Source organism: Canis lupus, chromosome 18 (genome assembly GCF_048164855.1).
Source record: "Canis lupus baileyi chromosome 18, mCanLup2.hap1, whole genome shotgun sequence".
NCBI classification, from domain to species: domain Eukaryota; kingdom Metazoa; phylum Chordata; class Mammalia; order Carnivora; family Canidae; genus Canis; species Canis lupus.
In genome coordinates this window covers 58,184,210-58,256,298 of record NC_132855.1, presented here as the reverse complement: position 1 = coordinate 58,256,298, position 72,089 = coordinate 58,184,210, and the positions used below count along the sequence as shown (strand labels likewise).

Here is a 72,089-nt window from a genome sequence, read left to right as displayed (position 1 = left end):
TCACCTTAATAAACTCTGCTGCTTGTTAATGCGCATCTACTGTGTTGTGTCTGTCCTTGAATCCTTTCTCAAAATAAATAAATAAATAAATAAATAAATAAATAAATAAATAAATACACACACACACAAAAAAAAACAGAAACAAAAAGTCTGGTTTGTCTGATGTAAGTACTACTACTCTTTCTTTTGACATTTATTTGCATAATACATGCTTCTCCATCCCCTCACTTTCAATCTGCAGTTGTCTTTAAGTCTGAAATAAGCCTATTTTTTATCCATCCTAACACCCTATGTCTTTGATTGGAGCATTTATTCCATTTGCAGTCACAGCAATTAATGATAGATATATATTTATTGCCATTTTATTCTTGTCATTGTTTTTGGAGATTTTTCTCTGATCCTTTATTGGTTTTGTCACTTTTGGTCACTTCCCTCTGCTCAAAGAGTTCCCTTTAATATTTCTTACAGAGCTAGTTTAGTGGTCATTAACTCCTTTAATTTTTGTTTGTCTGGGAAACTCCCTACCTCTCCTTCTCTTCTTTATGACAGCCTTGCTGGATAGAATATTCTTGGCTGCAGATTTTTCCCACTCAGCATTTTTAATATATTATGACACTTTCTTCTGGCTTGCCAATTTTCTTTTAGGAAATCTCCAGCTAGCTTTATGTGTTTTCCTTTTTCTTTTTTAAGATTTATTTATGTATTTATTCATGAGAGACAGACAGAGAGAGAGAGAGAGAGAGGCAGAGACACAAGCAAAGGGAGAACCAGGCTCCATGCAGGGAGCCTGATATGGGACTCAATCCTGGGACTCCAGGATCACGCTCTGAGCTGAAGTCAGGTGCTAAACCACTGAACCACCCAGGGATCCCTGCCTTATGTGTTTTCCTTTGTGAGTTAGGGACTTCTTTTGTCTTGCTGCTTTTAGTTTTTTTTTCTTTATTGCTATATTATGCAAGTTTAATTACAACATGTCTTGCTATTGATCTGCTTTTGTTGATTTTGGTGGGAATTCTCTATGCCTTTTGCATCTGGATATCTGTTTCCTTCCCCAGATTAGGAATGCTTCAGCTATTATTGCTTTAAATAAATTTGCTGCCCCCCTTTTCTCTTTCTTCTTCTGAGATTCCTATAGTACAAATGCTATTACATTTGATAGAGATACAGAGTTCCCTCAGTCTATACTCATGTTGCATAATTCTTTCTCTCTTTTGTTCACCTTCATTATTTTCCATTATTTTGTCTTCTAAGTCACTAGTTTGTTCCACTGCCAGATCCTCTAGCCAGCTGTTCACTGCACAAACCATGTTTCCAGTCTACCTTATTACATTCTTCATCACTGATTGATTCTTTTTTTAACTCTTAACTCTGTGGTAAGTGTTTTCCTAATGTCTTCTATTCTTTTCTTAAGCCCAGTGAGTATCCTTATGATTGCTGCTTTAAATTCTCCATCAGGCATGTTGTTTATAGATCTGTTTCACTTAGATCTCTGGCTATCACCTTATCTCATTCTTTAATTTGGGATAAATTCCTCCATCTTTCCTTCTCTGTGTTAGAAAGGCCATGTAGGTTTCCTGTTCCTGAAAGTAATGGCCTTATGAGGAAGAAGTCTTGTCATGTCTAGGGACTGGCACTTCAGGTGTATGCTGTGTGGGCTGCTGTGGGGTTGTGGCTGCTCTTGCCTGTTGTGGGCAGTGTTTAATCCCTGAGCTGAATATGCACTGGTCTGCTTGTAAAATGATACCTGACACCAACTCCACCAGATCTGAAGCCCTGCCAAACTTTCAGGTTAGGAGATGTCTTGTGAGCAGGGGCTCGTGCTCATCTCCTGGAGGAAGTGTCCACCACATTAGAACTGAAGGAATCTTAACTATGGCAGCCGTGAGGGGTTGGGTGAAAGCAAGTTAGGCAGACAGTGTAAGTGCTGCACTACTTCCTGCAGATGGCTGTGTATTTTTGCTGAGGGACAGGAGAGGGAAATGGTGCTAGCCCGCTCCTTTATTCATTGGTAGGTGTCTCCTTGAAAGCTTCCTCTCAGGGATGCACTGGGAGAAAAGTGAATAATCTTCCACTCGTGTGCCCAGGCATTCTTCAGATTGCTCTTTACATGCTTCAGAGTTTTGTTTTGTTTTTACACTTAAGATGGTTACATTTTATTTTATTTTTTTTAATTTTTTTTTAATTTATTTATGATAGGCACACAGTGAGAGAGAGAGAGAGGCAGAGACACAGGCAGAGGGAGAAGCAGGCTCCATGCACCGGGAGCCCGACGTGGGATTCGATCCCAGGTCTCCAGGATCGCGCCCTGAGCCAAAGGCAGGCGCCAAACCGCTGTGCCACCCAGGGATCCCCAAGATGGTTACATTTTATTATATATAAACCAGATTTCTGTCTCGGGAAATCTGATGGATAGTATGCCATTTATAGATGTGAGAAATACTGAAGGAGCAGATTTGGAGAATAAAGGGAAAAGGAAAGAAAATGAGTGGAAAATATCAGAGAGGGTGACAGAACATGAGAGACTCCTAACTCTGGGAAACAAACAAGGAGTAGTGGAAGGAGAGGGGGGCGAGGGGAAGGGGATGGGCGAGGGGATGGGCGAGTAGTGACAGGCTCCAGTGTTTACCTACCTTCTCTCCAGGAGCAGGGCAGTGCCCTCTGGGCTCTATCCCAGCCAAACCAACTGACCTTTACAATTCCATTCTTAAAGTTCCAGGCAACAAGAACTAATGAAATTCAACCCCTCTCATATTCTAAGCCAATGGCTTTGGGGAAACATTCTCCTTGTGTATTACTCTTCTGTGCTCCTCTATTTCCCCCACCCTTGTTTGTGACCACAGCTCCTTCACCTACACAGGACCCACAATCTCTTTCTCCCTAAACCATGAGTTGGTATTTCCTACTCTCTTTAATATGGCCTCTTCTCTCTCTTTAGTTGTGGAGTTATAAATCCACACATTATGTGAGGAATGGATGGACAGCTGTGGAATTTCTCTTTGTCAGTGACAAAAAATAAATGTACAATAATTTTCCTGCATCTTGAATAAATGGGTTTTAATATTCTTTCTTTCTGTTGACAGGAGAGAGTTCAGTTTGAGGAGAAACTTCCCAAGAGATGTGAGGATACATAGAGTGCAGGAGTATAAGAGTTCTTGCTTCAGCCCCCTGTGTATTCCAAGACTGTCAAAGGCCAGAGGAGCATGATTACACTGGATGTGGGGTAACTATGCAATAGAGCAGTTTCAGGATATTATGCCTATCCCTATTTTATTCAAATGTACGACATTTGAGGAGGTACCAGTTAGATAGCATATTCCTGGTATATGCCTTGGGCAGAACAGAACCTCTGAACTTGTTCATTCACCTGGGATCATTTTCTTCAAATACACAATTTGACTACGTAAGAATATCCTAAGTCCTAATCTTCCTCCTCCATGTCTCAATATCTCACTCAAAATATTAATAAATCAAGTTCATAAAGTTAATAAAACTAAGATAACCTGTGTTCTGATGGGATTGAAGGAGGTCTGAGTTCTATTCATATTCTGACACAGCTGAGCTGCTTTAAATTGAGGAAGCTAAAACTAAATTTGAGTTTCAATTTCCACAATAACAAAATGGCAGTAAATGAGATGAGTTTTTGAAAACATTTAATTTGAGCGCTATGAAGTCTTCTTACACATACTTCAAAATGGCCTTTTCTGGGTGATTCCTACTTCTGAAAAGTTACTTCTTATTCTACTTGTATTAAGAAACAATTCTCAATGCTAAGAAACAAAGTAAACAAATCTCTACCATGAAGTATTTTTTCTAATAGCTCCAAACTGAATTAGGTATCTTCTAAGCTAATTAAATTAATAAAAATCAATGTACACTGTCTGAGCTAAGTTATTTTGTTTACTTGTTTTATTGAAAAAAATCACATAGCACAACTAAGGGAATGATCAAATCACTTTAATAAAACACCTGTCTTCATGTTTTTCTCAAAAACAGGTTGAAATTATTGGTTACATAAACCTCATGACAAGTAAAACTCATTTTTCCCTTAATGGATAAAAACCTGAGAAATAGAAAATGAATAATACCTTGATAAAATAACGTAGTTTCTCGATATGTATTCGCTTTCTGCAGTAATGATGATAAGGCAATATTTCTGACTTCTTCCTCTGTTTATATCCAGAAGAAACAGCCCAAATTAATGTGCAAACACAGTGATGAAGAAAAGATGGTGTAAAATATATCATAGAATATTTTCCATTAGATGCCCACAGAGATGGGGGCCCCTGGAGTCTGGAGCAAATTGGCTTCCAGAAGTAGACTGAGGGATATTGCTCTCAGGTACATGCAGAGTTTTTGCAGATCAAATTGGAATAATACCTGCTGCAAAAGAAAACAGAATATGGAGTGGATAATAATAGAACCCAAGTCTATAGGGAAATGATGAGCCTAGTTATTAAGACAGTAAGCAAAGTCAAGAACAATAACAAAAAAGTATTTTCCACTGATCATTTATTTTTAATTCTTATTTTATTTTATTCTCCACATTTTAAATTCCAGATGGTTACATACAGTGCAATATTAGTTTTAGGTATAGAATTCATGATCCATTAGTTACATACAACGCCCAGGTTAATCAGTACATGTGCCCTCTTTAATACCCATCACCCATTTAACCCATCCCCTCACTAACTCCCCTCAGGTAAACGTCAGATTGTTCTGTATAGTTAAGAGTCTGTCTCGTGGCTTAACTCTCTATTTTATCCTGCTTACTGTTTTGTTTCTTAAATTCCACAGTTTGAGTGAAATCATATGTTGGTTGCCTTTTATTTGCCTTTCTCTGATCGAACTTTTTTCACTTCACATAATACTCTCTAGTTCCATCCATATTATTGTGAATAGCAAGATTCTATTCCCTTTTTTATGGCTGAGTAATATTACATTGAGTATATATACCACATCTTCTTTATCCATTCATCAGTCCATGGAAATTTGAGTTCTTTCCACAATTTGGCTATTGTTGATAATGCTACTATAAGCATTAGGGTGCATGTATCCCTTCCAATCAGTGTTTTTGCATCCTTTGGATAAATACTTAGTATTGCAATTCTAATCCTAGAGCAGTTCTATTTCTAACTTTGAGAAAACTCCATACTGGTTTCCAGAGTAGCTGCACCTGTTGGCATTCCAACCAGCAGTGCAAGAGAATTCCCCTTTCTCCACATCCTTGCCAATACCTATAGTTTCCTGTGGTGTTAATTTTAGTCATGCTGTCTTGAGGTGATATCTCATTGAGGTTTGATTTGCATTTCCCTGATGATGAGTGATGTTGAGCATCTTTTCATGTGTCTATTAGTCATCTGTGTCTTCTTTGGAAAAATGTCTACTCATGAGTTCTGTGCATTTCTTAACTGGATAGTTTAATTTAGAGGGGATTGAGTTTGATAAATTCTTTAAAGATTTTGATACTAAGCCTTTATCAGATATGTATTTTGCAAATAACATCTCCCATTCCTTGGTCAGCCTTTTAGATTTGTTGATAGTTTCCTTCGCTGTGCAGATTTTTATTTTGATGAAGTCCCAATAGTTTATTTTTCCTTTTGTTTTCCTTGCCTGAGGAGACATATAGAGTAAAAAGTTGGTACCTCTTATATCAAAGAGGTTGCAGCTGTGTTCTTTGATAGGACTTTTGGTTTCCTTCTCACATTTAGATCTTTCATCCATTTTGAACTTATTTTTCTGTAAGTTTGATGTAAGAAAGTGTTTCAGTTTCATAGTTTTAGCGTGTTGCTGTCAAGTTTTCCCAGCACCAGTTGTTGAAGAGGCTATCTTTTTCCTATTGGATAATCTTTGCTGCTTTTCTTGAAGATTAATTGACCATATGGTTTTGGGTTCATTTCTGGGTTTTCTATTCTGTTTTAATGACCTATGTGTCTTTGTGTGTGTGTGTGTGTGTGTGTGTGCCAATAACATACTGTCTTAGCCACTACAACTTTGTAATACAACTTGAAATCCAGAATTGTAATGCCCCCAACTTTGCTTTTCTTGTTCAAGAATGTTTGGACTATTTGGGGTCTTATGTTGTTCCATATAAATTTTAGGATTACTTCCTTGGCTCTGTGAAAAATGCTGGTAGTATTTTAATAGGGATTGCATTAAAAGTGCAGATTTCTTTGGGTAATCTAGACATTTTAACAATATTTTTTCCTCCGATCTATGAACATGAACTGCAAGTCCTGTTTGAATTCTTTCAGCCAGGGCAGCTCCAGTGGCGCAGCGGATTAGCGCCACCTGCAGCCCGGGGTGTGATCCTGGAGACCCGGGATTGAGTCCCACGTCAGGCTCCCTGCATAGAGCCTGCTTCACCCTCTGCCTGTGTCTCTGCCGCTCTCTCTCTCTCTCTCTCTCTCTCTCTCTCTCTCTCTCCTCTGTCTCTCTGTGTATGTCTCTATGAATAAATAAATAAAATATTTAAAAAATAAATAAATTCTTTCAGCCATGTTTTATAGTTTTCAAAGTACAGATCTTTTAGCAATTTGGTTAAGTTTATTCCTAGGTTTCTTATGGTATTTGGTGCCATTGTAAATGGCTTTGATTCCTTAATTTCTTTCTTTTGCTTTATTGTTGGTGAATAGAAATGCAACAGATTTCTGTACATTGATTTTGTATCCTATGAATTTACTGAATGCATGTATTATTCTAGTAATTTTTTGGTGGAGTCCTTTGGGTTTTCTATATAGAATATCATGTCATTTCCAAATACTGAAAGTTTGACTTATTTATTGCCAATTTTGGATGCTTTTTATATCTTTTTGTTGTTGTATTGCTGAGGCTAGGACTTCTAGTACTATGTTGAATAACAGTGGTGAGAGTGGACATTCCTGTCTTGTTTAGTTCCTGACTATAGAGGAAAAGTTCTGTTTTTCCTCATTGAGGATGATATTAGTTGTTGGTTTTTGGTATTTGGCCTTTATTATGTTGTACATTCCCAGCAAACCTACTTCATTAAGGTTTTGTAGCATGAATGAATGTTGTGCTTTGTCACATACCTCTTCTGTATCTATTGAAAGGACCGTTTGGTTCTTATCCTTTTATTAATGTAGTATATCACTTTGATTGATTTGTGAATATGAACCACCCTTGCAGCACAGAAATAAACCCCACTTGATCCTGATGAATTATTATTTTAATGTAATGTTATATTTTATTTTTTAGTATCTTATTGAGAATTTTCGCATTCATTTTCACCAGGGATCTTGGTCTATAGTTCTCTTTTTTAGTTGAGTCAGTCTGGTTTTGGTATCAGGGTAATGCTGGCCTCACAGAATGATTTTGGATGTTTTCCTTCCATTTATATTTGTTTAGAATAGTTTGAGAGTAATAGGTATTAACTGTTCTTTCAAAGTTTGCTAGAATTCGCCTGTGAAGCCATCTGACCCTGGAGTTTTGTTTCTTGGGATTTTTTTGAATGCTGATTCAATTTCTTTGCTAGCTATTGGTTTGTTCAAGTTTTCTATTTCCTCCTGTTGTTTCTTCTTTCTCCTTTCTCATTTGTAATTTTATTTATTTGGATCCTTTCTCTGTTGTTTTTGACAAGTCTGGCTAGGGAGTTATCAAATTTAGTAAGTTTTTCAAAGAAAAGCATTTTATTGATTTTTTTATTGTGTTTTTTTGTTTGGTTTGGTTTGGGGGGAGTTTGGGAGGGGTTTTGTTTGTTATTAGTTTCTATGTCATTTATTTCTGATCTAATCTTTATTATTTCCTTCCTTCTGCTGGCTGAAGGTGTCTTTTGTTGCTATTTTTCTAGCTCCTTTAGCTGGGTTTTTACTTGAGATTTCTTGTTTTTTAAGATAGCTCTCTATTGCTTTTTACTTCCCTCTTATGACATTTTTGCTTCATTCCAAAAGTTTGGGGCCATTGTGGTTTCATTTTAACTTGTTTCCATGCATTTTTTAATTTCTTCTTTGATTTTCTGGTTGGCCTATTCATTGTTTAGTAGCCTGTTGTTCAACCTCCATGTGTTTGTGGTTTTTCCAAATTTTTCTTGTGGTTAACTTCAAGTTTCATAGGTTTGTGGTCAGAAAAGATGCATAGTATGACCTAAGTCTTTTTGTACTTGTGAAGGCTGACTTGTGGCCTGGTATGTGATCTACTGTTGAGAATTTCCCACATTCACTTGAAAAGATTGTGTGTTCTGCTGTTTTAGGATGGAATGTTCTGAATATATCTGGTAAGTCCCTCTGGTCCAGTATTTCTTTCAAAGCCTTTGTTTCCTTGTTGATTTTCTGCTTAGATAATCTGTCCACTATGTCAGGGAGATGTTTAAGTCCCCTAGTATTATTGTTATTATTGTCAAGGAGTTCCTTTATTTTTGCAGATAATTGTTTTGCTACTCCTGCTTTTCTTGACATCCATTCGTGGGATACCTATTTCTCCACTTCTAATGGGCAGTTGCCTTTAGGTCTGAAATGAACCTCTTGTAGGCAGTATATAGATGCATCTTGTTTTTATCCATTCTGACATTCTATTTGTTTTGATTGAAGCATTTAATCCATTTACATTCAATGTAATTTTAGATAGATATATATTTAGTGCCATTACTTATTTTGTCTTTCTTTCTGGAGATTTTCTCTATTCTTTTCTTGTCTTTGTCATTTTGATCTTTTCTCCCACTCAAAGAGTTCCCTTTAAAACTCCTTGAAGGGCTAGTTTAATGGTTACGAACTTCTTTAGTTTTTGTTTGTCTGCAAACTCTTTGTCTCTCCTTTTACCCTGAATAATAGCAAAGCTATTATATAGTATTCTTGGTTGTGGATTTTTCCCACTCACAACTTAAATGTATCATGCCACTCTACTCCGGCTTGCCAAGTTTCTGTGGAGAGATGTGCAGTTAGATTTAGGGTCTTAATCTGTAAGTAAAGGACTCATTTCATCTTTCACTTGTAAGGTTTTTTTTTTTTTTTCTCTATTGCCATATTTCACAGGTTAAATTACAATGTATTTTTGTTGTTGTTGGCCTACTTTGTTGATATTAATGGGAGTTCTCTGTGTCTCCTGGGTCTGGATGTCTGTTTCCTTCATCAGATTAAGGGACATTTTCAGCTATTACTTCCTCAAGTATTCCACCCCCTGTTCTTTCTCTTCTTTTTCTGAGTGTTGTCCTATAATATAGGTGTAATGATCTTTTTAAAGATTTCTTTTATTTACTTGAGACACAGAAGGAGAAGGGGCAGAGGGAGAGCAGAAATAATCTCCAGCAGACGCCCAGACGAGCATGGAGCCCCGTAAAGGGCTTAACCTCAGGCTCTCCAGATCATGACCTAAGCTGAAATCAAGAGTTGGCCACTCTCTATAAAAAAGGCATAAAGGGGGATCCCTGGGTGGCGCAGCGGTTTGGCCCCTGCCTTTGGCCCAGGGCGCGATCCTGGAGACCCAGGATCGAATCCCACATTGGGCTCCCGGTGCATGGAGCCTGCTTCTCCCTCTGCCTGTGTCTCTGCCTCTCTCTCTCTCTCTCTCTCTCTCTCTCTGTGTGACTATTATTAAAAAATAAATAATTAAAAAAAAGGCATAAAGGACTCAAGAGACTATATGACTGAAGAATTTAGATCTAATTAGGCAGAAATTAAAAATCAATTAAATGCAATGTAATCAAAACTAGAGGTCCTAACGACAAAGGTTAATGAGGTGGAAGAACGAGTGAGTGACATAGAAGACAAGTTGATGGCAAAGAGGGAAACTGAGGAATAAAGAGACAAACAATTAAAAGATCATGAGGATAGATTAAGGGAAATAAGTGACAGCCAGAGGAAGAAAAATCTACGTTTAATTGGGGTTCCCGAGGGCGCAAAAAGGGACAGAGGTCCAGAATACGTATTTGAACAAATCCTAGCTGAAAACTTTCCTAATCTGAGAAGGAAAACAGGCATTCAGATCCAGGAAATAGAGAGATTCCCCCCCCCCAAAATCAATAAAAACCTTTCAACATCTCGACATTTAATAGGGAAACTGGCAAATTCCAAAGATAAAGAGAAGATCCTTAAAGCAGCAAGAGACAAGAGATCCCTAACTTATATGGGGAGAAATATCAGATTAACATCAGACCTCTCTGCAGAGACCTGGCAGGCCAGAAAGGGCTGGCAGGATATATTCAGGGTCCTAAATGAGAAAAACATGCAGGCAAGAATACTTTATCCAGCAAGGCTCTCACTCAGAATGGAAGGAGAGATAAAGAGCCTCCGAGACAGGCAAGAACTGAAAGAATATGTGACCTCCAAACCAGCTCTGCAAGAAATCTTAAGGGGGACTCTTAAAATTCCCCTTTAAGAAGAAGTCCAATGGAACAATCCACAAAACAGGGACTGAATAGGTATCATGATGCCACTAAACTCAATCTTTCAATAGTAACTCTGAACGTGAATGGGCTCCATCAAAAGGCACGGGGTTTCAGACTGGATAAAAAAGCAGGACCCATCTATTTGCTGTCTACAAGAGACTCGTTTTAGACAGAAGGACACCTACAGCCTGAAAATAAAAGGTGCTATTCAAATGGTCCTCAAAAGAAAGCAGGGGTAGCCATCCTTATATCAGATAAACTAAATTTATCCCGAAGATTAGTGAGAGATGAAGAGAAGATCATACTTAAAGGATTTATCCAACAAGAGGACTTAACAATCCTCAATATATATGCCCCGAATGTGGGAGCTGCCAAGTATATCAATCAATTAATAACCAAAGTTAAGACATACTTAGATAATAATACACTTATACTTGGTGACTTCAATGCAGCACTTTCTATAATCGACAGGTCTTCTAAACACAACATCTCCAAAGAAACAAGAGCTTTAAATAATACATTGGACCAGATGGATTTCACAGATACTTACAGAACTTTACATCCAAACACAACTGAATACATAGTCTTCTCAAGTGCACATGGAACTTTCTCCAAAATAGACCACATGCTGAGTCACAAATCAGGTCTTAAACCGATACCAAAAGATTGGGATTGTCCATGCGTATTTTCAGACCATAATGCTTTGAAACTAGAACTAAATCACAAGAAGAAGTTTGGAAGGATTTCAAACATGTGGACGTTAAGGACCATCCTGCTAAAAGATGAAAGGGTCAACCAGGAAATTAGAGAAGAATTAAAAAGATTCATGGAATCTAATGAGAATGAAGATACAACCATTCAAAATCTTTGGGATGCAGCAAAACAGTCCTGAGGGGGAAATACATCGCAATACAAGCATCCCTCAAAAATTAGAAAAAGCTCAAATACACAAGAAAACCTTGCACCTAAAAAACTAGAGAAAGAACAGCAAATAAAACACCAAGCAGAAGAGAGATAAAAAAAGATTTGATCAAAACTCAATGAAATAGAGACCAGAAGAACTGTGGAATAGATCAACAAAACCAGGAGTTGGTTCTTTGAAGGAATTAGTAAGATAGATAAACCATTAGCCAGCCTTATTAAAAACAAAAGAGAAAAGACTGAAATCAATAAATCATGAATGAGAAGGCAGAGATCACCACCAATACCAAGGAAATACTAATGATTTTAAAAACTTATTATGAGCAGCTATATGCCAATAATCAAGCAACCTAGAAGATATGGATACATTTCTGGAAAACCACAATTTACCAAATTGGAACAGGAAGAAAGAGAAAATCTGAACAGACCAATAATCAGGGAGCAATTGAAGCAGTCATCACAAACTCCCGAGACACAAAAGTCCAGGGCCAGATGGCTTCCCTGGGGAATTCTATCAAACGTTTAAACAAGAAACAATACCTATTCTATGAAAGCTGTTCTGAAAGATAGAAAAAGATGGAGTACTTCCAAACTTGTTCTATGAGGCCAGCATCACCTTAATTTGAAAACCAAAGACCCCATGAAAAAGGAGAGTTATAGACCAATATCTCTGATGAACACAAATGAAAAAATCTCAACAAGATACTAACAAATAGGACCCAATAGTACCTTAAGAGCAATCCACAAAAGTTTAAGTTTATTCACCATGACCAAGTGGCATTGATCTCCAGGATGCAAGGTTGGTTCAAGACTCATAAATCAATCAACATGATAGACCGTATCAACAGGAGAATAAACAAGCATAGGATCCTCTCAATAGATGCAGAGAAACATTTGACAACATACAGCATCCATTCCTGATCAAAACTCTTCAGAGAGTGTAAGGATAGAGGGAACATTCCTCAACATCTTAAAAGCCATCTATGAGAAGCTCACAGCAATATCATTCTCAATGGGGAAACACTGGGAGCCTTTCCCCTAAGGTCAGGAACAAGACAGGGATGTCCACTCTCACCACTGCTATTCAACATAGTACTAGAAGTTCTAGCCTCAGCAATCAGCAAAAAGAAATAAAAGTCATTCAAATTGGCAAAGAAGAAGTCAAACTCTCCCTCTTTGCAGATGACATGATACTGTACCTAGAAAACCCAAAAGACTCCACCCCAAGATTGCTAGAATTCATACAGCATTTTGGCAGTGTGGCAGGATACAAGATCAATGCCCAGAAGTCAGTGGCATTTCTATACACGAACAATGAGACTGAAGAAAGAGAAATTAAGGAGTCAATCCTATTTACAATTGCACCCAAAAGCATAAGATGGGACTAAATCTAACCAAAGAGGTAAAGGATCTATACCCTAAACATTACATAACTCTTCTGAAAGAAATAGAGGAAGACACAAAGAGATGGAAAAATATTCTATGCTCATGGATTGGAAGAATTAATATTGTGAAAATGTCAATGTTACCCAGGTTAATGTACACATTTAATGCAATCCCTATCAAAATACCATGGACTTTCTTCAGAGAGTTGGAACAAATAATATTAAGATTTGTGTGGAATTAGAAAAGATAAGAATTAGAAAAGACCCTAAATAGCCAGGAGAATATTAAGAAAAGAAAACCATAGCTTGGGGCATCACAATGCCAGATTTCAGGTTGGACTATAAAGCTGTGATCATCAAGACTGTTTGATACTGGCCTCAAAACAGACACATAGATAATGTTGAAAGGAAAATAATAATTACTCGAGTGGTCAAAGATTTGTAATTTTATTAAACAAGGATAGAAAAAAATCCCAAACAAATAATATTGTTAAAGATCTATTTATTTATTTATTTTAGAGAGAAGAAGAGAGTATGAGCAAGCTGGAGGGAGAGGCAGAAAAAAGAAACAAACTCCCCACTGAGCAGGTATCCTGGCATGGGGCTTGATCTCATGACCCTGAGATCATGACCTGAGCTGAAATCAGATGCTCAACTGACTGAGTTGCCCAGGTTCCCCCCTTCATTGGAAGAAGCAATGGCTTCCAGACAGAAAGAATTTGTAAATGCACATTTTATTTCTGTTCACATACATTGTGATACATTCTTTTAATTCAAATAAAAGTTTTTAAAATTCAAATAAAAATGATATTAAGTACAAATATTTTGAAGATCAGTCGTTAGAACTTTGCAGTAGTTAGTGTGAGCTGAATTTGGGATTCTCATACATTGCTGAGAATATAAACTAGTTCAATAACAAATGTACACTTTTTTCCCCACCAAGCCCTTCCATAAATATCCCAAAGAAAACTCATAGAAATGTAGCCTGAAATGCAAAGTGTTGTTCATGTGTAAGAAGACCAAATTTTAATCAAAAGAGGAAAGATAAAATATTATTGTATATTTTATGATGACTCTATATGGATTAAAAGGAAAAAACGATTATAATGTTAGATGTTAATATTTAAATCAAAAAATAAGATAAATGTGTGGATGGACAATTATATAAAATTACTTACTGTGTAAGGTGCACAAATTATAAATATACAAACTGCATAAATAGTGAGCAGCTTAATTAATTTTCATAAATGAATATACTTGAATTCATAAATGAACACATTTTCTGCATTAGTGCTTTCAATATATAGTTGACTTGCTGGAAACCATTGAAAATATATTACTCTCTATTGTGGCACTAAATTGACATGTTGCTGTTAGTAAGTCCATTTGTGACAATACACTATATTGTCTAAAGCACAAGGGATCCCTGGGTGGCGCAGCGGTTTGGCGCCTGCCTTTGGCCCAGGGCACGATCCTGGAGACCCGGGATCGAATCCCACGTTGGGCTCCCGGTGCATGGAGCCTGCTTCTCCCTCTGCCTATGTCTTGGGCAGCCCAGGTGGCTCAGTGGTTTAGCGCCACCTTCAGCCTGGGGTGTGATCTTGGAGACCCGGGATTGAGTCCCACGTCCGGCTCCCTGCATGGAGCCTGCTTCTCCCTCTGCCTGTGTCTCTGCCTCTCTCTCTCTCTCTCTCTCTCTCTCTCTATCTCTGTGCCTCTCATGAATAAATAAATAAAATCTTTAAAAAATAAATAAATAAATAAAGCACAAGACATTTTATCTAATTGGAGACTGTGGATGAGTTCAGAAGCTTAAATTATTCCTTGGTAAAATCTGCTTTAACCAGAAACCATCCTTTTAAACATGGAACTAATTTGGCTTCTTTGTTAAGGGTCTGCCTTTATTTATTTCTCCTATGACACAATTGCCCATAAAACTATCATACCAATTATAGCAGCATCTACTTTGTGTGTTTCCAACATGGAACAATATTTCCATAACAGCATTGTTTATATTGTAGCAAATATTGGTTCTATCCTTTTCCATTATCCTAGGACCTTTGGGACCTGGTGTTCCTGCCTGCTGGCAATTGGATCTATCTTCTAGTCTCTCTTGAGGACAAGAGACGTTTACATACCTACAATCAACAGAGATTTATACCCAACACCATGGGAAATTATTCTCTCCTTAATGGAATTCTCTCCTCAACATTTAATCTTTTCTTTTGTGCCCTGAAGAACAAAGACATGAAGAGAAGATAATCATTTGCTGCAGATCTAAATATTCTGCCAGATAGATCCACAGAATCCTCTAATGTTCACTGAATTAAAATAATGTATTCTGGAAAATAACCCCTTACCTACCCAGGGTGTCATACCTAACAATCTTATGTGTCATCTCAATGGTGCCTTCAACAAGCTGTATCAATGCACATTCAGACTAGAAGGTTCTGGGGAGTGGAGTGTGTGATACAACAATGAACCCATAGTCATTTGCCCACTGTTACACCTCCTCTGCATTCATTTGAGTTGTTTGGTCTGATGAAATGTTACATAGAATCCAATGTCAGTGGATAAAACATACTGCAAGCCCTCAGTTGCTGTGCTTAATGCCCTGAGGGCAAGAAAAAACTCCATTTCTGGAATATTTGTCTATTTCAATCAAAATGAATTTATACCAGGAAGAAATTATCTAAAATAGTTATTCTGGCATTGATTGGCCAATGGTGTCTTCCTGGGATGATGCATTATCAGGCCTGGCTCAGCTTTGGTCTTTGTCACTGACTACTTGGGAATCTGGCAGTGATGGTATCTAGATCAACACTGGTGAGTAGAAGCCCAAAAGCTCCAAACATGGCTATTACTGCTTTATTATGCCCATTTACCAGCAAAACCAAAGGCTGATGGATTTCAACTAGCAGAATCCTTTTTTTCCTATTTAATTAGTACTTTACCCATAGTGGATTTTCCCTTAGGAGTGTTTTCATGAAATACCAAGATATCCTCATTTAACAGTCACTCCCATGTGTCCACTCACATACCACAAACACTCCCTGTTTCCAAATTTTCAATTATGCTACATCCATATTTCTAGGCAATCTTCCAAGTAACTTGCCACTGCACAAGACTATTAGTTATTCTAACTTTGAAGCATTTCTCTTTCCACAATAAGTGAGAGATCAGGTGCATATGAAAAAGTTCTAAATATGGGAACTATTTCTCACTCACTAAAGCCATAACATACAAAGCTACGTCAACTATAATTCAAGTTTGAATATTTTTCCTTCTCTATCTGCTAATTTAGTGAATCCCTTATTTTGCCATAAGTCCAAGCTGACCAAGAGACATAAATACATCCTTTGTGGCACATGGGGATCTGCTTGTGTAAATTATGGTGCTTCAATTGCTTCTCATGCTCAATCTTGGATTCATCAATTTCATGTTTTAACAAATTTTTCTGAGGCAAATCCAAACTCGTTATTTGATGGACATGAGGGAACCCAAATTATGATGGGCAGGTCTGACCTCTACTCACTTGATAATATAGTCAGATACTCTTTTTTTTAAGTGCTAATTTAAATTTCAATTAGTCAACATAGAGTGTATTACTGTCAGGTGTACAATGTAGCTATTATTTAACACTCCCAGACAATACCCGGTGTTTATTAAAAGTGCACTTTTTAAATCCCATCACCTATTTAACCCATCATCACACCCACCTCCCATCTGGTAACCATAGTTTGTTCTTTGTAGTTAAGAGTCTGTTTCCTGGTTTGCCTCTGTCTCTCTTTTCCCTCCTGTGTTCATTTGCCTGGTTTCTTAACTTTCACATATGAGTGAAATCATATGGTATTTGTGTTTCTCTGCCTTACTTCACTTAAAATAATATTCTCAGGGCACGTGGGTGGCTCAGCAGTTGAGTGTCTGCCTTTGGCTCAGGGCGTGACTCCAGAGTCCTGGCATTGAGTCTTGCATTGGGCTCCCTACAGAAAGCCTGTTCCTCCCTCTATGTCTCTACCTCTCTGTGTGTCTTTCATGTATAAATAAATAAAATCTTAAAAAAATAATAATACTCTCTGCTCACATCATTGCAAATGGCAAGATTTCATTATTTCATGGCTGAGTAACATTCCTTTGTGTATATATACCACTTCTTTATCCATTCATCAGTTGGTGGCCTTGGGCTGCTTCCATAATTTGGCTATTGTAGATGATGCTGCTATAAACATCGGGGTGCATATTTCACGTTGCATTAGTATTTTTGGATTCTCTGAGTATAATACCTGGAAGTATAATTGCTGGATTATAAAGTAGTTCTATTTTTAACTTTTTGAGGAACTTCTATACTGCTTTCTAGAGTGGTTGTACCAGTTTGCATCCCCACCAACAATGAGTGTTGCCCTTTCCCCACATTCTCTTCAACACCTGTTTCTTCTGTTTTTGAATTTAACCATTCTGAGAGGTGTGAGGTGGTAAATCATCGTGGCTTGATTTGCATTTCCCTGATAAGTGATGTTGAGCATCTTTTCATGTGTCTATTGACCTTCTGAATTTCTTTGGAAAAATGTCTGTTCATGTCTTTGTCCATTTCTTAACTGAATTATTTATTTTTGAGGTGTTGAGTTTGATAGATTCTTTATAGATTTTTTATACTAATCCTTGATCAGATATGTCGTTTGCAAATATCTTCTCCCATTCTGTAGGCTGTCTCACTTTTTAAGATTTTATTTACTTATTCATGAGAGACACAGAAAGAAAGAATAGAGACATAGGCAGAGGGAGAATCAAGCTCCCCGCAGGGAGCCTGAGGTGGGACTGAATCCCTGAACCCCAGGATCACACCCTGAGCCAAACGCAGACGCTCAACCACTGAGCCACCCAGGCTTCCCTGTAGGCTTTTAGTTTTGTTGATTATTTCCTTCTCTGCACAGAAGCTTTTTATCTTGATGAAGTCCCAGTAGTTCATTTTTGCTTTTGTTTCTCTTGCTCTTGTGACATGTTTAACAAGAATTTGCTTGGCTGAGGTCAGAGAGGTTTCTGCCTTTGCTGTCCTCTATGATTTTAATAGTTTCCTGTCTCACATTTAGGTCTTTCATCCCTTTTGAATTTATTTTTGTGTGTGGTGTAAGATAGCGTACAGTTTCATTCTTCTGTATGTTGCTGTCCAATTTTCCTACACCGTTTGTTGAAGAGACTTTTTTCCTTCTTTGTCAAAGATTAGTTGATCATAGAGTTGAGAGTCCATTTCTGGGTTCTCTATTTTGTTCCATTGATCTATGTGTCTGTTTTTGTGCTAGTACCACACTGTCTTGATGATCACAGCTTTGTAATACAGCTTGAAGTCTGGAATTATAATGCCTCCAGCTTTGCTTTGCCTTTTCAACATTATTTTATCCATTCAGGGTCTTTTCTGTTTCCAGACAAATTTTAGAACACAATTCTTTATACACTCCATGTCAGCACCTATACAACTTAATGTTGGAGGGAAAATCTGATACTGACTGTTTCTCTCTATAATCATACCCACTAGTATCAGGTATAGCTTTCACACAGCCCAGGAATCATACTACATACCCAGCTCTATCACATATTCTCAATTTTTTTAATTTTTCATATTGCATTATCTGTTCTTATCCTTCCAAAACAATCTTTCCTATCTCTGTTCAAAGCTATTTAATGTAAATCCTAATTCTCTGAGAAATGTGTGAAGATCTCTAAGAACTTCAAACAAATTTCCTCTTACCTACCATTTGCATATGTGTCTATATATTCTATTACTAATTTCTTACTATAGAAAAGCTGCCTGTGTTTTTGTCAGAGTGACAACCCTAAATTTGTGCACTAGATCAAGTTCTGGTCAAAACGACAGGATCTCACTTCACCAATACTCCTTTTTCTTTCTATACCATCATCTTTTCTGTCTTGAGTGAACAATCTTTTTTAGACTAGGGATATTCTGTTTTCTTCCCTTCTCTTTCATCCACTCACATTATTTACCTGGTATCTATAGTCTGGTAATTCTTATCTATAAATGTCTTTCATTTTTGAAAAAAGATTTTATGTATTTATGAGAGACACACAGAGAAGGACAGAGACATAGGCAAGGGAGAAGCAGGCTGCCGGTGGGGAACCTGATGTCAAATTCAATCCTGGGATGCCAGGATCATGATACGAACTACAGGCAGACAGACGCTCAACCACTGAGCCACCCAGGCACCGTATAAATATATCTAATAGAGATGTCATCCCTAAACTTGACTCGTGTATACAGCTACCTACTTGATATTGAAATTTGGATGTCTTAATACTTTCTTAAACTGAATAAGGCAAAACAATATTCAGATATCACCACCTGGGATCCCTGGGTGGCGCAGCGGTTTGGCGCCTGCCTTTGGCCCAGGGCGCGATCCTGGAGACCCGGGATCGAATCCCACGTCGGGCTCCCGGTGCATGGAGCCTGCTTCTCCCTCTGCCTGTGTCTCTGCCTCTCTCTCTCTCTGTGACTATCATAAATAAATAAAAATTTAAAAAAAAAAAAAAAAAGATATCACCACCTACCCAAAATAATTACTTTCTGTTCCTGATATAGTTTTCATATCTTAGAAAACTTAAAGAAAAAAGTTGAAATCATTTTTGGCTCCTTGGTTTTTATATATCCCATCCATCAGTAAATCTTGTTGACTCAATATACTTAAGTTTGATCTTCGTTATCTTCAGTGCTTATTTCCTTGGTCTGGTTATGTCTACTTTTATCTAAATTATTGCAATATTTTCACCAGTATCCTCCACCAGTTTTTATTCTGTCACAAGCACCATATATCAATAGACCCAGGAGGAGTCTCACCCTGTTATGTGCTAGATGACAGGTATACAGAAGCCTGCTCATGGCTATAGACACTGAAGTAGCATATGAATCAGATAAAGCCCCTCTGGGTAAATGGATGGGAGTCCCTAGAAAACACAGATTGGGACAGTCACTCAGATAAGAGAGTCTTTTTTGAAGGACAAGAGCCCAGTACAAAATACTATTACTGTTGAAGAAAAAAAAACCATCTTTAGATGGATGGAAGAGAGTAAGAGGGAACATATTAGCTTTTTTTCACATCAGCCCTTCCCAAGATAGCATACGTAAGTGCCAAGACAATACTTGACTCGTGATTTCCTCCCCAGGAAAGTGAAATTATGTGAATTGGCACCATACTTCTATAGATTTGTAAAGCTCTACAGAGCTTCCAGAAAAGCTCATTTCTCTCTGACTCAATACAGAGTACTGAAGTATGATCTGTATGACTGTGGGGAGTGAGCAGCTGGGAAATCTAGACAGGGCTCAGGATAGAATGTATGAAAGGGGTGTGTATCCAACTAACCACATCACTGTCTCGATTAGGAAGTTCACTCACTTACCACTATAAATGTGTTGACTATGGATTCCCACAAATGCTCATGAGAAACCCCAGGGATACATATGCCTTACCTATGCATATTCCCACCTCATTACTTAGTCCTTGTAACCACTCCCCACAGTGATAAGAGTAAGTAAGCTGTTGCAGATGCATAGTAGGTATACAAAGAAGGCCTCCTCAAACCCACAGGCTTTGGATAAAGCACAAAATCTAGCTTTCAGCACCATCCTAGGAAAAAAAAGGCCTGTAAGCACTTGGCCATTTTTTGCAGGAGCTGGAGAAGGCATACCATTTTTAAAAATTTGCAACAATACAAAGCAAGAAGTATGCAAAAATGAACTACTAGAAAAAATTTAAGAAAGTCTGTGTTCCTAGCTGACCTAATAGAAGGTACCCTATAAGTCCATCCATATTATCAAAACACATTTCATAATTTTATGGCTCACTAATATTCCTTTGTAATTAGATACTACATTTTCTTTCTCCATCCATCTATTGATGGACACTTACATCGCTTACATACCTTTGCTACTGTAAGCAAACAACATAATGGTGCATATAACTTTTAAAATTAAAATTTTCATTTTTTATCAAGTACCCAGCAGAAAAATTACAAGATTATACATTATTTATATTTTTAATTCTTTCAAGAATCTTCATACTGTTTTCCATAGTGGTTTCAATAATTTACATTCCCATCAACAGTGCATGAGTGTTTCCTTTTCTTCACATCCCTGCCAATACTTGTTATTGCTTGTTTTTGATACTAGTTCTTTCTATTAGGTGATATCTCAAAAATCAGAGTGGGAAAGACAAATGTCAAATGATTTATTTTAGATGTAAAATATAAAAACAACAACAACAAACCCACACCCAAATGAACAAAGAAACAAACAAAAAAATACCCAGACACAAACTCATAAATATAGACAACAAACTGCTGGTTTCAAGAGGGGATGTTGGGTGAAATAGATGAAGGAAATCAAGAGGTAAAAATGTTTATTTATAAAATAAATAAAGCACAGAGATGAAAAGTACAACATAGGAAATATATTGTAAATATATATATATGTTAACTTTATTCTTTTAAAGATTTATTTATTTATTTGAGACAGAGAGAGAGCATGAGCAAGAGAGGGAGAGGGAGAGCAGGAGAGGCAGGAGAAGCAGAAGGAGAGGGAGAAAGAATCTTAGGCAGAACCCATGCCAAGCCTGGAGCCTGACAATGGGCTTGATCCCACAACTCTGAAATCACAACCTCAGTCGAAACTAAGAATCAGATGTTTAACCCACTGCACCACTCAGCTGCCTCTGTATGGTAACTTTAAATGGTAACTATATTTATCATGGTAAGCATTACATAATATATAGAGTTGTTGAATCACTATATTGTACACTTAAAGCTAACACAATCTTGTATGTCAACTATACTTCAATAAAGAATAAAATTAAAAACAACACAGTGGTCAGAAAATATGTAAAAAAGTTCAGCAAACAGATATAAATTATAAAATAAAATTTTGGTGCTAAAAATACAATGAATAAATTTTTTAAAATATAGTAGAGAGCATCAATAGCAGAATAAATCAAGCAGAAAAAAGTCCATCAAGTAGAAGACAGGATATTTTAAATAATCCATTAATAGGAGAAAAAAGAAAAATAATAAAAAAGAGTGAAGACAACATAAACAATTGGATAACATTAAGGTACCATTAGATATCATTTACATCTGTAAATATTAAAATCTTTCTAGAAGGGAAGAAGAAGGTGACAAAAAGCTTATTTAAGAAAAATGTGGCTGAGAACTTCCTAAATATGGTGCAATATTTAGACATCCAAATTTCTTAAGACAATAGATTATCCCAAAATTTTAATCCAAAGTTATCTTCTTCAGGCATATTATTATAAAACTTTCAAAAGTCAAATACAAAGAAATAATTTTAAAAGTATTAAACATAGAAGCAGGGGCACCTGGGTGGCTCAGTGGTTGAGCATCTGCCTTTGGCACAGTTCATGATCCTAGGGCCTGGGATCAAGTCCTGCATCAGGTTTCCCAGAGGGAGCCACTTCTTCCTCAACCTATGTCTCTGCCTCACTCTCTGTGTCTCTCATGAATAATAAAATCTTTTTTAAAATGAACAGAGAAGCAAATCCCTTATGTAAGAGAAACTCCATAAGACTATTTGCAGATTCCTCAGAAGAGACCTGAAAAGGTGATGATCTTTGCAAAGTGCTGAGAGAAAGAAAAGTACCAAGAATCCACAGGAAAATTGACCTTCAGAAGTGAAAGTGAGGTAATGACTTTCCATGACAAGCAAAAGCAGAGAAAGTTTAACACCACTAGTGTCTTACTGAAAATACTGAAAAGACATCTTCAAGAAAAAATATATATACTTTAATGAGTTAGCATAAAACCATATGGAAATATACATCAAATTGGTAAAGGTCAACATATTGTATACAGTCAAAATCAGGATGCCTTAGTACTGTATTACAGTGGTATATTAACCACTTTATTCTAGAAATTGTGTTTAAATTATTTGAAGTATCAGTATCTACAATAATTTGTAAATGGATACTCAATATTAAATTATGTAAACTACAACAGGAAAAACATAAAAGAGGGAGTAAAAGGATAAGGTTTTATAAGTGATTGAAATCATACACTTCATAAGTATTTTTAAAATGGTGAGCATAAATAAAAACCTACAGTAGATACAAACAATATAAAGAGAATGAAATAAAAACATACCACTATAGAAAATCATTGATTCACGTAAAGACAGCAAGACATATGGAAAATAACAAGAAAATAAAACAAGAGCCTGAAAATAATAAATAAGATGATACTCTTTTTATAAATTTATTTTTTATTGGTGTTCAATTTGCCAACATATAGAATAACACTCAGTGCTCATCCCATCAAGTGCCCACCTCAGTGCCCGTCACCCAGTCACCCCCCACCCCCACCCACCTCCCCTTCCACCACCCCTAGTTCGTTTCCCAGAGTTAGCAGTCTCTCATGTTCTGTCTCCCTTTCTGATATTTCCTACTCATTTTTTCTCCTTTCTCCTTTATTCCCTTTCACTATTATTTATATTCCCCAAATGAATGAGACCATATAATGTTTGTCCGTCTCTGATTGACTTATTTCACTCAGCATAATACCCTCCAGTTCCATCTACGTCAGTGTAAATGGTGGGTATTTGTCATTTCTAATGGCTGAGTAATATTCCATTGTATACATAAACCACATCTTCTTTATCCATTCATCTTCCGATGGACACCGAGGCTCCTTCCACAGTTTGGCTATTGTGGACATTGCTGCTAGAAACATCGGGGTGCAGGTGTCCCGGTGTTTCATTGCATCTGCATAAGATGATATTCTTAAGGTCTTACTTATCAACAATTAGATCAAATATAAATGGATTAAATTTTCTAATCAAAGGCAATGAAATGTCTGAATGGCAATACGTGGATAGAGGTAAGTGAAATAAGTCAGACTGAGAAAGGGCAAATACCATATGATATAAAAAGCCTCTGATTTCTGGGTATTAATTTGGCATCCTGAAACTTCACTTAATTATTTTCTCATTTGTAATAGTTTTTGGTAGTCTTTAGAGTTTTCTAAGTATAGTACCATGCCATCTGCCATTAGTGACAGTTTAAGCTGTTCTTTACCAATATGAACAACTCATTTCTTTTTCTTATCTAATAGCTTTGGGTAGGACTTCTAGTTCTGTGTTGAATAAAATTAGTGAGAGTGGACATTCGTGTCTTGTTCCTGATCCTAAGAAGAAGAAAAAGCTCAGTTTTTCACCATTGATTATGGTGTTCATTATGGGTGTTCTATATGTGGCTATTATTATATTGAGGTATGTCTTTTCTAATCCTACTTTGCTGGCAGTTTCCATCATGAATAGATGTTGCATTTTGTCAAGTGGTTATTCCTCATCTATCAAGATAATCAAATGATTTTTTTACCTTCATTTTGTTGATGGGGTGTATCATGTTAAGTGATGCATAAATGTTAAACCATCTTGTATTCCTGGGATAAATCCCACTTTGATAGTGGTACATGATGATTTTAATGCATTGTTAAATGTGGTTTGATAATATTTTGTTGAAAATGTTTACATCTATGTTCTTCAGGTATATTATCTTGTACTTTTCTTTGTGTGTTTAGTGTCTGCATGGTTTTAGTATCAAGGGACTGCTGGCATTATAGAGTGTACCTGGAAGCTTTCTTTTCTCTTCCATTTTTTGGAATAGTTTGAGAATATGTATTAACTGTCTTTTAAATAGTCTGTAAAATTAATCTGTGAATCCATCTGGTCTTGGACACTTATTTTTTGGTAGTTCTTTTTTGATTACTGATTCAATATTTTTACTAGTAACTGGTCCATTCAGATTTTCTATTTCTTTCTGACTCAGTTTGGAAGTTCATATGTTCTAGGAATTTAATTATTTCTTACACGTTCAAATTGTTGGCATATGTGTATACTCTTTTAGACTTTTGTAATTCAATGGTGTAAGTTGCTATTTTCCCCCTTTCATTTCTGATTTTATTTATTCGGCTCTTCTCTCTCTCTCTCTCTTTTTCTTTGATGAGTCTGGCTAACAATTTATCAGTTTTGTTTATCCTTTAAAAATAAGCTCTTTGTGCTGAGTAAAATAAGTCAATCAGAGAAAGACAATTATCATATGGTTTCACTCATATATAGAATATAAGAAATAGTGAAAAGAGTCAAAAGGGAAAGGAGGGGAACTGAGTGGGGAAAATCAGAGAGGAAGACAAATCATGGGAGACTCCTAACTCTATGAAACAAACAAGGGTTTCAGAAGGGGAGGTGGGTGGAAGGATAGGGTAAGTGGGTGACAGGCACTCTGGAGGGCGCTTGATAGGATGACCACTGGGTGATATACTATATGTTGACAATTGAACTTAAATTATTAAATTAAATTTAAAAAGCTCTTTGTTTTATTGATAAAACAATTAACATTTTTAAAATGTCCATAGTATTCAAGATATCTAGTGATTAAACAAAATCTCTATCAACATTTCAATGGTTTTTTTCAAACCAATAGAATAAAACATCCTTAAGTGTGTAAAGAGAGACAAAATATCCTAGATATCCAAAGCAATCTTTTTTTAAATTTTATTTATTTATTCAACAGTGGGAGGGCACAAGCAGGGAAGATGACAGAGGGGGGAGAAGGAAAGAGGGCTTCCTACTGATCGGAGAGCCCAATGAGAGGCTTGATCCCAGGACTAAGGGATCATGACCTAAGCCATAGGCAGATGCTTAACCAACTGAGCCATGCAGGTGTCTCTCAAACCCATCTTAAAATAAAGAAATCTGGAAGCATCACACACGGATTTCAAAGTATATTACAAAGCTATAGTAATCAAAACAATATGGTTGTAGCATACAAACAGAATCTTAGATCAGTGGAACAGAATAGAGATTCCCAAAATAAAATCACTAATATACGGTCAATAAATTTATAACTAAAGCCAAGAATATACAGCATGAAAATGAAAGTCTTTTAAATAAATAGTATTAGTAAAACTAAACTATGCAAAAGAATGTAACTGGACCACCATAATACACCACACATAAAAACAACTCATAATGGATTAAAGAATTGAGGCTATGACTTAAAAGCCTAAAACTCCTAAAATAAAATATAGTGGGTAATTTCCTTGCATTAATTTTGGCATTGCTTTTGGATTCGACACCAAAAGCAAATATAAACAAGTCAGAGTACATCAATCTAGAAAAGCTGCTGCACAACAAAGGTAATCATCAATAAAACGGAATGCAACCTATGTATAGGAGACAAACTTTGCAAATCATATATCTGATAAGGGTTTATTCCAAAATATAAAGACAAGTCATATGACTCCATAGAAAAGCATTAAATAATCCAATTTAATATGAGCAGAGGAAATCTGAGTATTTTTGCCAAAGAAGGCACACAAATAATAACAGGTACGTGAAAAGTTACTCAAATTCTCTAACACTATGGAAACAAAAATTTAAACCACAATATCAATTCACATCCATTAGACGGCTATCAGTGAGAAGACAAGAGATAACATGCATTATCTAGATTGTGAGTCAATGGGAAACCTTGTTCACTGTTGGTTGGAATGTGAGTTGGTGAAGTTATTATAGAAAATAGTTTGTACGATCCTCAAGCAATTAAAACTGAACTAGTGTGTTGTCTAGTAATCCCATGTTTGGGTATATAGCCAATAAAATAAGGATATCAAATAGATATTTGTGCTATCATATTCATTGCAGTAATATTCATAACAGCTATGATATGAAAACAATTTTTGCCCAACAATGTAATGAATGGGTAAAAAAGGTTTGCTATAAGTGTATATAATGGAATATTATTCAGCCATAAGAAATTCTGCCATTTGTGAAAACATAAATGGACTGAAAGATACTAAGTCAGACAGAAATAAATAAAGTCAAGGTATGACATTACCTTGTGGAATCTAAAAAGGCTAGCCTCACAGAAACACAATAGAATGATGGTTACTCAGGAGTGTGGGAGAAATGAGGAGATATTGGTCAAAATATACAAGCTTCCACTCATAAGTTCTGACAATAACATATAATATGATGATTCTGAAGATAACATATAATATGATGATTCTAGTTAACACTACTGTACTGTATATTTGAAAGTGGCTAAGAGAATAGATCTTAAATGTTCTCATGACACATAAAAAATAGTAAATATGTAGGTGGTGAAGATATTAACTATCCCTATCATAATCATTTTACAATATGTACATATAACAAATAATTGTTCTATATCTTAAATTTATTCAGTTTTATGTCAATTATATATCAATAAAGCTTGTTTAATTTAGAGGTAAGGTAAAATATGCTCAAAATATATAATAAATGCTACATTATATGAAGCCAGTTCTATTTTTTATTATGAAATTTATTACTATCATTAAGATAGCAAAATTTCCTCACATGTAGTGAAGCCATTAAATTGAAATTTACTTATAATAACAATCATTCTTGGCCAGGAATTTACACTTACATTATTTTTTTCCCTGAAAACATAAAGTAAATGTTAATATAAAAAATTAAATATAAAAATTTCAATCCTCAATTAAATCTTATTGTAACATACTTTACAGAAATGCTAGGTAGCCTAACTAACATGCTTCATTTCCTGAAGGGGTGGTTGGTTGCATTGATGGTTTCAGGGGTGCATGTGTAAGAAGAGAATCACTGAGCAGCTTTGTATAGTGCTCTTTATGCTAGTCTTTCTGGATTCCTCTCGTGTAGTCAGGCTCTTGTTTTCATTAAGTTGACACATTATATTTCACTCATCCATTCAGAAGGGCTTCACTGATGAGAAGTATGGCCCTCCATTTCTGCTGTGAGGGCAAAGGCTTTTCTATGACATTAGAAGTAAGAAGTAATTAGTAGACACAGTACAATACTGATGAACCTTGAGGACATACTGCCAAGTAAAACTAGTATCATTTACAGAAGGTACTTAACATAGATAAATTTATAGAAAAAGAAAGTAAAATGGTGGTTGCTAGGGGTTTGGAGGAGAAGATAATGAGTTGTTAATGGTTAATGGCTATAATCTCAACTTTGCTAGATGAAACAAATTCTGGAGGTGGATGATATTTATTGTTTGTACAACAATGTGAATGTAGTTAATGTCACTGAATTATACAAGTATCTTTAATGAGGGGAGTATAAATGGCAGTGTAGGAAGAACTTGAACTCATAACCCATGAACACACAAAATCTAACCTACAATTACAGCAATTTCTCTTCAATAGAAATTGAGAGCTGATTGAACAGTTTCTGTACAAAAAAAGGATAAAGATATCACATAGAGAATGGCAGGAGATGAAGTAACCATAATGATGGAAATACCACCTCTGATGCTGCAAACTGCACTGGGGAAGGATAACATTGAAAAAACAAAACAAAGGGATTTAGGGGCAAGATGGTGGAAGAAAAGGATCCCCAAGTCACCTGGCCTCACCTACCTACCTAGATAACTTCAAATGATCCTGATAACCTTTGAATTCAGCCTGAGATTTAAAGAGAGAACAGCTAGAATGCTACAGTGAGAAGAGTACACACTTCTATCAAGGTAGGAAGATGGAAAAATAAATAAATGAATAAATAAATAAATAAATAAATAAATAAATAAATAAATAATAGAGCATCCAAGAGGGAGTAGCCCCCGCAAAGAGACAGGCAAAGGCCGGGCAGGGGAGCCCCCAGGACAGGAAAGCTCAGTCCAGAGAAGAGGGAACTTTACCAATCTTCCTGGATGGAAAGGTACTCGGAGGGAACTCAGGCAGGATCCTGGGAGGGGCAGTGGAGCCCCCAGGGTCCCAGGGTCACTAACATGGGGGGGCACCCTGGGGGGAGAGCGTGCCACACACCGAGGGCAGAGCTCCCTAAAGGCCTGGAGCGCCTGCCCGGCGGGGCCTCAGGAGCAGCTCAAGCGTCAGCTCAGGCAGCTCCGGACGGAGGTGGCTGTGCAGGCCCAGGAGCACGATTCCAGCAGCTAAGGCCCCAGAGCCCAGGGTGCCAGAAAACAGCCCAGGATCCTGCACTCCCCCGGGACAGGTAGAGATTGGGAGGGCCCAGGACAGCGAGGACACTCATGCCATTGGGTGCCCCTGAGCTGTGTATATCAGTGACCCCCACCCCTGGAGCATCCAGGCCAGTGCGGTTTGGGAGCAGCGGTAGTTACTGCAGGAGCTGACTCCAGAGCTGGAGAGCTGGCCACCATCAGTGAGGTTGTTCCTCCTGGTGTCACTCTGTGCCTGGGATGGAGCAGGGCGGCCAGAGATGAGAGGCCTCATGGGGTAAACAGCTCTCCCTGAGGCATGCACCTGGCAGGGGGCAAGGCAGCTCAGCCAGGGCCACAGGCCTGAGAATCAACACAGCAGCCCCCATCCCAAAAAGACCAGCTGGAAGGAGAGGGGAAGAGCAAGTTCTTGACTAAGCAGCCCTGGAAAGCTCCAGGGGAAGTCAAGGGAATTACAGTATATAGAACATAGGATATCCCTCCTTGTTTTTTGTTTGTTGTCCCCCCCCCTTTTTTTTTCTCTTTTTCCTTCCGTTTTCCACTACAACTTGTCTTTAGCCACTCTGCACTGAGCAAAATTGTTAGAAAGAAGAACTCACCACAAATACTCTCTCCCACAGAGTTACAAAATTTGGATTACAATTCCATGTTAGAAAGCCAATTCAGAAGCACAATTATAAAGCTACTGGTGGCTCTGGAAAAAAGCATAAAGGATTCAAGAGCTTCATGACTGCTAAATTTAGATCTAATTAGGCCGAAGTTAAAATCAATTCAATGAGATGCAATAAAAACTGGAGGTCCTAAAATGAGGGTTAATGAGGCAGAAGAGCGAGTGAGTGACACAAAAGACAAGTTGATGGCACAGAAGGAAGTTGAGGGAAAAAAAAGAAAACAATGAAAAGATCCTGAAGATAGGTTGAGGGAAAAAAATGACAGCCTCAGAAGGAAAAATTCTACGTTTAATTGGGGTTCCCGAGGGCACTGAAAGGGACAGAGGTCCAGAATATGTATTTGAACAAATCATAGCTGAGAAAATCCCTAACTTGGGAAGGGAAACAGATATTCAGATCCAGGAGATAGAGAGATTGCCCCCTAAAATCAATAAAAACGGCTCAACACCTCGACATTTAATAGTGAAGCTTGCATATTCCAAAGATAAAGAGAAGATCCTTAAAGCTGCAGGAGACAAGGGATCGCTAACCTTTATGTGGAGAAGCATTAGGTTAACAGCAGACCTCTCCACAGAGACCTGGCAGGCCAGAAATGGCTGGCAGGATATATTCAGGGTACTGAATGAGAAGAACATGCAGCCAAGAATACTTTATCCAGCAAGGCTCTCATTCAGAATAGAAGGAGAGATAAAGAGCTTCCAAGATCAGCAGAAATTGAAAGAATATGTGACCACCAAGCCAGCTCTGAAGAAATATTAAGGAGGACTCTGTAAAAGAAACAGGAAGTCCAAGGAAACAATCCACAAAAACATGGATTGAATAAGTATTATGATGACACTAAATTCATATCTCAGTAACTCTGAACGTGAATGGACTTGATCCCATCAAAAGGCTCAGGGTTTCAGACTGGATAAAAAAAGCAAGACCCATCTATTTTCTGTCTATAAGAGACTCATTTTAGACATAAAGACACCTACAGCCTGAAAATAAGAGATTGGAGAACCATTTACCATTCAAATGATCCTCAAAAGAAAGCAGGGGTAGCCATCCTCATATCAGATAAATTAAAGTTTATCCCAAAGACTGTAGTAAGAGATGAAGAGGGACATTATATCATACTTAAAGGATCCATCCAACAAGAGGACTTAACAATCATGAATATCCATGCTCCTAAGTGACAGCTGCCAAGTGTATCAATCAATTATTAACCAAAGTTAAGACACTATTAGATAATACACTTATACTGGTAGACTTGAACACGGCACTTTCTGTATTGACAGATATTCGAAGCACAACTTCTCCAAAGAAACAAGAGCTTTAAATGATACACTGGACCAGATGGATTTCACAGATATCTACAGAACTTTACATCCAAACTCAACTGAATACACATTCTTCTCAAGTGCACATGGAACTTTCTCCAGAATAGACCACATACTGGGTCACAAATCAGGTCTTAACCAATACCAAAAGATTGGGATCATCCCCGCATATTTTCAGTGCATAATGCTTTGAAACTAGAACTAAACCACAAGAAAAAATTTGAAAGAAATTCAAACACGTGGAGGTTAAAGACCATCCTGCTGAAAGATGAAAGGGTCAACCAGGAAATTAAGGAAGAATTAAAGAGATTCATGGAAACTAATGAGAATAAAGATATAACCATTCAAAATATTTGGGATGCAGCAAAAGCAGTCCTGAGGGGGACATACATCGCAATACAAACATCCATTCAAAAACTGGAAAGAACTCAAATACAAAAGCTAACATTGCACCTAATGGAGCTGGAGAAAAAACAGCAAATAGATCCTACACCCAGCAGAAAAAGACAGTTAATAAAGATTTGAGCAGAACTCAATGAAATAGAGGCCAGAAGAACTGTGGAACAGATCAACAAAACCAGGAGTTTGTTCTTTGAAAGAATTAATATGATGGATAAACCATTAGTCAGCCTTATTAAAAAGAAGAGAGAAAAGACTCAAATTAATAAAATCATGAATGAGAAAGGAGAGATCACTACCAACACCAAGGAAATACAAACGATTTTAAAAACATACTATCAACAGCTATACGCCAATAAATTAGGCAATCTAGAAAAAAATGGACGCATTTCTGGAAAGCCACAAACTACCAACACTGGAACAGGAAGAAATAGAAAACCTGAACAGGCCAATAACCAGGAGGTCATCAAAAACCTCCCAAGACACAAAAGTCCAGGGCCAGATGGCTTCCCAGGGGAATTCTATCAAACATTTAAAAAAGAAACCATACCTATTCTACAAAAGTTGTTCGGAAAGAGATGGAATACTTCCAAACTCGTTCTATGAGGCCAGCATCACCTTAATTCCAAAACCAGACAAAGACCCCGCCAAAAAGGAGAATTTTAGACCAATATCCCTGATGAAGATGGATGCAAAAATTCTCAACAAGATACTAGCCAATAGGATCCAACAATACATTAAGAAAAGTATTCACCATGACCAAGTAGGATTTATTCTCGGGACACAAGCCTGGTTCAACAGTCGTAAAACAATCAATGTGATTCATCATATCAGCAAGAGAAAAACCGAGAACCATAGGATCCTCTCAATAGATGCAGAGAAAGCATTTGACAAAATACAGCATCCATTTCTGATCAAAACTCTTCAGAGTGTAGGGGTAGAGGGAACATTCCTCAGCATCTTAAAAGCCATCTACGAAAAGATGTGTATTCTACTACTTTAAGATGGAATATATCCCTGAAGTCCATCTGGTCCAGTGTGTCATTCAAAGCCATTGTTTCCTTACTGATTTTCTTAGATAATCTGCCTATTGATTGTGGGACCCAGGAAATTTAACAAAAATCCCCTACCCCTGGACAAGCAGAGCAGGACTAACTCCATTTTGTGCTACGCCCGCCATCTCATTCATTTGGGGAATATAAAAAGTAATGAAAGGGAATAAAGGGGAAAGGAGAAAAATAAGTGGGAAATATCAGAAAGGGAGACAGAACATGAAAGACTCTTAACTCTGGGAAACAAACTAGGGGTGGTGGAAGCATAAGTGGGCGGGGAGGTGGGGGTGACTGGGTGACGGGCACTGAGGTGGGCACTTTGACGAGATGAGCACTGGGTGTTATTCTATATGTTGGCAAATTGAATACCAATTAAAAAATAAGTTTATATATATATATATATATATATATATATATATATATATATATATATATAAAAAGAAACAGTCTCCAGAATAGATCACATACTAGGTCACAAATCAGACCTCATTGAGTACAAAAAGATTGAGATCTTAATGTGCATACTTTCTGACCACAATGCTATGAAACTTGAAATCAACCACAAGAAAAAAATTGGAAAAACCACAAATACATGGAGGTTAAAATACATGCTACTAAAGAATGAATGTGTTAGCCAGGAAATTAAATAAGAAATTTTAAAAAAATATGTGGAAACAAATGCAAAGGAAAACATGATGGTCCAAAGCCCTTGGGTGGTCATAAAAAGAAAGTATATACAAATAGAGACCTATCTCAAGAAGCAAAAAAATTCAAATAAACCTAAAGTTACATCTAAAGAAGTCAGAAAAAGAATAACAAAGCCTAAAGCCAACAGAAAAAGGGAAATAATAAAGATTAAAACAGAAAAAAGATGATAATTAAATGAAAACAAACAATACATCATGGAACCCAGTAGCTGGCTCTTTGAAAAAATTAATAAAATTTATAATCCTGTAGCCAGAGTAATCAAAAAGAAAAGAGAAAGGACCCAAATAAATAAAATGCAAATGAAAGGGGAGAAATAACAGCTAATATCACAAAAATACAAACAATTATAAAAAGATAATATGAAAAAATATGTCAACAAACTGGGCAACATGGAAGAAATGGATTAATTTCTAGAAGATATATATAAATGAACAAAATTGAAACATGAAGAAAAAGAAAACCTGAACAGACCAATAACCTGCAAAAAAATTGAATCAGCAATCAAAAATCTCCCAATAAACAAAAGTCTAGGGCCAAATAGAATCGCAGGTGAATTCTACCAAACATTTAAAGAAGAGTTTATTCCTATTCTTCTCAACTATTCCAAAATACAGAAATGAAAGGAAAACTTCCAAATTTGTTTTAGGAGGCCAGCATTACCCTGATTCCAATACCAGATAAAGACTCCACTAAAAAAAAAAAATACAGATCAATATCCCTGATGAACATGGATACAAAAATTCTCAACAAAATACTAGCAAATAAAATTTAACAATACATTTTCAGAATCATTCACCATGATCAAGTGGGATTTATTCCTGGGCTGCAAGTATGATTCAATATCTGCCAATCAATCAATCTGATAGACCACATTAATAACAGAAAGGATAAGAACCAAATGGTCCTTTCAATAGATGCAAAAAAAAAAAAAGCCATCAACAGAGTACAACATTCATTCATGATAAAAACGCTTAATGAAGTAGGGTTAGAGGGACCATACCTCAACATCATTAAGGCATTGTACAAAAAAACACACCACTGCTATAATCCTCAGTGGGGAAAAAGTAAGCGTATTTCTTCTACAATCAGGAACAAGACACAGATGTCCACTCTCCCCATTGTTATTTAATATCATACTGGAAGTTCTAGCCTCAGCAATCTGACAACAAAAAGATATAAAAGACATCCAAATTGGCAAAGAAGAAGTCAAATGTTCACTATTTGCAGGTGATATGATCATCTAAATGGAAACCCAAAGACCCAAAGACCAAAACATTGCTAGAATGGATACATAAATTCATTAAATTATAGGATACAAAATAAAGAATGGAGGGAAAATAATCTTTTCTAAAAATGGTGCTGGGAAAACTGGTCAGCTAAATGCAAGGGAATGAAAATGGGCACTTACACCATACTCTAAAGTAGACTCAAAATGTATTAAAGACCTAAATGTGAGATTAGAAGCCATAAATAAAGATAGGCTGTAATCTCTTGGACATCACCCTTAACAACATATTTATGGGTGTATCCTGAAGCAATAGAAACAAAAGGCAAGGTATCAGAACTACTCAAGAATAAAAATCTTTTCCAGAGTAGTGGAAACCATCAACAATGAAAGGCAACCCACTGAATGTTAAAAGATATTTACAAATCATATATCCAATAAGGGATTAAACAGACATTTTTTCCAAAGAAGACATACAGATGGCTAACATACAGATGAAAAGATATTCAATATCAGTAATCATCAGGGAAATGAAGATCAAAACCAAATATAACCTTACATTAATCCAATTGGCTAGTATCAAAAACTGAAAAATAAAAAGTGTTGGTAATAATGTGAAGAAAAAGGATCACTTATTCACTGTTGGTGGCTATGTAAATTGGTAAAACATCTATGGACAATATGAACATGCCTCAAAAAACGAAAAATGAAAATACCATATGATCCAGTAATTCTTCTACTGGATATTTAGCCAAAGAAAACCAAAACACTAATTTGAAACTATATTTACTTACATGTTTATTACATCATTATTTGTGATAGCCAAGTTATGTAAGCAACCTATGTGTCCATCAATAGATGAGTGGAAAAATAAAATATGATACACACCCATAATTTAACATTATTCAGTCATAAAAGTAATCTTTTTAAAAAACTTTATTTTTAGATTTATTTATTCATGAGAGAGAGAGAGAGACGTAAGCAGAGAGAGAGAAGCAGGCTTCTTGCAGGGAGCCTGATGTGGGACTCAATTCCCGGACCAGCTTCACGCCCTGAGCCAAAGACAGATGGCCCTCAACCACTGAGCCACCCAGATGTCCCAACCATAAAAGTAATCTTATGTAATCCTTGTTGTTCATGACAACATGGCTGAATCTAGAAAGTATTATGCTGAGTGAAATAAATATAACTGGAAAAGACAAATGCTGTATGATTTCATGTATTTGCAGAATCCTGAAAAAGAATAACCAAATAAACAAAGAAACTGAAATAAAAAAGATTTATAAATATAGAAAATAAATTGGTGGTTACCAGAAGGGAGGCAGCTGGGGAATGAGTGAAATAGGTGAAGGGGATTGAGAAGTATAAACTTTCTGCTACAAAATAAATAATGAGAGTATACAGTACAGCATGGGAGATACGGTTCATAATATTGTAATAACTTTGGTGACAGATGGTAACCACACATATCCTGGTGAGCGTTGTATAATGTGTAGAATTTTCAACTCACTATATATACACTACAAACTAATGCAACATTGCCTGTCTACTATACTTTAATAACAGCAATGAAAAGACAAGAAATTGGTTTTAAAAGCTTCCTCAAAATGGTTCAAATGGTAAATTTTATGTTAAATTAATTTTATCATTATAAAATATAATAATATAAAAAACTGATTTACATACCTCCTTCAAGAAAGACTCAAGACACTTGATTAATCTTTTAAATCTACAATTCTTATAGAAATGACTATAATGTATACATAATTACTCTACGAAGATGGATTTGCTGTTTTTGTAAAAACTTCCAGAGTTTGTTCAGGTACTTACAAAAAATATCAAATGTTATAGTTCCAGACAAAATAAATAATATTTTTTGGTATCCTGATTCAATATAATTTTTAATTTTTTGAATGCATTCTCCTTCATGTGAACTTAATTTTCTTGCTTCCAAATCTCAATTTTCCTTTTCTATTTAATTCTTTTATTTATGTAATAAATTTCAGGGTTTTTAAAGATTTTATTTATTTATTCATGAGAGGCATGGAGGGAGAGAGGCAGAGACACACACAGGCAGAGGGAGAAGCAGGCTCCATGCAGGGAGCCTGATGTGGGACTTGATCATGGGACTCCAGGACCATGCCCTGAGCCAAAGGCAGACACTCAACTTGCTGAGCCATCCAGGCATCCCCCAATTTCAGTTTTTTTAATTTCGCACTTCAAAATTTTTGTTGGAGAGATTAATATATGTATTTATTGCTAAAGGAACATTTTAAAAGCCAAGATACATAAATTTAAATTGCGTATGTTCTGTTTATTAGAATTTTATTGTATTTAGGTCAACTGGATAGTACGATTTTTTTTTTCCAGACGATGTGATCTCAGGACCAAAAGTCTCCATTAAATCACTCTAGGTTTAATTGGTGGGTGGGGATCATAGTCCCTGTGGTGTAACCAGTATAAACAAGCCGTACCCTAAATCTAGGCATGTTATTCCTATAGGGAGACCTTATTCTACTCTATTTCCTTTCATATTTCTCATTGTCTTAGATTCAAACTGTAGAATTCATATCATTCCGTTGGTATTACTGTCCTGACTCCTAAATTCCTAATGATATAAAAAGTAGGTGAGAATCAAGGTATTGCATATTACTAAGAGAGTATATGCTCCCATTCCTTCAATTGGCAATTTTACATTATTTTTTCCAGGAATTTGGGGCTTTTTTTTTCTTTTTGAATCATCCAAAAATTAAAAACTGGAATACAAGAAGAGGCTGGATCATATATCTGGATTATCAGGTATTCTAATATATGCTCTATGAATTTTAATTGTTTAAAGAAAAAAAATAAATGATTCTGTATGTAATATTTACATAAATTTTAACTTAGAAATAACAATAACATTGAAATCTAGATGTGAACTTGCTGATTGGTTGCAGCCAGAAGTTATACTATAATTTAAATATGTCCCTAAATCTTGCTAATTGCAATGCAAGTTAATCCATATTCATAAAAAAAATCTGTATTCATGACCATGTCAGTTTGAGGCATCAAAATGTGATTTTCTCTTCCAAATTTCCTCCAAATGAAATAACTAGATAAGATCATGTCAAATAATTTGAGCCACTATAATCCCTTATTTTAAAGAGAAGACTTTGGTTTCGGTATACATAAAGAAATTGGTATGTTTTTATACCAATTGGTTAATTTTAATGTATGTAAATATTCTCTAAAAGCTAGATAATGAAACATAATACAAAAACCATTCCTTTTGTGCCCAATATAATTGTGCTATAAAGAAGCCTTTTACATTATTCAGATAATTATTGTAACAAAATATTTAAATCTCCATTGTTTCCATGTCTAATTTTGACCATCACAGTGTCTCCAGGGCTGAGCTTCATGCCTGGCACATGATGTATTTGTGCTGATTGTAGATCATGAGAAGGAATATAGTGGTTTAATGGTATAAGAGCTAAAATATGGGCTATGTGCTATTGTATATATTTTCAACTTTGTATTATTTCTATCTTTATAAATTAGGGCTTGTCTAATAACCTACCATAGGATCTATAATGGAGAATGTTCTGTGTGTACTTGAGGGAATATGTATACTGTTGCTGTTGATGGAATGTTTTGTCTATGTGTGTTTGGTCTAATTGATCTGAAGTATCACCTATGTTTCCATATTGATTTTTTATCTGGACCATCCAATCATTCTTGAAAGTGAGGTATTGAGTTCCCTATTATTACAGTATTTTGTCTATAACTCTCTTCAGATCTGTTAGTATTTGCTTCATATATTTAGCTGCTCTGATGTTGGGTTACATATATTGACAATATGATGGTCAATTCTTCTTGATGAATTGGCCCCTTTTATCACTCAGGAACTTCTTTGTCTCTGGTGAGTTATTGAAATAAGTATATTGTATCTGATATATGCATACCCCCTGGGCTATGTTTTTGGTTATCATTTACATGGAATATCTTTTTTCCATCCCTTCACTATCAGCCTATATTTGTACTTAAAGCTGAAATGAGTGTCTTCTAGAAATTATATATTCTGATGTTGTTTGCTTATCCAATCAATCTATATCTTTGAAAGGAAAATTCAATCAATTTCTGTGTAAAGTGATTATTTATAGATGAGGACTTTCTATTGCCATCTTGTTAATTGTTTTGATGTACAATTACCTTCTTCCTTTCTTTATCTCTTATTTTCTTTGTGATTTGGTCACTTTTTGTGATGGTATGTTTTGAGTCTTTCACTTTATATTATATAAATTTTTACTCTTTCTGATTGCAATGAGACTTACATAAAATATCATATAGTTATAACACCCTATTTTAAGCTGATTACAATTTAAATTTGATCAAATACAAAAAGTCTATAATTTTACTTTCCCTGCTTATATTTGATGTTAGTGTTGCAATTTATATTTTTAACATCGTATATTCTCTAATATATTCAGCCAGAAGTTATACTATAATTTAAATATGTTTATATTTATAGTTATTTTAATGTTTGTCTTTTAACTTTTACTAAAGTTAACAGTTTTTATTACAAATTCCAAAAATTCTGAATTTGACCACATATTTACCTTTATTGGTGAATTTTATATATTCATATGCTTTACATTGCTAATTGGCATAGTTTTACATTGACTTGAAGAACTCTCTTTAGTGTTTCTTATAATGAAATTCTAGTGATAATTAATTCTTCCATTTTATTTTTGGTAGGGGTGGACTTTTTATCTCTCCTTCCTTTCTGAATAGCAGCTTCCCAGGTAGAGAATTTTTTAAATACATCATCCCATGATATCCTGGCCTACCAGGCCCCTGCTGAAAAATCTGCTAATAGGTTTATGGGGGTTCCCTTGTATGTGATGAATCTGGTTTCTCTTGTTTATTTCTAAGTTTTATTTTTGCATTCTCACAGTTTTTCTTATATTGTGTCTCAGTGAACACTTATACATGACTTAAATCTACTTGGGACTCTTTGAGCTTCCTATACCTGGATATTCATATCTTTACTCAAATTTGGGAGTTTTAAATCATTTTTCTCTAAATAGACTCCCTCTTCCCTCTGGGACTCCTATTATGTTCCTATTGTATACTTTGATGATTTCCTGTAAGTCCTGTAGACATTTTCATTTTTTCTTTTTTTTTTTTTTTGTTTTATCTCCTCTGAATAGCTAGTTTTAAATGACTTGTTTTCAAATTTAACAATTTATTCTTCTGATCAAGTCTCTCTGAAGCTTGTTATTCAATTTTCCATTCAATCATTGTATTCTTCAGTTATAGGATTTTTGTTTTTGTTTTTCTTTGTTAAACATCTCATTTTCTCATGTACTATTTTCGTAATTTCATTTAGTTGTCTCTTTGGGTTTTCTTTTAGTGTGTTGAACTTGTTGAAAAGAATTATTCTGAATTCTCAATCAGTTCATATATTTCTCTTCCTTTAAGATGGGTTATTGGAGATATATTCATTTCCATTGGTGGTGTTGTGTTCCCTGTTGTCTTCACATTCCTTGTATCTTTATATTGGTGCCTGCACACTTGAGAAAGCAGTCATTTGTTACATTATTTACATATTCACTTTGACAGAGAAATATATTTACCAACCATCTCCACCTGGTGTTCCAGCTAGGCTAGCCTATAGGATACAATGCAGAATTCCCCCACCAGATTGTGTTTGGGTGAGACCAGTTCCTGAACTTAGAAGTTAGCTAAGATCTCTACCTAAGTTCTGGTTTAGCAGATCAGCTGGCTGGACTCTGTGATCTGGCATTTCCACTAGCTGAGCTCCTTGATTAGCCAGGGCCCCTGCTAGGCTCTCTGGATGGGTAAGGCCACTGGCTAGTCAGGTGGGTTCCCCAGCTAGATTCTGCAGTACAGCAGAGCGGTTGGCTGGGCTTTGCACTCAAGGGGAACCACTAACTGGGCTCCCTGGACAGATAGGGGTGCATGCTGTGATTCTTGCCCAGGCAGTGCCACTGGCCAGATTCTACAAGTGATTGGGATCTCAAGCTGAGTTCTGTGAAGAGGCAGTGTCACTGGCCAAATTCTGTGATCATGCTGTGCCACAGCCTGGGCTTTCCAATCATCCCTGGTCTGGAATTATTACATGTTTACTCCCTTAAGAGGTGGTGCCACTTACGGGTCTATGTGTTCAGGGAGGTGACATTTGAACATAGCTACAGATGAACTACGTGATCAGGTAGGCCCACTGGCTGTGATCGGTTGGGCAGGGAGCCTGACTGGTCCTAGGTACAATGGGGTTTCAGGCTATGCTCCATATTTGGGTGGTACTCTAGACTAGACAACCCCTATAGGATTGCTGTCTCTGCTCTGCAGTCAAATGAGGTCACAGGGTTGGTTCCACAGGTGGATAAAACCACTAGCTAAGGACCTTATTCACACAAAACTGCTAATTGTAGTTCAGCTTCATAGATGGTTGAAGCTGCTGGTTGAGTTTTTTGGTCAGGTAAGTTTGACAGCATGGAGATGGTTTTATCACAAATATCTACACACTGGTTGGTGAAATTTACTCCCTTTTTTGTTTTTTGTTGTTTAAAGCTGATCCTAGGTGATCTAACCCTTCCAATTTCCTCAGTGTTCTCCATGATATGAAAAAGAAATGGGACTCCTGGGAAATGCTCCAGAATTCCAAAGCAGCTTAATGTCTGCTTTGGAATCTAATTTCCTGACTATAGAAATCACAGGCCAAGGAGATTCCTCAGCATGTTACTGGTCTGGGGGAGGAAAGGCACAGTTAAAGTGAAAAAGATCCTACTTTTCTCTCTAATATAGATGGTTTCTGTTTGTGTGCTTGAAAGGTCTGTTTCAGCCACATCTCTGGTTTTTGAGTTTTTTACAAATGTGTTCTTGTCTGTGGATAGTTACTAATCCATATTTCTTAAGGGAGATGAAAGCCAGATACCAATTAGTCCTTTATCTTGCTGTCATCACTTCCAAAATTGTTTTTTGAACATCTGCATTGGGTTGGGCATTGTGTCAAGGATTGGGAAGATACCATTGATAAAAAAAATAGGCAAAATGTCACAACTCTTATATTTACATTCCATTATGGAGAAGAAATAATAAAATCATTGTAAAATATGAGAAATGGTTAATGCTGTGAATAAAAGTAAAACAGGGTAAAGAACATATGATAATTTAACATTGACTTCTGAAATAAGACTTCTCTGATAATCAAATAATGGGGAAGAGACCTAAATGAATTGAAGAAATAAGCCATAACTTATCTGGTGAAAGACATTGTCACACTGAGAGAATAGAAATTCAGTAATATTTACTGACATGTCCAATAAATTTATATTTCATTCTCTTGCATTTTATACTAATCTATATTATTTTTATCTCTTTATTTTAAAAACATTTTACTTTGTGGTCTATTTCCATATAACCAATTCTGTATGTTTGTTCAGTTATCTTTTTTTTTTGTTACATAAATTACTTATTTTATTTGGGATTATACTTAGACAAGAAAAAGGAAAAATAGGTAAAACCATATAATTCATACTGCTTAATTATAGTATCAAATTTCCAGACTTTTCCCCAAAATCTATCAATACACTTATAGGTATCATTTAATAATAAATATTAGTAACATAATTTGTATATTTGGGTACATACATCAGTGTTAAGCTTCTAAACATATTCTAAATTAATATATGTATAATTATATTTGAATCATTTATTTTTATTAACTTATATCCAATTTCTTTTTTTTAATAAATTTATTTTTTATTGGTGTTCAATTTACCAACATACAGAACAACACCCAGTGTGTTCAGTTATCTTTTAACAACACATTCATAGGGTGTAAACTGTACTTTATAAATAGTAACATATCCTTTTCTAAATTTCTCTTTATACAGTATATACTGGCTCCCTAACATAAGCAAGATAAAATACATTTAAAATATTTTTCTTTTTTAATCATCCAATCCAACTTAATATTTCTTACTGTTTATTACTGTATCTTTAAATATGCTTCATCTTTCACTACTTGATTTATTAACCTTAAACGTTTTGTTATTGCCATATGCTAACCATGAAACAACATTTCAGTTTAATCTCTATTATTTTCTTCAGTTTCATTCCATACTCAAGCCAATTCCTGTTTCACATATATCTGTTGTATGACCATCACCTCTTCTTGACAAGTCATGAAATCTCTGAATACTGTATTTCAGCTCATGATTTTCTACCATTGTCAAAATTACTTTATTAAGAATATGTTCTGGTTGTAAATAAAGCTTCAGCATCGTATTATGATTTAAACCTGGTTTATGGCAACAGATTTCAGATCAATTTTTTCTTCTAAAAATTTGCCTTTTTTTAAATTTATTTTTTATTGGTGTTCAATTTGCCAACATATAGAATAAAACCCAGTGCTCATCCCATCAAGTGCCCCCCTCAGTGCCTGTCACCCAGTCACCCCCACCCCCTACCCACCTCCCTTTCTACAACCCCTTGTTCATTTCCCAGAGTTAGGAGTCTCTCATGTTCTGCCTCCCTTTCCGAGATTTCCCACTCATTTTCTCTCCTTTCCCCTTTATTCCCTTTCACTATTTTTTATATTCCCCAAATGAATGAGACCATATAATGTTTGTCCTTTTCCAATTGACTTATTTCACTCAGCATAATACCCTCCAGTTCCATCCACGTCGAAGCAAATGGTGGGTATTTGTCGTTTCTAATGGCTGAGGAATATTCCATTGTATACATAGACCACATCTTCTTTATCCATTCATCTTTTGATGGACACTGAGGCTCCTTCCACAGTTTGGCTATTGTGGACATTGCTGCTATAAACATCGGGGTGCAGGTGTCCTGGCATTTCACTGCATCTGAATCTTTGGGGTAAATCCCCAACAGTGCAATTACTGGGTCATAGGGCAGGTCTATTTTTAACTCTTTGAGGAACCTCCACACAGTTTTCCAGAGTGGCTGCACCAGGTCACATTCCCACCAACAGTGTAAGAGGGTTCCCCTTTCTCCACATCCTCTCCAACATTTGTGGTTTCCTGCCTTGTTAATTTTCCCCATTCTCACTGGTGTGAGGCGGTATCTCATTGTGGTTTTGATTTGTATTTCCCTGATGGCCAGTGATGCAGAGCATTTTCTCATGTGCATGTTGGCCATGTCTATGTCTTCCTCTGTGAGATCTCTGTTCAGGTCTTTTGCCCATTTCATGATTGGATTGTTTGTTTCTTTGCTGTTGAGTTTAATAAGTTCTTTATAGATCTTGGATACTAGTCCTTTATCTGATACATCATTTAAATTTGCCTTTTTTTTTTTTAGTTTCCTTTTCTCTATAGTATTTTTAGAAAGAAAATAAATTTTCAAGTGTTTTTATTTAAAGATTTAATTTTCTTTTACAGTTGTTACCAGTTAGATTCCATAAGATTGAGGGCATAAAGCATCCTTCCACACTTCTCAAGCTCTACCAGTGTGTTATTTGCACGTCTACAATTTTCTCGTGTCTTCTTTCTTTTTCTTTTTTTAAATTTCAACATAGTTTACAAACTATATTAGTTTCAGGTGGGCAACATAGTAATTCTACAAATTTATACCGAATGCTTTACTTAACACAGATTTAACTACTCTGTCACATTACAATCTATTGCAAAATCATTGACCATATTCCTTATGCCGTGCCTTTTATTCTCATGACTTATTCATTTCACAACTGAAGGACTGTATCTCCCATTCCTCTTCATTCCATTTGCCAATTTCTCATGTGTCTCTCCCTGGTAGCTATAGTTTTTTCTCTGTATTTACAGATCTGATTTTATTTTTTCTTTGTTTATTCATTTATTTTTAGATTCTACCCGCATACAAATGAAGTCATGGTTTAGTCTTTCTCAGTCTGAGTTATTTCACTTAGCATTATATCCTCCAGATCTGTTTATGCTATTGCAAATGACGTGATTTTGTCCTTTTATGACTGCATAATATTCCCTTCTGTGTGTGTGTGTGTGTGTGTGTGTGTATGCATGTGCCATATTGTCCTTATCCATGTCTCTATTGATGGGCACTTAGTTTGCTTCTATATCTTGGTTATTGGAAGTCATGTTCAATAAAAATGCTGTTTTCCCCAGTGATGGTATCAATTTGCATTCCCACCCATGGTGTACAAGGATTCCTTTTACTCCACATATTTACCAACACTAGTTTCTTCTCTGTTGTTTTCCCAGCAGAACCTGTCGTTTTTTGACTGTATATTTTTGTCTCCTTTGGTCATAGAATAATTAATCATATAATTGTGGATTTATTTCTGGTCTCTCTATTCTGTGCCATTGATCTATGGCTCTGTTTTTGTGCAGCACCATACTGTATTAATTACTATACCTTTGTGGCATGTCTTGAATTGTGAACCTGTGATATCTCCAACTATGTTTTTATTCCTCAGGACCGTTTTTTACTATTTATGGTCTTTTTCATTTCCATACAAATTCAGTATTATTTGCTCTAGTTTGTGAAAAATGTTGGTATTTTTATAGGGATTGTATTGAATATGTACACTGTTTTAGGCAATATGGACTTTTTAACAATATTCTTCCTGCGAGCAGGAATTTCTTTCCGTTTATTTGTGTCATATTCTATTTCTTTCATCAGTTTCAGAGTATGATCTTTCACTCTCTTGATTAAGTTCATTTTAGGTCTTCTATTATTATTGTGCAGTGACAAATGGAGTTATTATTTTTTTATTTATCTTTCTGCTACTTTGCTATTACTGTTAGAAACTATCATTTTCTGGGTATTAATTTTGTATCCTGAAATTTTACTGAATTCACTTGTTATTTCTAGTATTTTTAAAATATTTTTCTATATATAATATGTCATCTGCAAAGAGTGACAGTTTAACTTTTTCTATGCCAATGTGGATGCCTCTAATTTCTTTTTCTAGTTTGATTGCTGCAGTTAACTTTCAGTAATATGTTGAGTAAAAGTCATGTCACTTATTACCTTATTATCCCTTGCCTTCTCGGCTCCATCACCTCCTCCCCAGGCACTGTTCAAACCTTCCTCTCTGTGCATCTTCTGAATATTCTTTGCCTTTTGTCTATCAGACTTGTGCACAGGTATTCACACTAATTTTTTTTAAAAAAACTTTTTGTACGGAAAAGTATTCTCTGATTTTTGGGGATGTTGCCTTTATCAGTGACCTTGAGTGTATCGTCTTTTCAGGACCTCTGTTTCCATTCTTGGTTTTCAGCACAAATTCTGATGAGTCTCAGTACCTTTTTCCCTCTATTACATGTCATGTATTTGCTGGGTTTTCTTTGTCTCCTGATTATAATGAAAGTGTTGTTTGAAGTTTCTTGTGTTACTCCTTGTCCTGGATGTTTCGTATATATTTAAAAATTAAAAATAGAAATAATAAGATGAGAAAATTAAATAAAGGTGTATACTAGCACACATAATTTCCTTACTTATCTAATTTCCTATTAGATAAGTTTTACTCAGTTTGCCTCTGTGAAGGGTTAAGGGTGCAAAGGACTTTTAGTTAGGGGACTCCTGCAGAGCTCCAAATAGTAGATGACGGTGACTAGGAGAGAGAAGTGATGACTGTGATGAGAAAACATTGACAAATATACATACATATATGCACCTATATATGTATATATACATATAATTTAAAGAAAAATTTTTCTGAGTAATGATGAGTTAGCATGTATAGCCTTCCTTTGCCTGTGAATTCTCTTTCCCACTATTCTCTTATTAGCAAAACTAGTAACTAAAATAATAAGCCTTGAACAAAATACCTGTAGGATCAAAGATTTTTTCCCTCTTTCCTCTAAAACATTCTATCTCAAAAAAAATTTTATTATGCTATCTTGATCCCAGAGGAATTTTGTACCATTTGTTTGTGCCTTACTTTAGCTAAGAAACTGATGCTACAAAGCTTCTGAAACCGGATAAATATTTTAATAAATTTATTTTTTATTGGTGTACAATTTGCCAACATACAGAATAACACCCAGTGCTCATCCTGTCAAGTGCCCACCGCATGACCTGCCACCCAGTCACCCCAAACCCTACCCTCCTCCCCTTCCACCACCCCTAGTTCGTTTCCCAGAGGTAGGAGTCTTTCATGTTCTGTCTCACTTTGTGATATTTCCCACTTCTTTTTCTCCTTTCCCCTTTATTCCCTTTCACTATTTTGTATAATCCCCAAATGAATGAGACCATATAATGTTTGTCTTTCTCCGATTGACTTATTTAACTCAGCAAAATACCCACTGGTTCCATCCACATTGAAGCAAATGGTGAGTATCTGACTCTTCTAAGGGCTGAGTAATATTCCATTATATACATAGACCATATCTTCTTTATCCATTCATCTTTCGATGGACACCGAGGCTCCTTCCACAGTTTGGTTATAGTAGACATTGCTGCTATAAACATCGGGGTGCAGTGTCGTGGCATTTCATTGCATCTGTATCTTTGGGGTAAAACCCCAGCAGTGCAATTGCTGGGTCGTAGGGCAGGTCTATTTTTAACTCTTTGAGGAACCTCCACACAGTTTTCCAGAGTGGCTGCACCAGGTCACATTCCCACCAACAGTGCAAGAGGTTTCCCTTTCCTCCGCATCCTCTCCAACATTTGTGGTTTCCTGCCTTGTTAATTTTCCCCATTCTCACACGTGTGAGGTAGTATCTCATTGTGGTTTTGATTTGTATTTCCCTGATGGCAAGTGATGCAGAGCATTTTCTCATGTGCTGACCATGCGTATGTCATCCACTGTGAGATTTCTGTTCATGTCTTTTGCCCATTTCATGATTGGATTGTTTGTTTCTTTGCTGTTGAGTTTAATAAGTTCTTTATAGATCTTGGAAACTAGCCCTTTATCTGAAACGTCATTTGCAAATATCTTCTCCCATTCTGTAGGTTGTCTTTGAGTTTTGTTGACTGTATCCTTTGCTGTGCAAAAGCTTCTTGTCTTGATGAAGTCCCAATAGTTCATTTTGGCCTTTGTTTCTTTTGCCTTCATGGATATATCTTGAAAGAAGTTACTGTGGCCGAGTTCAAAAAGGGTGTTGCCTGTGTTCTCCTCTAGGATTTTGATGGAATCTTGTCTCACATTTAGATTTTTCATCCATTTTGAGTTAATCTTTGTGTGTGGTGCAAGAGAGTGGTCTACTTTCATTCTTCTGCATGTGGATGTCCAATTTTCCAAGCACTATTTATTGAAGAGACTGTCTTTTTCCAGGGGACAGTCTTCCCTCCTTTATTGAATATTAGTTGACCATAAAGTTGAGGGGCCACTTCTGGATTCTCTATTCTTTTCTATTGATCTATGTGCCTGTTTTTGTGCCAGTACCACACTGTCTTGATGACCACAGCTTTGTAGTACAACCTGAAATCTGGCATTGTGATGCTCCCAGGTATGGTTTTCATTCTTATCATTGCCCTGGGTATTTGGTGAGTTTTCTGATTCCACACAAATCTTAAAATGATTTGTTCCAACACTCTAAAGAAAGTCCAAAGTATTTTGATAGGGATTGCATTAAATGTGTAAATTGCCCTGGGTAACATTGACATTTTCACAATATTAATTCTTCCAATCCATGAGCATGGAATAATTTTCCATCTCTTAGTGTCTTCCTCTATCTCTTTCAGAAGTGTTCTGTAGTTTTTAGGGTATAGATCCTTTACCTCTTTGGTGAGGTTTATTCCTAGGTATCTTATGCTTTTGGGTCCAATTGTAAATGGGATGGACTCCTTAATTTCTCTTTCTTCAGGCTCACTGTTAGTGTCTAGAAATGCCACTGACTTCTGGGCATTGATTTTGTATCCTGCCACGCTACCAAATTGCTATATGAGTTCTAGCAATCTTGGGGTGGAGGCTTTTGGGTTTTCTATGTAGAGTATCATGTCATCGGCGAAGAGGGAGAGTTTGACTTCTTCTTTGCCAATTTGAGTGCCTTTAATGTCTTTTTGTTATCTGATTGCTAAGGCTAGGACTTCTAGTGCTATGTTGAATAGCATTGGTTACAGTGGACATCCCTGTCTTGTTCCTGATCTTAGGGGAAAAGCTCCCAGTGCTTCCCCATTGAGAATGATATTGCTGTGGGTTTTTCATAGATGGCTCTTAAGATGTTGAGGAATGTTCCCTCTATCCCTACACTCTGAAGAGTTTTGATCAGGAATGCATGCTGTATTTTGTCAAATGCTTTCTCTGCATCTATTGAGAGGATCATATGGTTCTTGGTTTTTCTCTTGCTGATATGGTGAATCACATTGATTGTATTATGAGTGTTGAACCAGCCTTGCATCCCGGGAATAAATCATACTTGGTCAAGGTTAATAATCTTCTTAATGTACTGTTGGATCCTATTAGCTAGGATCTTGTTGAGAATTTTTGCATCCATGTTCATCAGGGATATTGGTCTATAATTGTCCTTTTTGGTGGGGTCTTTGTCTGGTTTTGGAATTAAGGTGATGCTGGACTCATAGAACAAATTTGGAAGTATTCCATCTCTTTCTATCTTTCCAAACAGCTTTAGTAAATAGGTATAGTTTCTTCTTTAAATGTTTGATAGAAATCCCCTGGGAACCATCTGGCCCTGGACTTTTGTGTCTTGGGAGGTTTTTGATGACTGCTTCAATTTCCTCCCCGGTGATTGGCCTGTTCAGGTTTTCTATTTCTTCCTGTTCCAGTTTCGGTGGTTTGTGGCTTTCCAAGAATGCATCCATTAATTCTACATTGCCTAATTTATTGACTTATAGCTGTTCATAATATGCTTTTAAAATCGTTGGTATTTCCTTGATGTTGGTAGTGATGTCTCCTTTCTCATTCATGATTAATTTGAGTCTTCTTTCTCTTCTTTTTAATAAGGCTGGCTAATGGTTTATGTATCTTATTAATTCTTTCAACGAACCAACTCCTGGTTTTGTTGATCTGTTCCACAGTTCTTCTGGTCTCGATTTCGTTGCGTTCTGCTCGAATCTTTATTAACTATCTTCTTCTGCTGGGTGTAGGATCTATTTGATGTTTTTTTCTCTAGCTCCCTTAGGTGTAAGGTTAGCTTTTGTATTTGAGTTCTTTCCAGTGTTTGGATGGACGCTTGTATTGCGATGTATTCCCCCTTAGGACTGCTTTTGCTGCATCCCAAAGATTTTTAATGGTTGTATCTTCATTCTCATTAGTTTCCATGAATCTTTTTAATTCTTCCTTAATTTCCTGGTTGACCCTTTCATCTTTCAGCAGGATGGTCCTTAACCTCCACGTGTTTGAAGTCCTTTCAAACTTCTTCTTGTGATTTAATTCTAAATTCCAGGCATTATGGTCTGAGAATATGCACGGGATGATCCCAATCTTTTGGTATCAGTTAAGACCTGATTTGTGACCCAGTATGTGGTCAATTCTAGAGAAAGTTCCATGTGCACTGGAGAAGAATTTGTATTCAGTTGCGTTTGGATGTAAAGTTCTGTAGATATCTGTGAAATCCATCTGGTCCAGTGTATCATTTAAAGCTTTTGATTCTTTGGAGATGTTGCACTTAGAAGACCTATCGAGTGTAGACAGCACCAAATTGAAGTCACCAATTATATGTGTATTATTATCTAAGCATGTCTTAACTTTGGTTATTAATTGATTGATATATTTGGCAGCTCTCACATTCGGGGCATATATATTGAGGATGGTTAAGTCCTCTTGTTGAATAGATCCTTTAAGTATGATATAGTGTCCCTCTTCATCTCTCACTACAGTCTTTGGGGTAAATTTTAGTTTATCTGACATAAGGATGGCTAAGCCTGCTTTCTTTTGAGGACCATTGGAATGGTACATGTTTCTCCAACCTTTTATTTTCAGGCTGTAGGTGTCCTTCTGTCTAAAATGAGTCTCTTGTAGACAGCAAATAGATAGGTCCTGCTTTTTTATCCAGTCCGACACCCTGCGCCTTTTGATGGGGCCATTAAGCCCATTCAGGATCAGAATTACGATCGAAAGATATGAGATTAGTGTCATCATCATGCCTATTCAGTCCCTGTTTTTGTGGATTGTTCCACTGGACTTCTTCTTAGGGAGGAATCTGAAGAGTCCCCCTTAAAATTTCTCGCAGAGCTAGTTTGGTGGTCACATATTCTTTCAGTTCCTCTCAATCATGGAAGCTCTTTATCTCCTTCTATTCTGAATGAGAGCCTTGCTGGATACATTATTCTTGGGTGCATGTTTTTCTCATTTAGGACCCTGAATATATCCTTCCAGCCCTTTCTGGCCTGCCAGGTCTCTGTGGAGAGGTCTGGTGTTAATCTGATATTTCTCCCCATATAAGTTAGGGATCTCTTGTCTCTTGCTGCTTTAAGGATCTTCTCTTCATTTTCGGAATTTGCAGGCTTCATTATTAAGTGTCGAGGTGTTGAATGGTTTTTATTTATTTTAGTGGGGATCTCTCTAATTCCTGGATCTGAATGCCTGTTTCCCTTCCCATATTAGGAAAGTTTTCAGCTATGATTTGTTCAAATATATATTCTAGACCTCTGTCCATTTCCGCACCCTCTGGAACCCCAATTAAACGTAGATTTTTCTTCCACTGGCTGTCACATATTTCCATTAATCTACCCTCATGATCTTTAAATTGTTTGTCTCTTTTTTCCTCAGTTTCCCTCTTTGACATCAACTTGTCTTCTATGTCACTCACTTGTTCTTCCACCTCGTTAACCCTTGTCGTAAGGACCTCTAGTTTGGACGGCATCTCATTTAATTGATTTTTAATTTCTGCCTGATTAGATCTAAATTCTGCAGTCATGAAGTCTCTTGAGTCCTTTATGCTTTTTTTCTAGAGCCACCAGTAGCTTTATAATACTGCTTCTGAACTGGCTTTCTGACATTGAATTGTAATCCAAATTTTGTAACTCTGTGGGAGAGAGGACTGTATCTGATTCCTTCTTTTGAGGTGAGGTTTTCCTTCTAGTCATTTTGCTCTGTGCAGAGTGGCCAAAAACAAGTTGTATTGGGAAATGGGGAAAAAGAGAAAAGAGAAAGAAAAAAGAAAAAAAATGGGGGGGGTAAGCAACAAAAATCAAAAGCAAAAAAGAAAAAAAAACTAGGGGGAGTATCCTCTGATTCTCTATACTGGAAGTCCCTCGACTTCCCCTGGAACTTTCCAGTGATGTTTGGTTGATAATTTGTTTTTCCCTTGTCCCTCTAGCTGGTCTTCTGGGGGAGGGGCCTGTTGTGCTGATTTTCAGGTGTTAGCACTTGGGGGAGCTGCTCTGCCCCCTGCCTGGTGCAGAGCTCAGTGGGGTTGTTTACCCCATGAGGCCCCAAGAGGAACAACCCCAGTGGCGGAGGCAGCTCTGGAGCCTGGAGTCAGCTCCCGCAGTAACTAAGGAGCTCTCGGTCTGCAGGGCGGGGAGGCTCCGGGGCGGGGCCGCTGATCTGCTCACCTCGGGGCAGGAACGTCCTTGCTATCCTGGGCCCTCCCAGCCTCTGCCTGTCCCGGGGGAGGCTGGATCCTGGGCTGTGTCCTGGCGCAGCTGTGCTCCGGAGCCTACGCTGTTGGATTCACGCTCCCGCCCCGCAGCCCCCTCCGCGGAGCCGCCCCCGAGCCCCCCGAGTTGCTCCCGCCCCGCAGCCCCCTCCGCGGACCCGCCCTCGACCCCCCCGAGCTGCTCCCGCCCGGCAGCCCCATCCCCGGAGCCGCCCCCGAGCCCCCCGCCCCCGCCCCCGAGCTACTCCGGTTCCCGCCGTGCGCGCTGCAGCCCTTAGGGAGCTTGGCGCACTCTCCCGGGGTGTAGGTGTCTGTTAGTGTCCCCAGGGAGCCCGAGGGCATCCCCGCCCTCCTGGGTCCTGCTCTAACTCCCTGCGAGCCCCTTTCCGCCCGGAAAGGTTGGTGCAGCTCCTGCTTCTCCGGGACGGGGCTCTCCTGTCCTGGGGACACTCGCCCCGGCCTCAGCCCGGCTCCTCACGGGGCCCCTCCCCCTTGGAGGCCTTTTGTGTCTTTATTTCTTTTTCCCCGTCTTCCTACCTGATAGAAGCGCGAACTCTTCTCACTGTAGCATTCCAGCTGGTCTCTCTTTAAATCTCAGGCCGAATTCGTAGATTTTCAGGATGATTTGAAGGTTATCTAGGTAATTCGGTGGGAACAGGTGATTTGGGGACCCTACTCATCCACCATCTTGTCCCGCCTACCTAGATAACATTCAAATCACCCTGAAAATCTATGAATTCGGCCTGAGATTTAAAGAGAGAACAGCTGGAATACTATAGTGAAAAGAGTTTGTGCGTCTATCAAGTACAACTTGTTTTTGGCCACTCTGCACTGAGCAAAATGACTAGAAGGAAAACCTCACCTCAAAAGAAAGAATCAGAAACAGTCCTCTCTCCCACAGAGTTACAAAATTTGGATTACAATTCAATGTCAGAAAGCCAACCCAGAAGCATAATTATAAAGCTACTGGTGGCTCTAGAAAAAAGCATAAAGTATTCAAGAGACTTCATGACTGCAGAATATAGATCTAATCAGGCAGAAATTAAAAATCAATTAAAAGAGATGCCGTCCAAACCAGAGGCCCTAACGACGAGGGTTAACAAGGTAGAACAATGAGTGACTGACATAGAAGAGAAGTAGATGGCAAGAAAGGAAACTGAGGAAAAAAGAGAAAAACAATGAAAATATCATGAGGATGGTTTAAGGGAAATAAATGATGGCCTCAGAAGGAAAAATCTACGTTTAATTGGAGTTCCTGAGGGCGTCAAAAGGGACAGAGGTCCAGAATGTGTATTTGAACAAATCAGACCTGAGAACTTCCCTAATTTGGGGAGGGAAACAGGCATTCAGATTCAGGAAATAGCTAGATCACCCCGTAAAATCAATAAAAACTGCTCAACACCTCAACATTTAATAGTGAAACTTGCAAATTCCAAAGATAAACAGAAGATCCTTAAAGCAGCAAGAGACAAGAGATCTCTAACTTATATGAAGAGAAATATTAGATTAACAGCAGACCTCTCCACAGAGACGTGGTAGGCCAGAAAGGGCTGGCAGGATATATTCAGGGTCCCAAATGAGAAGAACATGCAGCAGAGTACTGTATCCAACAAGGCTTTCATTCAGAATAGAAGGAGACATAAAGAGCTTCCAAGATAGGCAGAAACTGAAAGAATATGTGACCTCCAAACCAGTTCTGCAAGAAATACTAAGAGGGATTCTGTAATAGAAAGAGGAAGTCCAAGGTAACAATCCACAAAAACAGGGACTGAATAGGTATCATGATGACACTAAATTCATGTCTCTCAATAGTAACTCTCAACGTGAATAGGTTTAATGACCCCATCAAAAGACACAGGGTTTCAAACTGGATAAAAAAGCAGGACCCATCTATTTGCTGTCTACAAAAGACTCATTTTAGACATAAGGACACCGACAGCCTGAAAATAAAAGGTTGGAGAAACATGTACCATTCCAATGGTCCTCAAAAGAAAGCAGGGGTAGCCATCCTTATATCAGATAAACTAAAATTTCCCTGAAGACTGTCGTAAGAGATGAAGAGGGACACTATATCATACTTAAAGGATCTATCAAACAAGAGGACTTAACAATCCTCAATATATATGCCCCAAATGTGGGAGCTGCCAAATATATCAATCAATTAATAACCAAAGTTAAGACACACTTAGATAATAATACACTTATACTTGGAAACTTGAATGTAGCACTTTCTATCATCCATAGGTCTTCTAAGCACAACATCTCCAAAGAAACAAAAGCTTTAAATGGTACACTGGACCAGATGGATTTCACAGATATCTGTAGAACTTTACATCCAAATGAAACTGAATACACATTCTTCTCAAGTGCACATGGAACTTTCTCCAGAATAGACCACATGCTGAGTCACAAATCAGGTCTTAAACCGATACCAAAAGATTGGGATTGTCCATGCGTATTTTCAGACCATAATGCTTTGAAACTAGAACTAAATCACAAGAAGAAGTTTGGAAGGATTTCAAACACGTGGATATTAAGGACCATCCTGCTAAAAGATAAAGAGTCAACCAGGAAATTAGAGAGGAATTAAAAGATTCAAGGACACTAATGAGAATGGAGATACAACTGTTGAAAATCTTTGGCATACAGCAAAAGCAGTCCTGAGGGGGAAAGACATCGCAATACAAGCATCCCTCAAAAATTGTAAAAAACTCAAATACAGAAGCTAACCCTACACTTATAGGAGCTTGAGAAAAAACAGCAAATAGATCCTACACCCAGCAGAAGGAGAGAGTTAATTAAGATTCGAGCAGAACTTAACGAAATCGAGACCAGAAGAACTGTGAAACAAATCAACAAAACCAGGAGTTGGTTCTTTGAAAGAATTAATAAGATAGATAAACCATTAGCCAGCCTTACTAAAAAGAAGAGAGAAAAAAAATAAATAAATAATAAAATTAAAATTAATAAAGTTTTGCAATATTATCAATTTTAGTAATAAAATATATAATATATGCCATATACATAAAATAATAATATCAATTATAGTAATAAACAGTAACCTACTTCAACCACATGAAACAAAAGAATTGTTAGGTAACGTTTGCTTCCTAACTTCTTTTCACCACAGGATGTAAGTGTATCCTGTTTGAAAATAAGAGAATTTTTCTTTGCTGTATTTGTTTAATCTTTTTTTATAGGAAAATAAAAAAAACAAGATTTGGTGTATATAGTAAATAATTATAAACAGTATGTAGTAATGTATCCAAGATAATAAATATTTACTTTAAGAAATTATGATAGTTTAATTTAATGACCACATATTTAATATTTATACCCATTGTAAATAATAAATATGGGGATTTTTGTTAACATACAGATGACAGGTATGAATTTCAGGATTAAAGTAGGTCTTTTAGCATTACCAAGTTGTTTCTCCTAGTATAGTCAGCAGTTAACAGTGATCACATTTGGATGAAGATAGTATAAAAATGTTATTTTTAAAATTTATGTATGACTTTATTTTTCAAATAGTATAACTAAAGCATAGTGTGTTGAAAGTAAATTTTTAAACAAACTAATAAATGACAGGTAACTATAGGCAGCATTAAAATATTTCAAAAAAGAATAACATTTGGTTTTTGATTGTATGAGTAACTTTACCTCTGTTTCTAATCTGAATGTTATCCTTGCTGGATGGAGTATTCCTAGCTATAGCTTTTTCCCATTCAGCACTTTGAATATATCATGCCCCTCTCTTGTGGTTTGCCAAGTTTCTGTTGAAAATCTCCAGATAGACCTATGGGGCTTCCTTTGTAATTTAAGGATTTCTTTTGTCTTGCTGCTTTGAAGATTTTTTCTTTAGCACTATATTTTGCAAATGTAATTACAATATGCCTGGTATTATGCTGAGTGAAATAAGTCAATCAGAAAAGGACAAACATGATATGATCTCATTCATTTGGGTAATATAAACATTAGTGAAAGGGAATAAAGGGAAAAGAGAGGAAATGAGTGAAAATATCAGTGAGGGTTATAGAATATGAGAGACACCCAACTCTGGGAAATGAACAATGGGTAGTGGTAGGGGAGGTGGGCGGGGGGTTGTGGTGACTGGGTGATGGGCACTGAGGGGGGCACTTGGCGGGATGAGCAGTGGGTGTTATGCTATATGTTGGTTAATTGAACTCCAATAAAAAATAAATTTTAAAAATTAAAACAACAACAACAACAATATGATTGGTATTGGCCTGCTTTCGTTGATATTGTTGGGACTTCCCTGTGGCTCCAATATGTGAGTGTCTATTTCCTTCCACAGGTTAGGGAAGTTTTCAACTATTATTTCCTAAAATACATTTTCTGCCTCTTTTCTCTCTTCTTCTTCTTCTGGAATTCCTATGAACATAGGAACATAATATGAAAGTTATTATGTTTAGTGGAAAAAAAATACATTTTCTACCCCTTTTCTCTCTTCTTCTTCTGGAATTCCTATGAACATAGGAACATAATATGAAAATTATTATGTTTAGTGGAGTCCCTGAATTCCTTAAATCTATACTCATATTGCATAATTTCTCTTTATGTCTTTTGTTCAGCTTTATTATTTTCCATTTTGTCTTCTATATCATTAATTTGTTCCTCTGTTTCCTCCAGCCTACTGTTCATGGCATGGAAACTGTTTCCAATCTCATTTTTGCATACCTTATCACTAATTGATTCTTTTTTAGCTCTTTTATCTCTGTGGTAAGGATCTACCTAATGTCTACTTTTCACAAGCCCAGAGAGTATCTTTATGATTTTTGCTTTAAACTATACATCAGGCATGTTACTTGTACCTGGTTTTAATAGGTCTCTGGCTGTGGCCTTATATTGTTCTTTCATTTTGGATAAGTTCCTCCATCTTGACATTTTACCTAAGTCTATATACCCTCTTTTCTGTGTTAGAAAAACCAATTATATCTCCTGTTCCTGAGAGTAATGGCTTTATGAAGAAGAGTTTATGTAGTGTCCAGGATCTGGTGCTTTAGTGAATCTCTGGTGTGTACTGTGTGTTATGTTGTTGTGTTGTGGCTGCCCTAACCTTCAAGCTAGTCATTGTGGGCACTGTTTGGTTCCTGGCCTTAATGTGGTTAGTTTTAAGTAGATGTGGTCTGGTCTGCATGTGAAATGAGACCTGACACCACTTCCATCAGAATTGAGGCCTGCAGAGTCCTCTGGTCAGGAGACATGGTATGGACAGGGGTTTATACTGGTCTTTTCAGGGCCCACATTGCTGGGACTAAGGCAAACTTGCTAAGAACACAGGGACATTGGGCCTAGTGTACCCAAGTCAGGCATCTGATGTGAGCACTGCACTGCTTCCCACATGTGGCTCTGTATTTATGCTGAGGGAGAGGGAAATGACAGCAGTTTTGTTCCTGGAGAAACATCTTCCTGAACACTCTGGGAAAAGAGCAAACAATCTTCCCCTGTGTGTCCCCAGACATTCTTCAGATCACTATTCTCCATGCTGTGTGCCCCGAGGTGTTTGTCTGCCTTCTCTTCTGGAGCAGAGCAGTACCTCCTGAGCTCTATTCCAGCCAAGCTTGCTGACCTTTAAAAATCTAGGCTTTCCACAACAAATATCATTCTCAATGGGGAACACTGGGAGCCTTTCCCCTAAGATCAGGAACAACACAGGAATCTCCACTCTCATCACTGCTATTCAACATAGTACTGGAAGTCCTGTCCTCAGCAATCAGACAACAAAAAGAAATAAAAGGTATTCAAATGGGCAAAGAAGAAGTCAAACTCTTCCTCTTTACTCTACAGAGAAAACCCAAAAGACTCCACCCCAAGATTGCTAGAACTCATACAGCAATTTCGCAGTGTGAAAGGATACAAAATCAATGCCCAGAAGTCAGTGGCACTTCTATACACTAACAATGAGACTGAAGAAAGAGAAATTAAGGAGTCAATCCCATTTACAATTGCACCCAAAAGCATAAGATACCTAGGAATAAACCTCACCAAAGAGGTAAAGGATCTATACCCTAAAACCTACAGAACACTTCTGAAAGAGATAGAGGAAGACACAAAGAGATGGAAAAATATTCCATGCTCATGGATTGGAAGAATTAATATTGTGAAAATGTCAATGTTGCCCAGGGCAATGTACACGTTTAATGCAATCCCTATCAAAATACCATGGACTTTCTTCACAGTTGGAACAAGTCACCTTAAGATTTGTGTGGAATCAGAAAACACCCCGAATAGCCAGGGGAATGTTAAAAAAGAAAACCATAGCTGGGGGCATCACAATGCCAGATTTCAGGTTGTACTACAAAGCTGTGGTCATCAAGACAGTGTGGTATTGGCACAAAAACAGACACATAGATCAATGGAACAGAATAGAGAATCCAGAAGTAGACCCTCATCTTTATGGCCAACTAATATTTTACAAAGCAGGAAAGACTATCCACTAGAAAAAAAGACAGTCTCTTCAATAAATGGTGCTGGGAAAGTTGGACATCCACATGCAGAAGAATGAAACTAGACCACTCTCTTGCCCCCTACACAAAGATAAACTCAAAATGGATGAAAGATCTAAATGTGAGACAAGATTCCATCAAAATCCTAGAGGAGAACACAGGCAACACCCTTTTTGAACTTGGCCACAGAAACTTTTTGCAAGATACATCCATAAAGGCAATGGAAACAAAAGCAAAAATGAATTATTGGGACTTCATCAAGATTAAAAGCTTCTACGCAGCCAAAGAAACAGTCAACAAAACTCAAAGACAACCTACAGAATGGGAAAAGATATTTGTAAATGACCTATCAGATAAAGGGCTAGTATCCAAGATCTATAAAGAACTTATTAAACTCAACAGCAAATAAACAATCTAATCATGATATGGGCAAAAGACATGAACAGAAATCTCACAGAGGAAGACATAGACATGGCCAACATGCACATGAGAAAACGCTTTGCATCACTTGCCATCAGGGAAATACAAATCAAAACCACATTGAGATACCACCTCACGCCAGTGAGAAAGGGGAAAATTAACAAGGCAGGAAACCAGAAATGTTGGAGAGGATGCAGAGAAAAGGGAACCCTCTTGCACTGTTGGTGGGAATGTGAACTGGTGCAGCCACTCTGGAAAACTCTGGAGGTTCCTCAAAGAGTTAAAAATAGACCTGCCCTATGACCCAGCAATTGCATTGCTGGGGATTTACCCCAAAGATACAGATGCAATGAAACGCCGGGACACCTGCACCCCGATGTTTATAGCAGCAATGTCCACAATAGGTAAACTGTGGAAGGAGCCTCAGTGTCGATCAAAAGATGAATGGATGAAGAAGATGTGGTCTATGTATACAATGGAATATTCCTCAGCCATTAGAAACGACCAATACCTACCTTTTGCTTTAACGTGGATTGAACTGGAGGATATTATGCTGAATGAAGTAAGTCAATCAGAGAAGAACATTATATGGTCTCATTCATTTGTGGAATATACAAAATAGTCAAAGGGAATAAAGGGTAAAGGAGAGAAAATGAGTGAAAATATCAGTGAGGGTGACAGAACATGAGAGATTCCTAACTCTGGGAAACAGACAAGGGGTAGTGGAAAGAGAGGTGGGCAGGGGATTGGGATGACTGGGTGACGGTCCCTGAGGGGGGCACTTGGGGGGATGAGCACTGGGTGTTATGCTATATGTTGGCAAATTGAACTCCAATTTTTAAAAAATGGGGGAAGGGGGGATCCCTGGGTAGCGCAGTGGTTTGGCACCTGCCTTTGGCCCTGAGCGCGATCCTGGAGACCCGAGATCGAATCCCACGTCGGGCTCCCGGTGCATGGAGCCTGCTTCTCCCTCTGCCTATGTCTCTGCCTCTCTCTCTGTGTGTGTGACTATCATAAATAAATAAAAAAAATTTTAAAAATGGGGGAAAAAACCCTCCAGGCTTTAGATCCTACTTCCTGCAAGAACTCTTGAAAACCAGACCCTCTTGTTTTCCAAGCTGATGGTTTTGGGAAAATGTTCTTCTTATGCATTCCCCTGTGTTTTCCTCTCTCTCACCCTTCCCCATGACCATGATTCCTTCACTTCCACAGCACTCATGATTCATTCCTGTCATAACCCACGTCTCTGCATTCCCTACCTCCTTCAATGTGGTCTCTTCTCTCCTTCAGCTGTTGAATTTTTTCTGTTAGTTTTAAAGTCAACTTCTAGGGTATGTAGTAGGATCATCTAATAGTTATCTGGTTGTGCTCCTGGCACAATCCCAGGGTCCTACTACTCCATCTCACCCATTATCTTGTTGGGGGGGGGGTGGCACCCAGGTGGGTAATATTTGGTTTTTAAAAAGAAAAGATCTGAAGGTTTTCATTTTGTTTTGTTTCTTTTTTTTTTTAATTGGAAATACTTTCAGTGAAGACAGCCAAGGTAACCACTTCTCAAACTTACCCAAAAGCGCTTGAAAAGTAACCTACAATAATCACAAAATGTATTTTAAAATAACTGTAAATGAGATGAGTGAAGAGATGGAGGTGGGAAGTGAAGAGAAGCCATAAAGTAATATGTGTATGTAAGATTGCTGTATGGTCGTTTAGTTAGAAAATATCACCAGCTCAAACTCTGTGTCAACATAATTCCAGTGTTTAAAACAATGATTGGGCCAAGTTGATGGTAATTCGGTTTTCATGTGCTCTCTCTTCTCTCTAAGATCATCTTTTCAGCAGTTTGTTTTTTTTTTACATATCATTTCAAAGTCCTTTTCATGCCTGAGATGTACCATCACTACCAATAACTAACCCAGATTCTCTCCAAAGACACCTAAGTGCTAATTTTCTTCATGCTTCCTCCATATCTGTCTGCCATTGTATAATTTTAAAATATGTGATGGCAGAATGTTTAAGGAGGAATAAACCAAAACTGATAGAGCCTTATAAATAAATATCACTAAGTTTATAAAGATATTTCTCCAAGAAAAGTTGAGGGCATATAATTACCCTCTTAGGCTATGGCAGTAAACGAGTGAGGGTATTGTGATGGTGTTACCATCCATTGCTACAATCCATTGTAGATGGATGAGTGTTGTTCCCATTTGAAGGAGTGAAATGTGCTGAAGGAAATGACAAAGGAGGTATTTCTGTCAAAGAAAATTGAGAAAAGTGTTATCATACACTGAGAAAAGTGTTATCAGTCTTTACAATATGGCTGAATGTTATAAAAGGAAGATAATCATATTAGAAACACCACAATTTACCACTGTTCACCTTATCATCTTCTTTCTTCAGAATATTAAGCCTTTTATAAATTGAAATCTACAGGACAATGGAGGAAAGCAACAACAGTTCTGAAAAGGGATTTCTTCTGCTGGGATTCGCAGATGATCCCCAACTAGAAAGGATCCTTTTTGTCATAATTTTGCTTTTCTACATCTTGAACATTCTGGGGAACACTGCCATCATTTTGGTGTCTTATTTAGCCCCCATACTCCACACTCCAATGTACTTTTTCCTTAGCAATCTCTCTTGTGTGGACATCTGCTTTACCACCAGCGTTGCCCCACAGTTGCTGGTTACCATGAATAAAAAAGAAAAAAACATGAGCTATGGTGGATGTGTGGCCCAGCTCTATGTGGCTATGGGGTTGGGATCCTCTGAATGTATTCTTTTGGCAGTCATGGCTTATGATCGATATGCTGCTGTCTGCCGGCCTCTGCAATACATAACTATTATGCATCCTCAGCTTTGTGCTTCCCTGGCCATCATAGCATGGCTCAGTGGTCTTATCACCTCCTTAATTCAATGCTCCCTTACTGTGCAGCTGCCCCTTTGTGGTCATCGCAAACTGGACCACATTGTCTGCGAGGTTCCTGTGCTCATCAAACTGGCCTGTGTGGACACAACAATCAATGAAATAGAACTCTTTGTGGCCAGTGTGATTTTTCTAATTGTCCCTGTGTCACTCATCCTAGTCTCCTATGGCTTTATAACAAAAACTGTGCTGAGGATAAAATCAGCAGCAGGGCGCCGGAAGGCCTTTGGGACTTGTTCTTCCCACCTGATTGTGGTCATCATTTTTTATGGAACCATCATCTTTATGTACCTTCAGCCAGCCAAAAGTAGCTCAAAAAACCAGGGAAAGTTTGTTTCTCTTTTCTACACCATAGTCACCCCAGTCTTAAACCCCATTATCTATACTCTGAGAAACAAAGATGTGAAAGGGGCCTTGAGAACACTGGTGATGAGAAATGTTTTAGTTTCAAAAAATACATGACTCCTAAGTATGATCTTAGTGGCTGTTCTTAGCGCATGGATTGTTTGTTCTAAGTTTTGGGATACTTGTACATAATACAGGAGTAGTAGTAAAGAAGAAGTAAAACCACAGAATCCTGTAAGAAACTAACATATTCCAGTCACAAGAGTGTTTCATTCTTCCCAAGCATTTTTTGCATGAATCCAAGATCCTGTGTTTACAGAAACTCTTTGCTCTTCTTCATCCATGCCATCCACTTTCATTCACAAACCATTTCACTCTGTAATATATATTTATCTGGCATATTATTCCTAAAAGCTCAACTGAAATGTTACCTACATTCCCTAGCTTACCTGAAATGATATTCATCTCACCCTCTGTGAAGAATTGTGTTATAATATATATTCCCATAAAAGATGAAACATAACTTTATTTCTACATTTTCACACACATTGTGTATTATACACACACAATAACATATATAAGTTATATATCATGTCTTATATATACATATTATATATATAAACATATATATATATATAACAAACTTGGAAATAACATATAATATATAGCCATTTCCTCATTAGTTTAAACCAGAGAATGGACAAGTTTCACTATATCAACTTATTTATATTATGAAAAACATAAATATAATTCAGAATTGTGATATGTTGATTACATTTGTAATGTAAATTATGACTTTATTGTGAAAGCAATGAAACAAGTAAGCTTCTATTAAGTTGATCAATTCAGGGCAGCCCTGATGGCTCACCGGTTTAGCGTCACCTTCGGCCCAGGGTGTGATCCTAGAGACCTGGGATTGAGTCCCACGTCAGGCTCCCTGCATGGAGCCTGCCTCTCCCTCTACCTGTGTCTCTGCCTCTCTCTCTCTCTCTCTCTCTCTGTGTCTCTCATGAATAAATAAATAAAATCTTTAAAAAAAATTTGATCAATTCACATATTGTTTATTCCCATTCTCTTGAAAGAATTTTAATAATTGAGTGAAAGTGAAAGAAAGTGTGTATCATTCTTTCTGTCTCTGTCCAAAGAGAGTGAAATATGTCAATTGTCAGTCTCAAGTATTTTAGCAGAATTGTACAGGTATAGAAAAATTGATTTTTTTAAAAGATTTTAAAATCTTTATGATCCTGAACTTCAGGATCATGCCCTGGGCCAAAGGCAGGCACTAAACCACTGAGCCACCCAGAGATCCCCGAAAAACTGATTTAATCTATAATCTTACTCATTTTTTATTATGACTCCCACAAGGCAAAAGGAATCATCAAAACATCAATGAAAATAAAAAGTACTCATACTGTGTGGGCTTTCATGTCATTGAAACTTACGACAAAAAAACAAAAAAAACAAAAAACCTGAGGCTCACTTAAAATTCATCTTTGTATTAAAATAACACTGACAGTCTACAAGAGAAAATTTAGACTTGTGTCTACTTCCAAAGACTAATTTGAAGATTAAAAGGCTGCACACATAAGAATGAAAAAAATCAGGAAAATTTTCTGAGTAAATCAGTGATCAGTGATGCCTTTCCAAAAAATACTTTGTGCACTTTATACCCTGTAAACATCTTGGTAGCAGCTGAAATAATGAATATTCAGTTTATGAGAAATAAAAGGCATAAAAGACTAGTTGAGGGATCCCTGGGTGGCGCAGCGGTTTGGTGCCTGCCTTTGGCCCAGGGCGCGATCCTGGAGACCCGGGATCGAATCCCACGTCAGGCTCCCGGTACATGGAGCCTGCTTCTCCCTCTGCCTGTGTCTCTGCCTCTCTCTCTCTCTCTCTCTCTCTCTCTCTCTGTGTGACTATCATAAAAATAAAAAAATAAAAAATAAAAAAAATTAAAAAAAAGACTAGTTGAATTTGCCTTCCAGAATTTTCAAATATGAATAACACACTCACTAATGGAGGAAGTTTTGGGAACCTAATGGGACATGTTAAGAAGCACAAGCTTTCATTTATAATATGCAAGGTGAGAAGTTGTACAGGCAACCTCATGTTTATAGAAGCTTTATTTCTTTATACCCAGTAAAGCTTGACAAGGGAAAAAAAAACCCACATCAGAACATAAATGTATTTAAATGAAATTTGGCATCCATGACACAAATAAGATTACATTTAATAAAATAAACTGTAAAAAAAAAATGAAAAGAAAACCAGATATAAAATAAGGAAAGTAACAGAGTGGCCCAGACAGTTAAGTGTCTGACACTTGATCTCAGCTCAAGTCTTGACCTCAGGGTTGTGAATTCAACCAATTCACATTGGGCATCATGCTGGATGTGGAGTCTGACGGGCACTGAGGGGGGTACTTGATGGGATGAGCACTGGGTGATATGCTATATGTTGGCAAATTGAACTCCAATAAAAAAAAAAAAGATCCCTCTTACTACACTAGTTAAAGTAAAAAAGTAAAATTAATTAATTTAAAAAGTCATACAAAATTTACAAAGAACTACTATAAAAATGCAGAGACAAATTTAAAACTTACTTAAGGGTAATATTGCTGTCCGAGAAACCACCAAGGAGTCGACACCGATGCAAGTACATGAGGGTTTATTTACAAGCTTGAGCTTGGGTCCAAGTATACTCCACACAGCAGAGCAGGGGCTTGGACCCCAAAGTGAGTTACTGCTTGGTTTTTTATGGGCTGGTCTAGAGGATTTTCAGAAGGGGTGGAGGAATTTTTTTCCATTCCAGTATGGGGGAAAGAGTGGGGGAGTTTCTTAAGATTTGATATGGGATTCTCTGCTGAGGGCATTCTGAGCTCTGCTGTCTTTCTGATATGGGATTCCCTGCCGAGGACATTCTGCAGTTTTTCCTGTAAAGTTCAGCTCTTATTCACAGGGGCCTAAGATGGCTGTACTTGTGCTAATGCTAAACTTGAGGTGGAATGGCCTTAATTTTCTCGGCCTCCACAATATGGAAAAGAATTTCTGTGGAAAAAAATAAATAACTACTATACACAACAAATTACTGCCAATGTAGTTTATTAAATACAGTAAAATAGCTAAATATGCTATTCTATACAACAAAGAGATAATAGGCAAATCCTGCAAAAACAAAGCAGAAATAATATAAGAGGAACAAAAGACACATGGAAAGGAAGTTTACTAAAATGACTTAATAAAAATAAAAACAATTTTTAAAATCCAGTTACTTTTTTTTTAATGTAATGCCAAGTTTTTCTAAGATGGTATAGTTATATTGCTTTTGCTGTCGTGGTACATATACAATTCTATATTATCTTTTTTACTTATATTATTGTGAGCTTTTCTATTATGATTTAGTAGTCTCAAAAAAATCCACAATTTATTATTTTTTTTCCTTACTATTGAAGGGTTTACATTTTTTCTTTAATTAATAGCTGCATTGAGTACACCTCCACATTTTTAGACTATGTTTATTATTATATGTTTATATGGAATTTTTAGAAATGCAATTGGTAAGCCAAAAACGGGGATACATAAGTCAATTTACACATATTAACAACTTACTTTCTAAAATGGTTTTCCATGTTATTCCCACAAGAAAAAGGCAATATTGCCTAGCTATTTAATCATACAATGTTATCATTTTTAAAAACTATACAATGAAAAAAAAGGTGTAATGCATATATGGTTCCAACATTCCTTCAAATACTATGAAATGGCAGAAATGTAGTTTTTTTATTTTTAAAGATTTTATTTATTTATTCATGAGAGACATAGAGGAGAGAGGTAGAGACAAAAGCAGAGGGAGAAGCAAGCTCTCTGCGGGAAGCCTGATGTGGGACTTGATCCCAGGACTCCGGGATCACGACCTGATCCAAAGGCAGACACTCAAACACTGAGCCACCCAAGCGCCCCTGAAATGTGTTTACAGGCACTGAAGGGGGGCACTTGATGGGATGAGCACTGGGTGTTATACTGTATGTTGGCAAATTGAACACCAATAAAAAATAAATTTGTTATTAAAAGAAAAAATAAATAATAAAATAAATAAATATAAATAAAAATAATAATAAAGTAAGAAAATGATGCCCTTTGTCAGAATACTGAAGAATCCAAGGAACAGAGAAAACGTATAGAAGATTTCATTTTTTTTTATTTTTTTAGATTTTATTTATTTATTCATGAGAGACACAGAGAGAGAGAGGCAGAGATATAGGCAGAGAGAAGCAGGCTCCATGCAGGGAGCCTGATGTGGGACTCGATCCTGGGACTCCAGGATCATGCCCTGGGCCAAAGGCAGATGCTCAACCACTGAGCCACCCAGGCATCCCCATAGAAGATTTTAGAAACAGAACCTGCAGCACAAAATCTAGCCCAAATTATGAGGAAAATAAGTGGAAATACTTTGAATTTTGAAGTTCATAGACACAGATACAGGAATTAAAAAGAGGCTCATTTAGAATTATTTTAGGGGGGAGCTGAGGATCATGACTGTCATTCTACTTATGTACCAAGAAAAGTCATTTAGTTCAAGCAATGAAAAAGAAAGAAAAGGAATCTCCAAAATGAAAAGCAAATAAAAGTCTTACCTACATATGAAACAAAGAGTCTCAGAAAGCAGATGATTTATATTTACTTCTTGGAAATCTCGTGTATGGAAGTTAATTTCTCTTACACAGAAATATTTTCTTACATTTTTATTTCTTTTTTTTACATTTTTATTTCAAGAGAAACAAATTTTTATAATTTTGTAGCTGTCATGTTGTATCTTTTGTGCTTTTTAAATAAAAAGATTTTATTTGTTTATTCATGAGAGACACAGGCAGAGGGAGAAGCAGGCTCCATGCAGGGAGCCTGACGTGGGACTCGATCCTGGGACTCTAGGATCTCACCTCGAGCTGAAGGCAGATGCTTAACCACTGAGATACCGAGGCATCCCATATATTGTGCTTACATAGTGCTATTTTTTTATATATGATGTGCTCTAAAGTGAAATATTTTATATTTTAAAGAGAAGTCTCTATTCCTAGATAACAGCATATATCATATGGAAATTGGTTTCAGTTCCCACTAGAACTTTTATATATTCTATGTATCCTACAATGCTTTCATAGAACAATAGCTAATTAAATGTTCTTTTTCTTCATATACATATGTTACTCATCATTATATGCCTGAGGCAAAAATTAATTGTATCTTTTATCATATTCTTAAAAAACCTCGGTTTTATCATTTATTTTATCCTGTGCAAATAAAATTTATTTTATCCTTGCTTCAAGTTCTTCAATCTCCTTCAACTATATTTAATTACCTATAGCATATGCAAGTGACTTCAGACTCATAAATTTCATCTTAATCCTCTTTTCTTTCTTATCTATCTCTTACATCTTCAACGACTAACACAGGGACAGGACAGGGACAAGAGAGACGCAGTGACATATGCAGGGTGAAAAAGTAAATCAACGACTGTTGAAGCTTATAGCATATATAATCAATATGCTGATGACTTAATTCAGCTAATGACACATTACCTGAAAACAACGTGGTAAAGATCCATTTACTAGAAACAAGCAAAGCTTTTTTTTTTTTTTTTTTTTTTTTAAATTTTCTATGCCTTTGCAATATATCTAGACTAGGAGCTGCAAGTATAGAACGCCTCAATATCTCCTAAGGATCTGAGTTTCCTGTGTGCCTTCCATGCTCTTTTCCAATAGGAAAGTGCTCACATCTTTTCTGACATCTAATGAGCACAGAATGCTATATATTTAACTCGGGAGTCAGTAAGAATGGAGATGCCAGAAAAAAGACCTCAGGCAGGAAAGTTTGCAGGCATCTCCTAAGCAGTTTCATCTGTTGTCTAACCCTACCGCTGATTTGCTTTTTAACCAAGTATGTCACATTAACTTCTGAGATGGAGCAGTTAGAAAATGAAGAAAGACAAAAATCAGAATGCATAAATTTTGTAAGTATAACATTTCCCTGGATTTGAAGAGAGCTTTTTAATTTTTTAAAAAATGTTTAATTAAAGATTTTTATTTATTTCTTCATGAGACACACAGAGACAAAGGCAGAGAGGGAAGCAGGCTCCTCACAGGGAGCCTGAATGAGACCCGATCCCCAAAGTTTCACACCCTGAGCCAAAGGCAGACACTCAACTGCTGGGCCACCCAGGCGTCCCTGAAGAGAACTTAGAATACATAAGAATTATGTATTATGCTTAAGGTATGAGAGGTATTTTAAGATGCACAAATTATTATTATCCTCTTTACTTCCTCAGAGATCTTGTGCTATAAATGTCAAATTTCTGAGTTAAAAGAAACACACAGAGGAGGTGGAGCAAGATGGCAGAAGAGTAGGGTCCCCAAGTCACCTGTCCCCACCAAATTACCTAGATAACCTTCAAATCATCCTGAAAACCTACAAATTTGGCCTGAGATTTGAAGAGAAACAGCTGGAATGCTACAGAGAGAAGAGTTCACGCTTCTATCAGGTAGGAAGACGGGGAAAAGAAATAAATTAAAAAAGCTCCAAGGGGGAGGGGCCCCGCGAGGAGCCGGGCTGAGGCCGGGGCGAGTGTCCCCAGGACAGGAGAGCCCCGTCCCGGAGGAGCAGGAGCTGCACCGACCTTCCCGGGGGGGAAAGGGGCTCGCAGGGAGGTGGAGCAGGACCCAGGAGGGCGGGGATGCCCTCGGGCTCCCGGGGACACTAACAGACACCTGCGCCCCGGGAGAGTGCGCCGAGCTCCCTAAGGGCTGCAGCGCGCACGGCGGGACCCGGAGCAGCTCGGGGGGGCTCGGGCAGAGGAAGAGGCTCCGCGGAGGGGGCTGCGGGGCGGGAGCAGCTCGGAGGGCTTGGGGGCGGCTCCGCGGAGGGGGTTGCGGGGCGGGAGCAGAATCCAACAGCGCAGGCCCCGGAGCACAGGGAGCACAGGAGCCCAGGATCCGGCCTCCTCCAGGGACAGGCAGAGGCGGGGAGGGCCCAGGACAGCAAGGACGCTCCTGCCCCGAGCTGAGCAGATCAGCGGCCCCGCCCCGGAGCCTCCAGGCCCTGCAGACGGAGAGCTCTGGGGTTACTGCGGGAGCTGACTCCAGGGCTCCAGAGCTGGCCCCGCCACTGGGATAGTTCCTCCTGGGGCCTCACGGGGTAAACAGCCCCCACTGAGCCCTACACCAGGCAGGGGCAGAGCAGCTCCCCCAAGTGCTCACACCTGAAAATCAGCACAACAGGTCCCTCCCCCAGAAGACCAGCTAGACGGACAAGTTCCAGGGGAAGTCAAAGCTCTTAAAGTAGACAGAATCAGAAGATACGCCCTCGTGTTTTTTTTGTTTGTTTTGTTTTGTTTTGTTTGCTTTTTGATTTGTTTTCTTCCCCCACCCTTTTATTTCATTTCTTTCTTTTTCTTTCTCTTTCTCTTTTTCTTCTTTTTTCTTTTTTTTTCCTTCCTTTTTTTTCTCTTTCTCTTTTCTTTCCTTCTTTCTCTCCTCTCTTTTTCTCCTTTTCCCAATACAACTTGTTTTTGGCCACTCTTCACTGAGCAAAATGACTGGAAGGAAAACCTCACCTCAAAAGAAAGAATCAGAAACAGTCTTCTCTCCCACAGAGTTACAAAATTTGGATTACAATTCAATGTCAGAAAGCCAATTCAGAAGCACTATTATAAAGCTACTGGTGGTTCTAGAAAAAGCATAAAGGACTCAAGAGACTTCATGACTGCAGAATTTAGATCTAATCAAGCAGAAATTAAAAATCAATTGAATGAGATGCAATCCAAACTAGAAGTCCTAATGAGGAGGGTTAACGAGGTGGAAGAACCAGTGAGTGACATAGAAGGCAAGTTGATGGCAAAGAGGGAAACTGAGACAAACAATTAAAAGACCATGAGGATAAGTTAAGGGAAATAAATGACAGCCTGAGGAAGAAAAATCTATGTTTAATTGGGTTTCCCGAGGGCGCCGAAAGGGACAGAGGTCCAGAATATGTATTTGAACAAATCATAGCTGAAAACTTTCCTAATATGGGAAGAGAAACAGGCATTCAGATCCAGGAGATAGAGAGATCCCCCGCTAAAATCAATAAAAACCGTTCAACACCTCCGCATTTAATAGTTAAGCTGGCAAACTCCAAAGATAAAGAGAAGATCCTTAAAGCAGCAAGAGAAAAGAAATACCTGACTTTTATGGGGAGGAGTATTAGGGTAACAGCAGACCTCTCCACAGAGAACTGGCAGGCCAGAAAGGGCTGGCAGGATATATTCAGGGTCCTAAATGAGGAAAACAAGCAACCGAGAATACTTTATCCAGCAAGGCTCTCATTCAGAATGGAAGGAGAGATAAAGAGCTTCCAAGACAAGCAGGAGCTGAAAGAATATGTGACCTCCAGACCACCTCTGCAAGAAATTTTAAGGGGGACTCTTAAAATTCCCCTTTAAGAAGAAGTCCAGTGGAACAACCCACAAAAACAAGGACTGAATAGACATCATGATGACACTAAACTCATATCTTTCAATAGTAACTCTGAACGTGAACGGGCTTACTGACCCCATCAAAAGGCACAGGGTTTCAGACTGGATAAAAAAGCAGGACCCATCTATTTGCTGTCTACAAGAGACTCATCTTAGACAGAAGGACACCAACAGCCTGAAAATAAAAGGTTGGAGAACCATTTACCATTCAAATGGTCCTCAAAAGAAAGCAGGGGTAGCTATCCTTATATCAGATAAACTAAAATTTACCCCGAAGTCTGTAGTGAGAGATGAAGAGGGACACTATATCATACCTAAAGGATCTATCCAACAAGAGTACTTAACAATCCTCAATATATATGCCCCGAATGTGGGAGCTGCCAAATAGATCAATCAATTAATAACCACAGTTAAGACATACTTAGACAATAATACACTTATACTTGGTGACTTTAATCTAGCGCTTTCCACACTCAATAGGTTTTCTAAACACAACATCTCCAAGAAACGAGAGCTTTAAATGACACACTGGACCAGATGGATTTCACAGATATCTACAAAACTTTATGTCCAAACTCAACTGAATACACATTCTTCTCAAGTGCAAATGGAACTTTCTCCAGAATAGACCACATACTGGGTCACAAATCGGGTCTGAAACGGTGCCAAAAGATTGGGATCGTCCCCTGCGCATTCTCAGACCATAATGCCTTGAAATTAGACATAATTCACAACAAGAAGTTTGGAAGGACTTCAAACATGGGGAGCTTAAGGACCATCCCGCTAAAAGATGAAAGAGTCAACCAGGAAATTAAGGAACAATTAAAAAGATTCATAGAAACTAATGAGAATGAAGATACAACTGTCCAAAATCTTTGGGATACAGCAAAAGCAGTCCTGAGGGGGAAATACATGGCAATACAAGCAGCCATTCAAAAACTGGAAAGAACTCAAATACAAAAGCTAACCTTACACATAAAGGAGCTAGAGAAAAAACAGCAAATAGATCCTACACCCAGCAGAAGAAGAGAGTTAATTAAGATTCGAGCAGAACTGAATGAAATCGAGACCAGAAGAACTGTGGAACAGATCAACAAAACCAGGAGTTGGTTCGTTGAAAGAATTAATAAGATAGATAAACCATTAGCCAGCCTTATTAAAAAGAAGAGAGAGAAGACTCAAATTAATTAAATCATGAATGAGAAAGGAGAGATCACTACCAACACCAAGGAAATACAAACGATTTTAAAAACATATTATGAACAGCTATACGCCAATAAATTAGGCAATCTAGAAGAAATGGACGCATTCCTGGAAAGCCACAAACTACCAAAACTGGAACAGGAAGAAATAGAAAACCTGAACAGGCCAATAACCAGGGAGGAAATTGAAGCAGTCATCAAAAACCTCCCAAGACACAGAAGTCCAGGGCCGGATGGCTTCCCAGGGGAATTCTATCAAACGTTTAAAGAAGAAACCATACCTATTCTACTAAAGCTGTTTGCAAAGATAGAAAGAGATGGAGTACTTCCAAATTCGTTCTATGAGGCCAGCATCACCTTAATTCCAAAACCAGACAAAGACCCCACCAAAAAGGACAATTATAGACCAATATCCCTGATGAACATGGATGCAAAAATTCTCAACAAGATACTTGCCAATAGGGTCCAACAATACATTAAGAAAATTATTCACCATGACCAAGTAGGATTTATTCCCGGGATGCAAGGCTGGTTCAACACTTGTAAAACAATCAATGTGATTCATCGTATCAGCAAGAGAAAAACCAAGAACCGTATGACTCTCTCATTAGATGCAGAGCAATCATTTGACAAAATAAGCATCCATTCCTGATCAAAACTCTTCAGAGTGTAGGGATAGAGGGAACTTTCCTCAACATCTTAAAAGCCATCTACGAAAAGC

General features: G+C 37.3%; 1 protein-coding gene across 1 annotated transcript; it reads left to right on the top strand.

The window, feature by feature from the left end:
- The first annotated feature begins 60,528 nt into the window (after nt 1-60,528).
- LOC140609308 (olfactory receptor 2G6) lies at nt 60,529-62,053 on the top strand. Its single transcript, XM_072784640.1, has one exon. The coding sequence runs from the start codon at nt 60,831-60,833 to the stop codon at nt 61,776-61,778; it is 948 nt and encodes a 315-aa protein (XP_072640741.1). The 5' UTR covers nt 60,529-60,830; the 3' UTR covers nt 61,779-62,053.
- The last annotated feature ends 10,036 nt before the right edge of the window (nt 62,054-72,089 follow it).

Excerpts from the sequence above, each read along its gene's own strand:
- LOC140609308 (XM_072784640.1), top strand. The coding sequence starts at position 60,831 with ATGGAGGAAAGCAACAACAGTTCTGAAAAGGGATTTCTTCTGCTGGGA.